General features: G+C 44.7%; 1 protein-coding gene across 4 annotated transcripts; it reads left to right on the forward strand.

Moving 5' to 3' along the window:
- Positions 1-24,616: 24,616 nt before the first annotated feature.
- On the forward strand, positions 24,617-60,708 carry LOC147014440 (LIM and cysteine-rich domains protein 1-like). Of its 4 annotated transcripts, XM_085852396.1 has the most exons (7): positions 24,623-24,911; positions 26,032-26,111; positions 26,637-26,907; positions 27,571-27,840; positions 49,730-49,945; positions 50,044-50,082; positions 60,209-60,708. In XM_085852396.1, the coding sequence occupies exons 1-7, from the start codon at positions 24,840-24,842 to the stop codon at positions 60,239-60,241; spliced, it is 981 nt and encodes a 326-aa protein (XP_085708522.1). In that variant the 5' UTR covers positions 24,623-24,839; the 3' UTR covers positions 60,242-60,708. The 4 variants fall into 4 exon arrangements, with proteins under 4 accessions (XP_085708521.1, XP_085708523.1, XP_085708522.1 ...); XM_085852394.1 differs by lacking the exon at positions 60,209-60,708 and having other exon boundaries at positions 24,625-24,911; positions 50,044-50,388; XM_085852395.1 differs by lacking the exons at positions 49,730-49,945; positions 50,044-50,082; positions 60,209-60,708 and adding an exon at positions 44,229-44,561 and having other exon boundaries at positions 24,617-24,911.
- The last annotated feature ends 240 nt before the right edge of the window (positions 60,709-60,948 follow it).

Below are 60,948 nucleotides of genomic sequence, written 5' to 3' on the forward strand. Positions count from 1 at the left end.
TGTGGTTCACTGCGTTCAGTTCAAACCATTCATCCATCCATTCGTGTGTTCATTGCGTGTGCCACTTGAGCTGGCACGGAGACTACGTTTGTGCGGCCCATGCACCGTTGTGGTTCACTGCGTTCAATTCAAACCATTCATCCATCCATTCGTTGTGCTCATTGCGTGTGCCACTTGAGCTGGCACGGAGACTGCGTTGTGCAGCCCATGCACCGTTGTGGTTCACTGCGTTCAGTTCAAACCATTCATCCATCCATTCGTGTGTTCATTGCGTGTGCCACTTGAGCTGGCACGGAGACTACGTTTGTGCGGCCCATGCACCGTTGTGGTTCACTGCGTTCAGTTCAAAAGGGAAGGCCTTGGACTGCGTGTGAGCAGCCGGCCACGTTCCCTGTCACCTGCATTATTTGAGTCAGAGACTGCATGCGGGCAGCCTGGCTCCCTGCTAACTGCTTTCTTTTTGCAGAGTTCATTGATCCTGGGCCATGGTTTAGTGTAAAATTTGTAAGTTAAGGTTAAGATGTACTGTAAATATGAGTGCGCCTCCGGCATGTCTGTCTTAGCGCCGGCAATTTTATTTAAGTCGTCCGTGTGAGTGAGTTTGTTTAGGTAGTTACTCAGCCCTCAGGTTATTTATTTTGGGGACACGAATACCATGAATGTCGCACTCAGGGATCCATAGGTAAAATGTACTAGGGGAAAACTACACATGATGGCACACGAAAATTTGACGACTCGGGACGAGTCTGTAAAAAAGGGGAGGGGGTGGTGTTGTGGTTGACGAAATTCACAAACCACCATTCAGGTCCCTTAGGTGAGATATCTCGGTAAGTATATGTGTAGTTAGGCCCAAACCCGTTGTCTAGAGGGAATAAATGTCATTCATGCGGGCTGCGACTCTTCAGGATAGCCGTTTTTCTTTTACTATCTTTATTTTGGACCAGCCGCCATTATTACCACCACCAACCACGTCTCAACAGCCATCACACAACAACCACCAACCACAACGCTGCTTCACAACAACAACCACCAACCACAATGCCACTTCACAACAACAACCACCAACCACAACGCCGCTTCACCACAACCGCCACGACCTTTACCGTCACAACTCGCCACCATCGCATCCACACCATCTCGCGCCACTCGTGGGCACCGATACTGGACTCGTGCAGGGCGCGCACCGAGCAGCGTATTCAAAAACATCACGGACTTTCCTCAGAAAAAGGATCAAAAACGACTCACGCCCACTTTTGTTCCGTCCAATCGGAGAGCGTGGGCGATTTGGCCCCGCCTCCAGGGCATTGGAGTGAGGTCGCGATATGCAAATTCATGGATCAAAAAGCATTCACGCCCACTTTTCCTCGGTCCAATGGGGAGCCAGTTAGAGGTGAAGGGTCGGAGGCAAAGGGTCAAGGGTGAAAGAGCGAAGCCACGGGGCTTATATAGACGGCTGCGTTCGTCAGTAAAGAGAGTGGTGCGGAGTTCAAGAGAGTCGTCGGTGGAGCTGGAAAGAAGTGGGAGAAGTCAAGAGTGAAGAGTTGGGACGAGCCAAGAGAGGAGACGGAGAGGGCGAGTAGACGGAGCTGTGGAGAGGTGGCGGCGGCGAAGGCGGACGAGGGGGTGCTCGCGTCGGTGCCGGGAGCTGCAGAGGGAGAGGCCAGCAACGCGACCGAGGTCGAGGTGGAGACGCTCGACGCGGGACCCGAGACAGGGTGATATCCTCCTTCCCCCGAGCATCAGCAACCCCCTCCTGTTTCCCCCCGCGCTGAGATAGTGCGACCAAGGGGGCCCCTTTCCCACCCCCTACCAGACACTGTCCGCGAGGCCCGCGGAGTTGAGGCGCCACCGCCGCTCTGCGTCTCATCATCAGACGTTAGGCCCGACACGGTCTCGGCCCCAGGCCCGCCTCATCCTGGAGGGTGGTTTTTTTCGTTTGCTTTGGGAATATGTGTTGTCGGCGCCGTCTGTGAAGTAAAATTGTATAAGTGTTGCCGTGTGCCCGGAAGTCGGTTCGATCTGCATTGTTGCATTTGCTTTTTGTGTAATATTGCATTGTCTTCTTCTTTTACATGTGCTTTTGGTGGAATTGTATATGTGTGCTTTCCGTTCATCGCGAAATAAATGTGCTTCATGTTGAACTGTTTTCCCGCTTCGCTTCGTCTTTTCTTTCATTGAATCTCCATCTTGCTTCGCGTAAAGGGTTGGTCGTGGGCTAAAACGCCCGATAATTAATCGAACCGTCGAGGCCGACGAATAACACCGCTCGGTTATCCCGATAGTACGGAACGGGTCGCTTAAAGTGGCCCGTGTCCGAAGTCGACCTGCGGCGAGGTGCGATCGCCCGGTCTACCCTCCGTGTGGGTACTTAGGTAGGTCGAATTTGGCGAGCAACCCTATCCCACGCGAGGGCCGATTGGCACGATCGTGGTGAGACCGAAAGGTCCACCCGTGACTGGTTCCCGGCGTTAGTCCGAGAGGGTCACGACTGGATTGTCTGTCCGACTGGATTGTCTGTCCGGTGGGCGACGTGCCGCGATTCGAGTTACGTGGCCGTTCGCACGCCGGCGGGCGTGAATCCGCAACAATATATATATACATATATATATATATATATATATATATATATATATATATGCATATATATACATATATATACATATATATACATATATATGCATATATATACATATATATACATATATATACATATATATGCATATATATACATATATATACATATATATGCATATATATATATATATATATATATATATATATATATATATATATATATATATATATATATATATACATATACACATACATACATATACATATACATACATATCTATATATATATATATATATATATATATATATATATATATATATATATATATATATTGTTGTGGTTGACCAAATTCGCAAACCACCATTCAGGTCCCTAAGGTGAGATATCTCGGTAAGTATATGTGTAGTTAGGCCCAAACCCGTTGTCTAGAGGGAATAAATGTCATTCATGAGGGCTGCGACTCTTCAGGATAGCCGTTTTTCTTTTACTATCTTTATTTTGGACCAGCCGCCATTATTACCACCACCAACCATGTCTCAACAGCCATCACAACAACAACCACCAACCACAACGCCACTTCACAACAACAACCACCAACCACAACACCGCTTCACCACAACCGCCACGACCTTTACCGTCACAACTCGCCACCATCGCATCACCGTCATCTCGCGCCACTCGTGGGCACCGATGCTGGACTCGTGCGCGGCGTGCACCGAGCAGCCTGTTCAAAAACATCACGGATTTTCCGCAGAAAAACGGATCAAAAACGACTCACGCCCACTTTTGTTCCGTCCAATCGGTGAGCGAGGGGCGATTTGGCCCCGCCTCCAGGGCGTTGGAGGGCGGTCGCTATATGCAAATTCATGGATCAAAAAGCATTCAGGCCCACTTTTCCTCGGGCCAATGGGGAGCGAGGTGAAAGGTCGGAGGCAGAGGGTCAAAGATGAAAGAGTGAAGCCACGAGGCTTATAAAAACGACTGCGTACGTCAGTCGAGAGCAGTTCGCAGTTGGGAGTTCGCGGAGTCGGAGTGAAGAGGACGGAGCTGTGGAGAGGCGGCGGCGGCGAAGGCGGTTGAGGGGGTGCTCGCGACGGATTCGGGGAACTGCGGAGGGAAAGGCCGGCGGCGCGACCGAGGTCGTGGTGGAGACGCTCGTCGCGGGACCCGAGAGTTTGTGAAATCCTCCTTTCCCCGAGCATCAGCAACCCCCTCCTGTTTCCCCCCGCGCTGAGATAGTGCGACAAAAGGGGGCCCCCTTCCCACCCCCTACCAGACACTGTCCGCGAGGCCCGCGGAGTTGAGGCACCACCGCCACTTCGCGTCTCATCATCAGACGGGTAGGCCCGACACGGTCTCGGCCCCAGGCCCGCCGACCCCCTCATCCTGGAGGGTGGTTCTCTTTTCTTTTGCTTTGGGAATGTGTGTTGTCGGCGCCGTCTGTGAAGTAAAATTGTATAAGTGTTGCCGAGTGCCCGGTAGTCGGATAGATCTGCATTGTTGCATTTGCTTTTTGTCTTCTTCCTTTACATGTGCTTTTGGTGGAATTGTATATGTGTGCTTTCCGTGTGCCGCGAAATAAATGTGCTTCATGTTGAACTGTTTTCCCGCTTCGCTTCGTCATTTCTTTCATTGAATCCCCATCTTGCTTCACGTAAAGGGTTGGTCGTGGGCTAAGACGCCCGATAATTAATCGAACCGTCGAGGCCGACGAATAACACCGCTCGGTTATCCTGATAGTACGGAACGGGTCGCTGAAGTGGCCCGTGTCCGAAGTCGACCTGCGGCGAGGTGCGATCGCCCGGTCTACCCTCCGTGTGGATACTTAGGTAGGTCGAATTTGGCGAGCAACCCTATCCCACGCGGGGGCCGATTGGCTCGATCGCGGTGAGACCGAAAGGTTCACCCGTGACTGGTTCCCGGCGTTAGTCCGAGAGGGTCACGACTGGATTGTCCGTCCGGTGGGCGACGTGCCGCGATTCGAGTTACGTGGCCGTTTGCACGCCGGCGGGCGCGAATTCGCGACACTGGTGTCAGGTCGTGCGATACAAACCCATCGCCCTCCTCACGGCACTGGTAACGGAGAACGGGAAAACGGGCTCTCCTGTCTCCAATTAAATTCACGGGAATCGGTCCAGGGGTGAGAGGAGCGACCCCCGATTCCCTCCAAATTACGAGCGAGCTAAATTCACCCTTCACGAGAAGCAAGATGGCGTCTCAAGGCGAGCGGGAGCCGGGGGTATTAGAAATGGATGTAGAATGTGTAGAATCCATGGCTCAGGATGAAATCCCCGTGCAGGAAATGTTGATTGTACAGGAAAACGAACTCGCCCAACTGAACCCAGAGCCCGAAATAGGTGCGGCAGCAGCCGCGGTGTATGACACCTCCCCTCCCCCTCTCCACCAAAACCCCCCGACCCTTGCCGAAACGGCTCACCCAAGCGCACCCGACATGGCCCAGCTATGCGCCATGCTGGCGGCAATGACAAACGAAGTGAAAAACGAAATAAAAGGAATGAACGAAAGGATGGATGCGAATACACAACAAATAAACGAAAAGATGGATACAAACACAAATGAAATGAGAAACGGAATGAACAAGCAAATGGACGAAGTGAAAACGACGATGGATGCGAATACAAAGCAAATGAGGGAAGAAATGAAAGAGCTACGGGGTGAGACGCAGAACATGGGCCGATGCCTGCAGGCGGGCATGAAGGCCGTCAGCAGGGAACTCAAAATGGCGACTCCACGTGTAGGAGCGAACGAGCTGGAAGGCGGTGCAGCGGCTGACAGGCCCGCGGTGGAGGCGGGTAAAAAAATAATTCGGGGGGCGTGTTGGGCGAGGGTCGTGACAGAAGAATCGACGGTGACCGAAAGGGAAAAATTAAATGGGGAGACCAAAACGTGTGAGACGAGACACGAGGTGACGACAACGGAAATAATAGTTGAGACAAGGGAGGTAAAGGGTGAAGAGGTGACCGAGTTGGCAGAGACACGGGAGAAGGGAACGATAGAGGGAAGACTGCACGATGAAGACGGGGTAAGTGACGCACACACACACACGGAGGTAGTGGAGGATAATGGGGGTGAGCTCGCGGAGCGTGTCGGGACCCAATGCGAGCACCTGGATGGCCTCCTCCAGGAACGAGGGGAGGGAGTATGCCCCCTTGAGGCGAGTCACGACCAGGTGGGTTCGGTCGTGCTTAGCGAGGTCGAGGGGAGGAGTGCTATGGACAGGTGCACGGAGAGCTTGGGGGGTATAGAGGCCCTGGAGACCCTTGTGGGGACACGAATCCACAGTGTGGTTGTCCCTGTGTGTGTGGTGCAAGGGGTGAGTGCGTCCCCGTGTGTGGAAGCGACCCCGTGTGTGAGTGGTGTGGTGGCGATGGTGCCGGAGTACGTGCTTCCCAGCACGCGGAGTGTGGATGAGGAACCGCGGGTGAGTGCCCCCGCGTGTGTGAGTGAGGCACGGTGTGTGGATGAGGCACCGCGGGTGAGTGCCCCCGCGTGTGTGAGTGGTGTGTTTTGTGTAAGGGAAATGCCACGTGTGAGTGGTATGGTTTATGCAAGGGAGACCGTGTGTGTGAGAGAGCGGTATGTGAGGGAGATGTCGGTTGGCATGCGGGAGCACGCAGCCGCGTCTCCCGGTGTGAATGTAATGGAATGGAGTGTGAGCGTCGTAACACGCAGGTGTGCGTGGGTCGAATGGCGACGACGGCGACATGCGAGTAAAGAAAGCCGGGTAGCGGCTGTAGTTGTTTCGGGGACCGTGCCGGGTTCACCCAGCAGTGAGCACGAGGTCCGTGCTGTACAACGCACGAGACCACCACGTGCTCGCTTGCGATAGTGAAGTCCCGGTCCGGAAACGCACGCGGTGGATTTGCCGATCCCGCGGACGGACAAAGTTTAGGCAGGATAATGGATTTGGACCGGACGGATTCTCCACGCGATCGTGTGTGTTAAGCTCCAACGGGCAAAGCACATGTGTTCGCGTGGGGAACCCCTCGAGACGTGGGGCTTGTGTTTTTTTTTATGCGCACGGTGACGCCATGGCTGCACGTGGGGTTGGAATCCGCAGGAGGGGAATCCCTGCCGGATGGTACCGTCCAAGGAGGGACGAGGAACACGTGCAGCTGCATGACGTCACGGGCAGGTGCAAAGTGCGCTGGTGCTGCGCATGAAAAAAAAAAAAAAAAAACAAGCCTCACTTTCGGGTGCACAGGATTCCTGGGCAAGGGGTGGAAGACCCCCTTGACCTGGGCACAGGATGGAAACTAGTTAGGGGGAAGGGTTAGCTTAGTTAGACCGACTTCATGGGGCAGGGGTAAGTCCTCATGGAGTCCGTGGAATGGATTAGTTAGAGGGATGATAGCGAGATTTAGGTTGGGAAATAAAATGATTTATTTGGAGACAGTGACAGACTTGTGAATGTGTAGAGGGGATGTAGTTTAGCTACGTAGGTTAAAAGGAACGTGCTGTAGTTTAAGGGACGACGTGGGAGCACGAGTTAGTTAGGGGATGTAGTTAGGAGGATGGCAGAGTTCAGCGGTGAGTGTGTTGAAGAGTTGGTGAGTTAAGTGGAAGCATGTGCTTGGTGAGTGAGTGAGGCCAGCGGGTCTGTGTGAGTGGAGCGAATGGGGAATGCATGGTGCGATGAGTGATTGGGGGGAGTAGTGACTCCCGCCCAAGGGACCCCCGGGGTCAGTGTAGAGTGAGTTAGTTGGGTTTGTCAAATTAACAAAAATGGAGGTCGCTTTGCTGTTGGTGGGAATGTAGGCTCGAAACCCATTTGGAGGGGTGCAGGAGCCCTGTTGACGGGCTGGGAGCGTGGCTGCGAAAAGTGAGTATCGCTGAGTGGGTACCCCGGGCACCAGGCTAGTCGGCCGTGCCAGGCCAAGGGCCCATGGGGGGCCGGGATAGCGTAGTGGGCATGGGTGCGGGGGCCCGGGGCGCCATTAGCCGCGTGGGCAGTGTTGTGGGCAAGGGTGACCCTCGGAAAGGGGCCTGGGAAGCCAGCCTGCCACGTGTGCGTTTCAGGGGAGGTGCCATGGGGGGCACTCCCCGGTGTTAGGGAGCTGGTAGGCTCGGAGGCAGTGTAGTGCCCGGGGGTGCCATAGCGGGAGATTCGGCAGAGGGTCGTGCCTGCCAAAGGGAGCCACGTGTCCCAGCCATGAGACCGTGTGAGGGCACGGAGAGAAAATTGGGGGGCGAGGCCCAAAATTGTAAGGACACCAACACAGGCGACGGGAATCTGGGTTGTTAGAACCAATAGTTTAAGCGAGAGGCGCTTGTTGAAAGCCCCGGGGTAGTTTAACAGTTAAATGGTTAGGGTAGATTAGGAAGTGTACCCCTCCGCACCATCCATCCCCTCGCTCTCGTTGTGGGCTGCTGGACCCACTTTGGGTGAGATCGCCGAACTCTGGGGAGGCCATTCTGAGGCTTGAGTTGGGCCTCGACACAGGACGTTAGCTCTCCCTTGTTCCCCTCCGGGAAGGTAACGTAGGGGTTGGGAGTAGGCTAGGTGACAGGATAGGTTAGCCGAACAAGGACGATAAAGGGGGTTAGGGGACGATTTATAGTGGGGAAGTAAAAAAAGGAAATTAAAAAAAAAAAAAAATAAGTGGGGGCTAAATTGGTTTTTCACAAATTAAGGGAGTGGGTATGTACAGTGACAGGCAAAGGCGATAGGTGGGAGGGAGACAGGTAGGTAGGTCCGAGCCCGCCTTCCAAGTGGCCAGCACCACCGCACTCCCTCCACCAACCTCCACTGAACGGCAAAGGCTGGCCAACTTCATCGGCTGGCCGTGTTTTGCTTCAAGGCGGAGGCCGGCCAACTTCATCGGCAGCTGTTGTTTTGCTGCAAGGCCTGTGCCATCAGCTGGCCGTGTTTTGCTTCAAGGCCTGTGCCGGCCAGTTCATCTGCCGGCTGTGTTTGCCTGCAGCGGCCTTCTTCTGCGGGCTGTGTTTGCCTGCTGCCTTTGCCATGCCATGCCCACTGCCCACGTTCACCAGCCCAGTTCAATTTTGCTTTGCCCCCCCCCCCCCTGTTCATTTCCATGTGCGCCAGGATCCGCAAGGCAACAGTTTGCAAGCTGCGAGAACTGCCCTGTTGGCAGCTACAACCCGGGCCTGCAGTGGCGGCCCGTGCACCGTGTTTGCGTACAACCATTCATCCATCCATTCGTTGTTTTCATTGCGTGTGCCACTTGAGCTGGCACGGAGACTACGTTTGTGCAGCCCATGCACCGTTGTGGTTCACTGCGTTCAGTTCAAAAGGGAAGGCCGTGGACTGCGTGTGGGCAGCCAGCCACGTTCCCTGTCACCTGCATTGTTTTGAGCCAGAGACTGCATGTGAGCAGCCTGGCTCCCTGCTAACTGCTTTTCTTTTGCAGAGTTCATTGATCCTGGGCCATGGTTTAGTGTAAAATTTGTAAGTTAAGGTTAAGATGTACTGTAAATATGAGTGCGCCCCCGGCATGTTTGTCTTAGCGCCGGCAATTTTATTTAAGTCGTCCGTGTGAGTGAGTTTGTTTAGGTAGTTACTCAGCCCTTAGGTTATTTATTTTGGGGACACGAATACCATGAATGTCGCACTCAGGGATCCGTAGGTAAAATGTACTAGGGGAAAACTACACATGATGGCACACGAAAATTTGACGACTCGGGACGAGTCTGTAAAAAGGGGAGGGGGTAGTGTTGTGGTTGACCAAATTCGCAAACCACCATTCAGGTCCCTTAGGTGAGATATCTCGGTAAGTATATGTGTAGTTAGGCCCAAACCCGTTGTCTAGAGGGAATAAATGTCATTCATGAGGGCTGCGACTCTTCAGGATAGCCGTTTTTCTTTTACTATCTTTATTTTGGACCAGCCGCCATTATTACCACCACCAACCACGTCTCAACAGCCATCACAACAACAACCACCAACCACAACGCCACTTCACAACAACAACCACCAACCACAACGCCGCTTCACCACAACCACCACGACCTTTACCGTCACAACTCGCCACCATCGCATCACCGTCATCTCGCGCCACTCGTGGGCACCGATGCTGGACTCGTGCGGGGCACGCACCGAGCAGCCTGTTCAAAAACATCACGGATTTTCCGCAGAAAAACGGATCAAAAACGACTCACGCCCACTTTTGTTCCGTCCAATCGGTGAGCGAGGGGCGATTTGGCCCCACCTCCAGGGCGTTGGAGGGCGGTCGCTATATGCAAATTCATGGATCAAAAAGCATTCACGCCCACTTTTCCTCGGGCCAATGGGGAGCGAGGTGAAAGGTCGGAGGCAGAGGGTCAAAGATGAAAGAGTGAAGCCACGGGGCTTATAAAAACGACTGCGTTCGTCAGTCGAGAGCAGTTCGCAGTTGGGAGTTCGCGGAGTCGGAGTGAAGAGGACGGAGCTGTGGAGATGCGGAGGCGGCGAAGGCGGTTGAGGGGGTGCTCGCGTCGGATTCGGGGAACTGCGGAGGGAAAGGCCGGCGGCGCGACCGAGGTCGTGGTGGAGACGCTCGTCGCGGGACCCGAGAGTTTGTGAAATCCTCCTTTCCCCGAGCATCAGCAACCCCCTCCTGTTTCCCCCCGCGCTGAGATAGTGCGACAAAAGGGGGCCCCCTTCCCACCCCCTACCAGACACTGTCCGCGAGGCCCGCGGAGTTGAGGCACCACCGCCACTTCGCGTCTCATCATCAGACGGGTAGGCCCGACACAGTCTCGGCCCCAGGCCCGCCTACCCCCTCATCCTGGAGGGTGGTTCTCTTTTCTTTTGCTTTGGGAATGTGTGTTGTCGGCGCCGTCTGTGAAGTAAAATTGTATAAGTGTTGCTGAGTGCCCGGTAGTCGGATAGATCTGCATTGTTGCATTTGCTTTTTGTCTTCTTCCTTTACATGTGCTTTTGGTGGAATTGTATATGTGTGCTTTCCGTGTGCCGCGAAATAAATGTGCTTCATGTTGAACTGTTTTCCCGCTTCGCTTCGTCATTTCTTTCATTGAATCCCCATCTTGCTTCACGTAAAGGGTTGGTCGTGGGCTAAGACGCCCGATAATTAATCGAGCCGACGAATAACACCGCTCGGTTATCCCGATAGTACGGAACGGGTCGCTTAAGTGGCCCGTGTCCGAAGTCGACCTGCGGCGAGGTGCGATCGCCCGGTCTACCCTCTGTGTCGGTACTTAGGTAGGTCGAATTTGGCGAGCAACCCTATCCCACGCGGGGGCCGATTGGCTCGATCGCGGTGAGACCGAAAGGTCCACCCGTGACTGGTTCCCGGCGTTAGTCCGAGAGGGTCACGACTGGATTGTCCGTCCGGTGGGCGACGTGCCGCGATTCGAGTTACGTGGCCGTTCGCACGCCGGCGGGCGCGAATCCGCGACAATATATATATATATATATATATATATATATATATATATATATATATATATATATATATATATATATATATATATATATATATATATATATATATATATATATATATATATATATATATATATATATATATATATATATATATATATATATATATATATATATATATATATATATATATATATATATATATATATATATATATATATATATATACATACATGTACATATATATATATATATATATATATATATATATATATATATATATATATATATATATATATATATATATATATATATATACATATATATATATATATATATATATATATATATATATATATATATATATATATATATATATATATATACACATATACATATATATATATATATATATACACATATACATATATATATATATATATATATATATATATATATATATATATATATATATATATATATATATATATATATATATATATATATATATTGTTGTGGTTGACGAAGTTCGCAAACCACCATTCAGGTCCCTTAGGTGAGATATCTCTGTAAGTATATGTGTAGTTCGTCCAAACCCGTTGTTTAGGGGGAATAAATGTCATTCATTCGGGCTGCGACCCCTCGAGATAGCCGTTTTTCTTTTACTATCTTTATTTTGGACCAGCCGCCATTACTACCATCACAACCACCACCAACCACGTCTCAACAGCCATCACACAACTACCAACCGCAACGCCGCTTCACAACAACAGCCACGACCTTTACCGTCACAACTCGCCCTCGCAACCATCGCATCACCGCCTTTTCCGCGCCGCTTGTGGGCACCGATACTGGACTCGTGCAGGGCGCGCACCGAGCAGCGTGTACAGAAACATCACAGCCTTTCCGAAGAAAACGGATCAAAAACGACTCACGCCCACTTCTGTTCCGTCCTATCGGCGAGCGTGGGGCGATTTGGCCCCGCCTCCAGGTGCTTTGGAGTAATATCGCTATATGCAAATTCATGGATCAAAAAGCATTCACGCCCACTTTTCCTCGGTCCAATGGGGAGCCAGTTAGAGGTGAAGGGTCGGAGGTAAAGGGTCGAAGGTGAAGGAGCGAGGCCACGGGGCATATAAGGGGCCGCGCTCGCCAAACAGAGCAGTTCGGAGGGGAGAGAGTTAAGAGTTCAGAGTCAGTGAAGAGTTGAGAGGAGTCGGAGAAGGCGGTTGGACGGAGCTGTGGAGAGGTGGCGGCGGCGAAGGCGGTCGAGGGGGTGCTCGTGTCGGAGTCGGGGAGCTGCGGAGGGAGAGGCCGGCGGCGCGACCGAGGTCGTGGTGGAGATGCTCGTCGCGGGACCCGAGACAGGGAGATATCCTCCTTCCCCCGAGCATCAACAACCCCCTCCTGTTTCCCCCCGCGCTGAGATAGTGCGAGAAGGGGGCCCCGTTCCCACCCCCTACCAGACACTGTCCGCGAGGCCCGTGGAGTCGGGGCGCCACCGCCATCTTGCGGCTCATCATCAGATGGGTAGGCCCGACGTGGTCTCGGCCCCAGGCCCGCCTACCCCCCTCATCCTTGAGGGTGGTCCTTTTCTTTTGCTTTGAGTGTATGTGTTGTCGGCGCCGTCTGTGAAGCAAAACTGTGTAAGTGTTGCCGTGTGCTCGGTAGTCGGTTAGATCTGCATTGTTGCATTTGCTTTTTGTGTATTATTGTGCTTCTTCTTCTTTTACATTTGCTTTTGGTGTAATTGTATATGTGTGCTTTCCGTTCATCGCGAAATAAATGTGCTTCATGTTGAACTGTTTTCCCGTTTCGCTTCGTCTTTTCCTCTATTGAATCTCCATCTTACTTCACGTAAACGGTTAGTCGTGGGCAAATACGCCCGATAATTAATCGAACCGTCGAGGCCGACGATAACACCGCTCGGTTATCCCAATAGTACGGAACGGGTCGCTTAAAGTGGCCCGTGTCCGAAGTCGACCTGCGGCGAGGTGTGATCGCCCAGTCTACCCTCCGTGTGGGTACTTAGGTAGGTCGAATTTGGCGAGCAACCCTATCCCACGCGGGGGGCCGATTGGCACGATCGTGGTGAGGCCGAAAGGCCCACCCGTGACTATTTCCCGGCGTTAGTCTGAGAGGGTCACGACGGGATTGTCCGTCCGGTGGGCGACGTGCCGCGATTCGAGTTACGTGGCCGTTCGCACGCCGGCGGGCGCGAATCCGCAACAATATATATATATATATATATATATATATATATATATATATATATATATATATATATATATATATATATATATATATATATATATATATATATATATATATATATATATATCTATATATCCACCCACAGCATCGACATTCGACACGAGGTCTTGCGGCTCTCTGTCTTGTGGGCTTGGACTGTATCGTCTTGCCAATTGCTTTTGGAGATGCGCTGGCAAGCGCACACTTATCGCTTGACTGTTATTCAAAGAAGGATATTATTAAAGAACAGTTTATCCAAGAAGGCCGCATTATTCACCACGTTGAACATCTGGAATAAGGATTTTAGTTCACACAGCTGAACTCTTAAACAGCAAGGAGTTCACAGTGGACGCTCATCCTTAAACATTAAGTTGTTCACAGGGTGCGACAAGGCATAAATGGGTGGCGTACAAGTGGGTGGGGGGCACCAGATGCGTCATGGGGGGGGAATTGCACCCAAATTCCCTCCCCCCCAGCGACGGGCCTGGCCCATCCATTCAAGCCTTGCACTGACCCACATGGTTGGGAGTTTTCAGTACGGGCAGATGCTTGTTCAGCGAGCTAAGAAAGTTCTCCAAGTCTTTTGTTGTGCAGAGGCACCGCCCTTTCTCTCAGGTACCTTCATTCTTTCATTCCTCTTTTTTCCTGCCACTGGAACAATCTCCCACACTCTCTTCAATCCCACTCTTCCCTCCAGGTCTTCAAAACAGCTGTTCACCAACCATCTCTTATCTTTCTCCATCCAAAACCATGATCTTTTCTACCCCCGTTAATCCACCCAACCCCCACTTCTTTCAAATTCCCAGCTTTCCTTCCTGAAAGTCCCTGTCGTGTCCATCTTGTTTACCCCATGTACCTCACCACATCCCTCTCCCTTCCACAGATCTCCTCATGTCTCTGTTCCCAACTGTTTTGTGCTTCCCTCTCCTGCCCCTCTTTTCTCCTGCTCCCCTTGTATGTTCTGTGTGTTAGCTCTTGTACGAGCCTTGACATTGTATATATTGTTGCGGTTCCGGGTACCGAGACACCAGCTTGTCACTCGGGGGGATTAATCCCCGGTTGTCCTCAGTAGAGCCGGACCTGGGGCCATCGCTCACAATAAACGCTGTGGTACGGTGGGTTGTTTTAAAACCACGAACGCCATCCAGTCAACCACGAGTTCCAGTGTCCACCATCTAATTCCGTTTAACTAGAGGTCACGTGGTTACCTGAGCGGGGAGCACACCCTCGGCAAAGCACCAATATTATCTGATTAGATTTTAATTTGGGCGGCCGAGTGTTTTAACCGCTAGTGCGTGTCGACGATTTTTTGGTCAAATCTGTGGTAATTACCTCCCAGTCTACCTCGGTTCGAACAATGCGAGACCAATGGAAGGAAAGGACAAACACGGACAGGTTGGAAATCGACAAATAATTTATTAATAATAAAATAAATAAATAAAAAGAACTTTTTATTTGCTGAGGTAAATAAAGAATGAATCTCAAAGCAAAATCAATCAAAATGCCAGAAAAGAGACAAAGAGCAGATGCTTATTGGGGGGGGGGGTTGACTTACTTACAGCTAAACACAGACAAGGGTACCCAACCGGTCATTCAGGGGGAGGAGGGGGAAGAATCGTCTCGCTCACCAGAGTCGCCCGTGAGGTGAAAACGTTCTGAAATGCGCGTGCGTGTGTCACGTCCGTCGCCTGGACCATCCCTGTCGCACAGCCTCTCGCGGGGCAGCCTCGAACGGCAGTCAAAGTAAGGAGGGCACCGAGATGGTTCGTCGCGGGTTTTGACCCTGGTGTCCGATGGTGAACGCAGCTTGCCTCACCCGTTGGCGGCTTTGTTCACACCCGCACGCGCACCACACGCTCGCTTGCCGAAACTCTGGGCAGGACGAACCGTCTCGCTGTTGGCACTGGCCAGACACTCACACGCGTGCTTCCTTCTCTTTTGCGCGCCTACACCCGCTTCTTGCTCGTTTCTCTCTCGTACCTCTTTCGTTCAAGCTTTTTTTTTTTTTTTTTTTTTTAACCTTCAGAACATATGGCTTTCGCCTTTTCCTATCCTTCTCCACGTATCTCCTCACAGAACGTCTTTTTATATCTTCGGCGTGTCTCCACGGGATGCCGTCCGCCCCAAGCTCTCCCCACCCCACTGGGGCACGGTTACCATGACGACCCGTGTACTCTCAAAAAAGGCGGGCATCGGAGCTCACGAAAGATCGCCGCTGAGGAAATATAAGGGTGGGCCCCAGGGCTCGTAAAAGATTATTGCTGAGGAAATATAAGGGCAGGCTTTAGAGCTCGGAAAAGATATTTGTAAACGTGTCTGTCGTTAAAAAACAAGGACAAATGTGTCCACGAGCAGCGTCCGAAAGATTTTGTCGGCTAAACCAAAAAAAAAATTAAAAAACAACAACAACAACTTCCGATATTTCGTCACGTGCCTTGATTAAGCCAATAGCGAAACACGTCATAATGTATTGACGTATTTATGATATATCGTGTATTTACGAAATAAATAATGTATTTACGAAATTACAATACGATAAATTGAATAATCTTTAAATAGTAACATGAACTTTTCGAAAGTTTAAAGCAAATGTCTGAATATATTTAAAAGTTCATGATAGACTATGTGAGGATGTGTACATGTGCTCAATATTTAAGGAGATCCGGATCTTGTACATACAAGAGCCGAGTCTGAGAGATTAAGGTTTTGTAAGAAGAAGAAGAAGAAGAAGAAGAAGAAGAAGAAGAAGAAGAAGAAGAAGAAGAACGCCGAGCTCTCTATGAGCAGCGTTCGCTATGTGAGACGCTTCTAAAAAAAATTCCCATAAGAGAGTGGATCTATCCTTTACTCTTCTCAACTCATCACATATAAGAACACATTAGACATGGGGATGGGGCTAATCTGAACATGTATTTTAGGAAATAACTGTCTGAGGACCTGGATGTATGGATGCATTCATCGGACCGGATTCTGAAATCTGTAACAATATATATTGTTAACGTTGTGGTACGGTGGGTTGTTTTAAAACCACGAACGCCACCCAGTTATCCACGAGTTCCAGTGTCCACCATCTAATATATATATATATATATATATATATATATATATATATATATATATATATATATATATATATATATATATATATATATATATATATATATATATATATATATATATATATATATATATATATTGTACAGTATGTGCAAGATGAGGATTGTTCCGAAAATGGCTCTCAAACCTTCTAAAAGAAGCCGAGAATACTTGGAAAAGTACTATATATATATATATATATATATATATATATATATATATATATATATATATATATATATATATATATATATATATATATATATATATATATATATATATATATATATATATATATATATGGTACTTTTCCAAGTATTCTCGGCTTCTTTTAGAACGTTTGTGAGCCATTTTCGGTAACAATCCTCATCTTGCACATACTGTACAATATACTCTATGGTGACCTGAACACCACCGTTTCTCGAGGTTTCTGCGCATGCACACCGAGAATTCTGAGGCAGATAACGTCATTTCGAAAGTCGTGTATTCAGAGCTGATCACACACACACTCGAAGCATCATGCACAAGTGTGATTATGTTAATATCCTTGAGAACAGCTTTCAGTCTTAAATAATGAACCAGTAAGATCAAGGTTCAATGAAACATAATTGCAATGCTTACAATCAGAAGATATAATAAGTTTATAATTGAAAAAGATATAAATATAATCGTTTTCAAAGTACCTGTGAAGAAATTGATTTTAAAGTTTTAAGGAAATGCCAGAAGTGTGATAAAGGACCATCTACAGGGTGTTTCAAAAAGAGTGATGCAACTTTAAATGTTTATTCACAAAGAAACAGAAACCTCAGGAACATGAAGCCAACATTTCTTGAAAGCTGGTGACATGGTATTTTCTATCACTGATTGCTATTGTAGTAAGTCACTGCTCGAGTTAGTGAAAGCCCAAGGTCTGAAATTGGCATTAACGCAAAATCCTTGTCATTGATGTTCTTTGTGTGTGCCCCTCCGCGGTTTAGACAGGCATTGATCCTGGCTCCTAAGTTCTGTCCAACTTTCCTGTAGGTCTCATGTGGTACTGCCTGGAGGTAGTCCAACTCCTCCTGCTTCAGATCATCCAGTGTGGCAGGGCGGTTGGTGTAGACAGAGCCCTCTGCAGCCCCTCAGAACCAAAAGTCCAGGGGGTTCAAGTCTGGACTATGGAGAGCCCAGTCATGAGTGGTACCCAGGGCAATGAGGTAGTTTCTGAAGAGGTGCCGCAGGAAAGTGATGGTGTCACCAGATGTGTGTGGGGGTGCACCATCCAGCAAAACCAGGTCATGCTGAGCTGGTTTGGGGTGACCTTTTGGGCGATATCATTATGGAATTTCTGTAGCACAGCCTGGTAGCACTGACCGTTGATTGTCACCGTCCTGCTGTTGTCATTCTCAAACCAGTAAGGCCCTCGCGTTCCCCATCTGGCATTGAAGGTGAAGAAACATGTGACGTGAGGCCCTTTCAGGTATCTCTCAGTGATCTCCTCAGGTGGTTTTGCCAACCAGAAAATGTGATTGTTGATGGCACCGTTGAAGTGAAAATGGGCTTCATCACTGAACCAGATGAGGTTGATTCAGTTTGGGAACCCCTCCATCCTGTCACTGAGCCAATTGCACATATGAAGTCTCCTTCTCATGTCATCTTGACTCAGTTTATACCTTATAGAGATGATTTATGGGAAAAGCTTCAGTTCATGAGTGAGCATACGCTGGACTGATGTTGGTTTGATGCCTCGCTCTGGGGAGCGCAGGCAGTGGGACTTCTTGGGACTGCCCACTGCAGAATCCCGCATGGCGTCGATGTTGGCTTGATCTTGGTTACTGATGCTGACCTGCCACTGTTGTCCTTGCTCTGGTTGTGCCCTGTACCCTTGTGCAAAAAATGTTTCACAATACGTTGAATGGCACAATTTGTGGGTCCATCATGTGTTCTAAGGTCGTAATCATGGCAGAATCTCCGACGGGTGTTTACATGTGATTTTGTCTCATACCACAGAGCCACCACTTTTGTCTTCTGTTTCACTGTCAATGGCCGAGTTCAGCTACGGAGCTAGAAATCCCAGGGCACAAATACCACGATACCACCACCAAAAACTGAAAAGGAAAACAGTATAGGTCAAAAAACAAAGAAATAGCAGGAAGTCAAAGTTGTATCAATCTTTTTGAAACACCCTGGTATTATACTACATACACACATACATTTGCTTTTGAGGTGGGGAAGGAGGGGAGGGTTCAATTTTGCCAATTTCAATTGAAAGAATGACAATGAAATTAGATGCAGGAGAAGATCATTCGGCCCATCATGCCATGCCACATAAATAGCAGGTTAAAACAAATCTGTGAAAACGATTCAATTCCATTGGGGGAATGAGGGGAGAGTGGGATGAGAACAGTGTGGCAGGCTCAGAGATATCACAAGGGTGATTAAAAAATAAAAACGGGGGAATTGTTTTTCTTTTATGGGGGGTGGGGGTGGGTGGAGTGAACAAAGGCAGTTTATGGGTGAAGAATATGCAATGCCAACAACATATTATCCCTTGACAAGACCTTCTCACAGACATCACACTCAGCACAGATGTACACAATTCGTCTCAATCACCTATCAATGTTCAAGCTATCAGAAAGTCCTGCCAACATCCCTATAATCCCTCTATCTCCATAACTTCCAGGTACCTGTCTAATTCCAATTTAAACTCTTTTTTGTATACCTTGTTGAGGCTCATATGAGAGCTAACACACAACGCACAGCAAGGGGGGGCATGAGACAAGAGGGGTGGGAGTGGGAAGGACACAACAGTGAGGAACAGACAGAAGATCTGTGGAAGGGAGAGAGATGGGGTGGGGAACATGAGGTATACAAGATGGACATTACAGGGACTTTCAGGAAGGAAAGCAGCGAATTTGAAGGAGGTGGGCTTGGGCGGATTATCACGGGTCGAAAAGATCGTGGATTTAAATGGGGGAAGACAAGAGGTGGCGATGAACAGCTGTTTTGAAGGCCTGGAGGGAAGAATGGGATTGAATAGAGTGAGGGAGTTTATTCCAAAGGCGGGAAAAAAGAGGAATGAAAGAGTGAAGGTGAGCAGTGATTCGTGATTTTGGTGGTTTCCCAGAAGGGGGTTGTTGGCGGACCTTGAGCGCCTTGCGGAAATGTGGTGGGGACAAATCGCAAAGAGAGCAGGGGGCACGAGGCTGGAGAGGAGATGGTAGAAGACAGAAAGACCACCGACCAGCCTGCGGTGAGAGAGTGAGAGGCCCAAAAACTCAGCCTCATTGCGGGAGATAACAATGATCCGAAATGCCTTGGTTTTCACAGCGAGAAGCCGAGAAAGGTGGGAGGCAGGAGCACCAGCCCAGAGGGAAGAGCAGTACTCCATCAGGCTGTGGACAAAAGCTTTGTAAGTGGTCAGGAGCTCAGGTGGGCCGAGGAAGGACTTTGCATGATGGAGGATTCCCAGTCGGCGACTGGCTTTGGAGGCGAGGTTTGAAATGTGGTTTTCTCAGGAAAGGTCATGGCAGATAGAGACCCAGAAGCTTGAAAGAAAGGACTTCTTCCAGAGGATTGTTCAGAAAGTGGATGGGGGGGGGGGTCTAAACGGTCCTTTTGGAGGGACACAGTGAGAGTGTGAGATTTGTCCGGATTGAAAGACATGTTCCACGTGTTGGACAAGTTTGTGATTTTATCCAGATCTGCAGTGAGCGAAGAAGCTGCTGCTTGCCGGTCTGAGGGATGACAGATGGCACGGCAGAGGGTGGAGTCATCGGCAAAGAGATAAAGAGGATTTTCCAGAGAGTCAGAGAGATCATTGATGAAAACCAGAAAAAGAACAGGGCCCAGAACGCGACCTTGAGGAACTCCAGCCTGGACAGGAAGAGGGGATGAAAGAACTCCATTTAGGGCCACACGTTGACTCTGACAGGAGAGGAAGCCTGTGAGCCATGAGTGGAGATGGCCTTGGATACCATAGGAAGAGAGTTTAGTGAGCAGGGTAGGGTGCCAGACCGTGTCAAAAGCACGTGATATGTCCAGGGATACGGCTCGGATTTCATGTCTGGCATTGAGGACCTCTATCCATTGATGGGAGAGCAGAAGCAGCATATCCAGGGTAGAGTGACCTGCTCTGAAACCAAATTGATGATCAGAAATCAAGCCATTGGAGAAGAGGAAGGATTTCATGTCTGAAGCGATGATGGATTTCATAACCTTGCTGATGATTGGGAGAAGGCTGATTGGTCTGCAGTTGCAGGGATCTGTTTTTGCACCTTTTTATGCAGGGCAGTGATGTTTTCAGATTTCCAAGCAGATGGCAGATGGCCTTAAGCAAATGAGAGGGTGAATAGAACAGAGAGAGGGTGAGCAAGAGCAGAAGATCAGGTTTTTAGGACATGTGGGCTGATGCCGTCTGGACCCATTGCTGAATCTGAGTCGAGGTTTGACAGCAAGCTCTCCACTTTGTCAGGAGAAAAGGACATAGAGTCCAGGGGCAGTTGGGTGCGACTGGGAAAGGTGGGTAGAGAAAGTGATGGGTTTAGGACACAAGATTTAGCTGCAAACACCGAGTTTAGGCATTCAGCTTTTTCACGTGCGGTATCAGCAGTGCAGCCATTTGAGGTAAGGGAGGGGATGGAGGGGGAATATACACCAGAAACAGATTTGATTAGATGCCGGCAGGATTTGGAAGAGGGAGAGAGGTTTGAAAGTTCAGACTTGAGCTTAGAAAGATGTTGTTTTCTGGCTCTCCTGAGGGTAGACACACACTTGTTCCGAGCTTTATGGAAGGAACTGAGATTACCCTCAGTTGGGTTTGCTTTCTATGAGGCAAAGGCAAGTTGTTTCATGACAACTGCCTCGCCACATGGTTCAGTAAACCAAGGGTGGGAGGAAGGGTAGGACAACTGAAGACGAGAGGGAATAAATTTCTGCATGAGGGAGAGCAAGTTTTTTTTGAAAGAATTCCTAGAATGAGTTGATGTTTGAGAAAGTAGTGATAGGAGACCAGTCTATAAGTTTGATGGCTGCTTGGAGACCCTGCCAGTCGGCTTGAGTGAAATGCCAGACTCGACGGCAGTGAGGTGGTTCTCTGATAACAGCCAGAGAGATGTCCACTTTGACAAGGACATGGTCAGAAGAACCGATTGGAGCGAAGGAAGAGCAGCAGATATTGTCAGGGAAATTTGTCAAAATCAGATCCAGAAGAGATGGAGTACCATTGGTTGAGATCCGGGTCGGGAAGTTGACTGATTGAGTCAGTCCCAATGAGTCGCAGAAAGCTTTTGCTGAAGTGCCATGACAGGTGACAGAGGTACCCACACCTAGCCAACTGGCATGATGACAATTGAAGTCGCCACATATGAGGAAGAGAGAGTTTGGATGAGAAGATAGAAGTTGGTGACTTATCTTATCTACTGTTTCTGCTACCACAACCTCTCCAGGGAGACCATTCCATGCATTAACTACTCACTGAGTAAACGACCCCTGCCTTACTACCATCTTAACTCTCCTCGCCTTGACTCTCAGGCTCGGGCCCCTGGTCATATCACTGTCTACTCTGTTGAACAATTCATCTGCACTCATTATATCTCGACCTTTAAGTATCTTAAACATCTCTGTCATATCTCCTCGTAACCGCCTCCTTTGTCGTGAATAAAGCCCTGTCTCCTTCAGCCGCTCCTCAGAGCTAAGTCTGGCTCGGCCCGGAATCAATCTTGTAGCCCTGCACTGAACCATCTCTATGGCATCTATCTCCTTCCTAAGTTGTGGTGACAAAAACTGCACACAATATTGGGAATTGAAGGGAGGAATATCAGAGAGAAAGTTGGGAATGTAGGATTGGGGGAGTGAAGGGAAAGAAGTTTGGAAATTTTGTGTCCTAAACCCATCACTATCTCTACCCACTTTACCCAGTCGCACCCAACTGTCCCTGGACTCTGTATCCTTTTCTCCTGACAAGGTGGAGAGCTTGCTTTCAAACCTCGAGTCAGATTCTGCAACCGGTCCAGACGGCATCAGCCCACGTGTCCTCAAAGCCTGCTCTTCTGCTCTTGCTCACACTCTCTCTGTTCTATTCACCCTCTCATTTGCCCAAGGTCATCTGCCATCTGCTTGGAAATCTGCTAACATCACTGCCCTGCATAAAAAAGGTGCAAAAACAGATCCCTATAACTACAGACCAATCAGCCTTCTCACAATCATCAGCAAGGTGATGGAATCCATCATCGCCTCAGATATGAAATCCATCCTCTTCTCCAATGGCTTGATTTCCAATCATCAATTTGGTTTCAGACCAGGTCACTCTACCCTGGATATGCTGCTTCTGCTCTCCCATCAATGGATGGAGGTCCTCAATGCCAGACAGGAAATCCGAGCCGTATCCCTGGACATATCACGTGCTTTTGACACAGTCTGGCACCCTGCCCTACTCACCAAACTCTCTTCCCATGGTATTCAAGGCCATCTCCACTCATGGCTCGCAGACTTCCTCTCCTGTCGCAGTCAACGTGTGGCCCTAAATGGAGTTCTTTCATCCCCTCTTCCTGTGCAGGCTGGAGTTCCTCAAGGTAGCATTCTGGGCCCTGTTCTTTTTCTGGTTTTCATCAATGATCTCTCGGACTCTCTGGAAAATCCTCTATTTCTCTTTGCCGACGACTCCACCCTCTGCCGTACCATCTGTCATCCCTCAGACCGGCAAGCAGCAGCTTCTTCACTCACTGCAGATCTGGATAAAATCACAAACTGGTCCTACACGTGGAACATGTCTTTCAATCCAGACAAATCTCACACTCTCACTATGTCTCTTCGAAAGGACCGTTTACAAAACCCCCCCATCCACTTTCTCAACAATCCTGTGGAAGAAGTCTTTTCTTTCAAGCTTCTAGGTCTCACTATCTGCCATGACCTTTCCTGGGAAAGTCACATTTCCAACCTCGCCTCAAAAGCCAGTCGCCGACTGGGAATCCTCCGTCGTGCTAAGTCCTTCCTCGGCCCTCTTGAGCTCCTGACCACTTACAAAGCTTTTGTCCGTAGCCTGATGGAGTACTGCTCTCCCCTCTGTGCTGGTGCTCCTGCCTCCCACCTTTCTCGGCTTCACGCTGTCGAAACCAGGGCATTTAAGATCATCGGCATCTCCCGCAATGAAGCTGAGTCTTTGGGCCTCTCACTCAATCACCGCAGGTTGGTCGGTGGTCTTTCTGTCTTCTACCGACTCCTCTCCAGCCTTGCCCCCCTGCTCTCTCTGCGATTTGTCCCCACCACATTTCCACAGGGCGCTCAAGGTCCGCCAACAACCCCCTTCTGGTAAAACTACCAAAATCACGAATCACTGCTCATCTTCACTCTTTCATTTCTCTTTTTCCCGCCTTTGGAATAAACTTCCTCACTCTATTCTTTCCCATTCTTCCCTCCAGGCTTTCAAAACAGCTGTTCACCACCACCTCTTATCTTCCCCCATCCAAATCCTCGATCTTTTCTACCCCCGATAATCCACCCAAGCCCACTTCCTTCATTTCTCCTGCTTTCCTTCCTGAAAGTCCCTGAAATGTCCATCTTCTCTTCGCCATGTTCCCCGTCCCATCCCCATCCCTCTCCCTTCCACAGTTCACCTAATGTGTCTGTTCCCCACTGTTTTGTCCCTTCCACTCCCGCCCCTCTTGTCTCATGCCTCCTTGCTGTGAGTTGTGTTAGCTCTCATACGAGCCTCGACCAAGGTATACAAAAAAAAAAAAAAAAATTACATAAGGGGTTGAGAGGGGAGAGGTGGATGGAGCATACTGGTCGGGGAGTCGGTAAAAAACGTCTCACAATAGTTGCGTACATAATAAATGCACGGCCCTGAAAATAATTATGTTTGGTGAAAAGTTTTTCATGCAACTTATGCAACACGGACATTATTCGTAGTGGAGTAAACTTTAGCAACCTGTAATTAATTGCACGTGTAGGGTTAGAATGAGATTTTAATTTTCCCAAAAACATCGGAACGCGTTGGATACCTTTAGCCAAGCATTCGTTCAGTGATCTTCAACAATTATGAAACAATGTCCCCAATATGTTCGAGTCATTCGTTGGTTGGTTGTGCTGTTTTTGATTTTAAAAAAAAAAAAATTCTTTTTTAAAAGTTTTATGGTTTCATCTCTACATTATATCTCATACGGATCCAGTTGTAAATTTTCAGTTTATCAGTTGTGAACGATCGTGTGTACGAGGCTTTAAGATGGCCGGCTTAAAAAAGTTTTCTTTCCTCAACTCTTTGCGTTCACGCTTGGATTACGGACACGCCCACTCGGCCTGTGATTGGCTGCGGCGGGATCCCCCTGTGCGCGACTCACCGCCAACATGAGCATGTGAAAGTGGGGGCATGTACAGAGGGATGCGACTCCGAGCCGCACGGGGGATGGCTCGGCTTGGGCGTGGAGCAGTAAACAAACCAGTGCTGCTGCAATAACAACAATGCATTGCTTGTGAACCCGAGACTTCCATACCGGCTCGAGGGATCTCCTGTTTGGGTGTACGAGCTCCGATTTGTTGACCTTCGTCCCGCGCTGTTTTACATTGAACGAAATGCGCAAAAACGCGCGGGAATGCGGAGCGAGAGAGGAGGATCGCGTGGAGGCTCCCTCGCACGGAAAAGCAGTGAGTTGGGGTTTATTCCTTGACCTCTTCACCATGACCACTGGTATGTTTCAATAACGGATTTATACCTTTTCGTCTAAATGAACCACAAGGTGTCTTTCTTCATTTAAACCCGTCTCTCGACGCCTCGTTTTATCACAAACTATGAGAAATCGGTCCTTATCAGGACGAACTGTCAGCGGAAAAAAAAAATAGACAACAAATTGTCTTAATATTGCTTCCTGAACCTTGTAATAAATGTCACAGTACATTGACATCTCCTAATGATATCCTTGGTATCGATGTTACTCTCTCTCTCTTCCTCAGCAGTCACAATTACCATGTTCTCGCGAGTTTGGCGGGGGGGGGGAGCTTTGCCAAGTCTTTCATGAACCGGCTGGCCAGGCCTGACGTTCAGTGAAGTAGTTGGGGCAGGAATTTGTAATTTGGCCATGGTGAAGATGATGGCGTGCCGACTCTTCGTGGACGACACCGTGGCATCTTTGAGGTCCGCTGACTAATGCCAATAGATGGGATGTCTAATTTAACGTCCATCCAACGGACGGCACATACATTGATGAATCGCCCTGCTTGTGAAACAGCGGGATGATAGTTTTTAGCTGGGCCGGGATTCGAACCCTGGTTCGACAGCTTTTGAGGTGAGTGTGCGTACCTCAAGGTCACCATGCAAGCCCCTTGTCATCAATGTTGAAGTATGTTGACATCTACTCTCCTTGTCTTGCGGATGACTATGTACAAGCTCATCCATGAGCATCAATGTAAACAGAAAATGGATCTTGCAAAACATTTAGGGTTCGTTTCAAAAAAATAATTAATGCTGGCATGTTTTTTTTTTGTCTTGTATTTGTAATTAAAAAAATATATTTTGTGTGCACATTTTTTTTTATATCCCATCATGCCCGTTGTCAGTCGGAACAACTAGGCTAGTTTCCTGTAATTAAGTGTTGTTTATTCCCCTATTGTGACCCACGCGTTTGGCTGGTGGTTTCTTGACTCCGATCTCCCTTTTATCATGACGAGTAAATGTACATCCCTTGCGTACAATTAATTTAAATGAGACACGTTGCTGTGTAACAAATCTTTGACATGTCACTGTGGCTCCTCTCTTGTACGATTACAGGACCCTGGGGTCGGGGCTGCAGCCGAGCCGTGCTTGCTCTGCCAGGAGAGGTGCATGGGATTCTCGGAGCACCCGTGGAGGTGACCAGGAACATCATGGCTTGGCGTCCCCTAGAGTATTTGCTGCCTCAAAAACAAGAAAAATATGTGACAATTATTCCAACTTGAATTGCCCTAAAAATAGAAACCATTGGTTGGTTTTTGTTTTTTTCTAAATGAAGGAGCCACAAACTTGTATATCTACCTATGAGACAAAGATCAAGACCAACGTTTTGACCATTGCATGGTTTTCATCTGGGATTGTGCAGGCATAATATGCATGGTGCAAGTATCCTCCCAACAGGGAGAGGGTCAAATGTCAGACACAAGACTTGCCTGATTGATGGCTATAATAATTGAGCATCCTTTCATTTTTGAGTTCGTGCTTCCCAGCTCCAACCAGTTTTATACCATCAGTTTCTATAGCCTTGCGTTTTTGGGCCACCCTCTTTTCAAGTTTCTTAACTGCAAGAGAAATGTCGCTAAAAGGGGTTATCAATGTATATGATGCTCCTTTGGTGTACTGTTTTTTGGCAAATGCTATCGTTCCATCATCTTTACCTGCAGGAAATGCTGCGGCAACTGTGGATGCAGTCGATTGGAGCACGCCGTGCCACAGGACATGGAGGATGACCTACGACTCGGGCGCCTTCTCGCAAATTCCAAACACGTTCACCTGACAGCCAGTGTTCGCGGCGGCGAACCGGCTGGAAAAACACAGCAACGGATCTACAAGCGAAACCGAGTCATCGTCACCAAAATGATGGCAGCACGCAAAGATCCGACTTTCAGTGCAGTTACATACGAGTGGGCACCACCCGGTGTAGGACATGAGATGGTGAGTTGTCCCATGGTGATCTGTCTATTTTTCTAATAGTTGTACAGGTTATTTAAATATTTACGAAACTTGCAGTTTGGTTGCCGTGAAAGCTACTTTTACTGGAAGAACTTTCCTTTCGGGGAATTTTGCCATATTTTGATGCCTATCCCAAGTTACCTACAGGGAAATTTTCACTGGACAAGCAAAAAGTAAACTGGCATCTGATTGATGTAGGCCAGACCAAGTAGGGTAAGTATAATAGATTAACCTTTCTGAAGGTTGTTAATGAGCTAGCCTGGCTTTTACCAATACTTTGACAGCGACATCAGAGTTCCATGGTATCCAGAGGTTGAGAATTCAAATCGTTGATATTTCTGTCTGCAGACTAAATTTAGATTCTGTAAAAACATTGTTAACTATACCGACAATCAAAGTTTGGTGAGTGTGTGTGAAACGGTGACAGAGGAGATAGGAAATGGAAAGAGACCCACGGACAGACACCGTCCTTTTATTTATGCAAAGAAGATGAAAGCAATAATTGCCGCACGTCTGTGTGTATGATGTAACTTTGTTGCATTGAGATCTCATATATCTTATCGAATATTCCCTACAGCTCTGAGTAACTGTTTGAAAGTGATAATTTTTCTATTATTAATGTGCCGATCACACTTTTTGATGCAGGCTGTGCAGTTCCTGAACTTGCTGCCTGAACATTGGCGGCCCATTGCAGGGACAGCTGGTGAGGCCTATCGCCGCAAACAGCTCGCACACCAACTCCCAGAGCATGATTTTGAACCATGGCGGTGTCACGACCTGTCGGTTGATGATCGATGGGGACTGGAGGAACATGCGCAGCGCTGCATCGACGCCCTGTCATTCGCAAATGTCCGCCTCGGGAGCTCGGAATGTCAAGGGGCAGTCGTTGGACACGATGCAGCAAAACAGCAACAAGTACGAGCTTGTGGGGTTGTTTTCTGTTTTGGTTTCTTTTTTTCCTTTTAAATCCCATATATAAATGTTTTCCTTGATTTCGATTCAATTTTTTGGTTGACAGTACCATGTTGAGGCAACAAATATACACCGATTCGAAGTTCAGACGGCACAAAATTATATTTGTCAAATATAATCACAGATATTAAAAATCTAATCGCATCAAAGTAATTTTGTTGATAATTTTCATCTTTAGAACACATAAAAAGGCAATTCCTCATCGATTGGTCCCATTTGATGGTTTCTCGCACGACACCACGAAGATGTCTGCTGGAATTTACCCAGGAAACAATGGCAGATATATATTTTCTTAATGATTTTGAGAGATCCAAACATGCCAATTTCAAAAACTCTAAGTCTAAATGAATGAAATGGCTGACTGACCGTCCGTCAGATGGGCACAAACAACGGACCATATGGGTATCACCTGGACGTACAACCCTCAGTGTTAAAAGGGGGGAATTATTCCTGTTATTCAAGGAATGCTGCCGAGGAGTGTAACCTTGAGAGAGGTAAGTGCAAGAAAGTTGTAATTACCATTTGAAAAGTCGTTTTCTACTCATCCGCAGGTACACTAACTATCCTGTTAATGTGCAAAGCAGCTGAATCGGGAATGAATACGTTTGTAGATGTCATGAGACAACAAGGCGTCTGCCAGGATGGTGCACTTGCCATTGTCCATCTCATCTGGGTTCAATTCCGGACACCACTATAGACTCTCAGATTGGTGTTTCATCAATGTGTACCCAATGCTTCAGATGGACATGAAGCGAGGTGTCTCATCTGCTGGCATTAGTTTGTGGACGTTAAAGATCCCACGGTGTCTTTTGTGAACAGTAGGAAAGTTATCACCAGCATCCTGACCAAATGAAATTAAACTCTCCTGTCCTAATTTGGCCCAGAGCAGAGAGGGGCACCACCGAGATGGAAGTGACAGCATCGTGTCCCAATGATCAATATACCAAAAATGCAGCACTTGTGCAAATTTGTCACAAAGAGGCTTGCAGTCATGGCAGACTTATTCTCAAAGGCCAAGATTTGCTTCTACAATGCATTATATTTGTATCGACTGTTTTCAAATGCAAATTGCAAACGTGCAATTGATGGATTTGTCGATCAATATATTCTGTGATGGTATGCACCATCTATCGGAGCAGCAGACGTTAGCTGCTGCAGCACATTTTGTCAATGTTTCCTGAAGCAACACGATGCCAGTGAGATCTCTATCGGGCACTACCCATGGACCTACCAGCACCCAAAAGGGGGATTGTTCCAATTGTCAAAGGGATTTTCACAAGTTTGTATCAACACCAGTGCATGAGTGTGTCGTTTCTGCCTTACTAGCTTTGGCAGCCAGTGAAAAAAAGGTTCATTTGAAACTTTGGGGTGGGTTGAACATGTCCCTGACCTAAAGCCATGGAACCATGAATGCAAAAGTGCTAAGAAAGCAAAGATAGAAAAGGTCTAAAATCTACAGAACTTTGGAGAGGGAGACAGAGACAAAGAGAGAATGTGAGAGTGTGTGTTAGATGCTGGCAACTTCAGACGAAGCTGGCAGCTCGGTTCTGGCTGGAATCCAGCTTTTATGAGTGTTGCTCCAGCTGGTCCTATTTAAACTGGTCATGAGCATTCCACCCCACACTTGACTTGAGCATTATAAATAATTAAGTCTCAAAGGTGAACCTCTCATTTTGGACTGCCTTTGGCTTTTATTCTCTTCTTGGAGTCGTGGTGTCTGTGCGTCTGCCCGAGTTGAGTTTCCGGTTAATTGTGGATCCCGGGAAATTGAAAATAGAGTTGAGGAAAAAGCTACCACTAAACATCAGGGGCATTTTGCTGGAATCTCTTATTGAAGGTCATTAAATAGCACTTGTAAAACTTGTGCTTTGTTTGGTCATCTTGGATATTGTCAAATAAAATTGCACATTGGAATGCGCTGCTTCATTGTCAGAACCAGTATGAGTAGTGAGATTGGTGAACAGCCTCAATCCTGATTAAGGTGAAGCAATTGAAGATGTTTTTGCTAAATGCTGCTGCCGTCGATACATGGTGTGGATCTTTCCCACCTTCACCTTAAAGGTCCACACGATCATAAGTTCATGTTTGGTTTAATGAATAGATATTACTTCACTTAACACTAAAATCGATTGTCTTTTTCTTGAATGAATAGCTTGAAACGAAGATTTTAATGTGTTTTGGGGGTTTTTTTTGGTGTCCTTGTTTGCTCGATTAGCCTGGTGTTGGCTCAGTGGTTAGGGTGGCGGCTTGGGATCCAAGGGTCCTGAGTTCAAGCCTCGTTGCCTGCTGAATTACTTCACCAGGGGGCTGACCAGGCCCGTCGCCAGGGCTCATTATTAAGGGGGCCATATGAACTGGATGGGGGGGGGCACAATTATAATATTTAATATTTTTGATAACCCGGTATGCTATTGTATTCATGCAGCATTGACGCATCTATACTGAGGTTGCCGTCGCATACTAACCAAATTGATCTCAGCTAGATTTAATATGTTCCGATGTTTTTGGCCTAAAATTATTCGAATGAAGGAGAGCCGCAACAAACTGGCACATTCAATGATTAGACAATTGGCACCAATTCAGCTGCACTTATACAAGGTGTTGTCAAGAATTAGCATTAGAAAATTAATATATCAGAGATACAATGACTAAACGGGGGAGGTTGGCACCAGAATCAGTGCACTTTCAAATAACATACAGTTGGCTATGATGTGCGATCATCACGTTAAACTATCAACAGCAAATACGACCAGCCTGAAGATACCACAAAGTCCGCATTTAAAGCAGTCAATTACACAGAGGTAAGGTTATGCACAAAGCACTAGATATGGGATATGCAAAGCACCAAACACAACATTTAACTTAAACATCAGAAGTACAAAGCAGCTGACCACAACCACAACCACAACCGCAACCTTTTTCCTTTTCTTAGCCATTTTCGTATATCCATGTCTTTTTCTACTGCTGCTAGCTGGCGCTCTCCGTGACTCGTCCCTCGTGACTCATGTCACTAATCTCACGACTCGCGACATTTGACGGTTGACGGTTTTATTTATTAAATGATGCATGCACCAAAAACAGGTTTTATCTGCATAATTTCAAATGTAAGCACGATTGCAAACACACATTTTTAATTTTTATAAGAAAATTACTTTTGTAAGATGGAGAAGGTCACGTGGTACACTTCATCTTTAATTTTGTAAATTTATGTCTTTTCCTTATTCATATTATCATATTATGACTATGTTACATTTATACCTAACTTACAACCAATCAGGTAACCTGCTTAGTAGGGCCTCCATATCGAAGACGCTGATTGGCTATTCCTTAAAACTAAATGAACCACGGTGTGTGTGTATATATATATATATATATATATATATATATATATATATATATATATATATATATATATATATATATATATATATATATATATATATATATATATATATATATATATATATATATATATATATATATATAACCACCCACAGCATCGACATTCGACACGAGGTCTTGCGGCTGTCTGTCGTCTTGGCTGCTGGCGTTGGTGCTTGCGTTATTATCTTTTATCTTGTGGGCTTGGACTGTATTGTCTTGCCAATTGCTTTTGGAGATTCGCTGGCAAGCGCACACTTATCTCTTGACTGTTATTCAAAGAAGGATATTATTAAAGAACAGTTTATCCAAGAAGGCCGCATTATTCACCACATTGAATATCTGGAATAAAGGTTTTAGTTCACACAGGTGAACTCTTAAACAGCAAGTTCACAGTGGGTGCTCATCGTTAAACACTAAGTTGTTCACAGGGTGCAACAGGGCATAAATGGGTGGCGTACAAGTAGGGGGGCAACAGATGCGCCATGCGGGGCATTGCCCCAAAATGGCCACCCCCTAGTGATGGGGCTGGGGCTGACTCAACCTGCCATCCTTCCGAGATCGGCAAAATGAGTACCAGCTTGCTGGGGATGATCGAGTCATTTGAGTATCATGTGTCGGAGTGGCGACTCTTCCAGGATTGTGCCCAATAGCCAAGGAAACCACTTCGGCAGCACTGGCGCTCTGTACAGAGTATGGTTCCAATGGATGGATGGAATGGATTGTATGCTCGATTGGCCCAGACCCCCCAAAAAAGGGTGATGCGATTACGTCACATATCACATGACCGACCACATCATCTCAAGGATACTTTTGCTGTGAAATTTATGTTTACATGCGGCCTGCATATGCTCTGAAAAACTACTGAGAATACCAGCAAGATGTATTGTTGCTGGTTGTAGCAATACAACCAAAGATGGTGTGAGTGAGTGCATGTTTTCTCAAAAGATCAAGACGCAAGGAAAATATGGACAGCCAAAGTAAAACCCATTGGAGGGGGGGGGGGAGTGGCATGGACCAACTGCTTCAAGCATCATTTGCAGCACCCATTTTGAAGATCATTCGTACGACTCCAGTCTGTATTCCCAGTTTGGGATGAGTAAATTCAAGCAATTTAAAAGCCGACACAATCCCCACAATGATTAGAGATAATTTTAATGGAATGGAAAATGTGGAAAATGGGCCATTCAAAAATTTTGGAATGCATTGGGGGATGGAGAGTGGGGGTGTATGTCCAAGCGTTGACGGAGTGTAACAGGGGGTATGTGAAGAGAGTGTTTCCAGTGCCGTTACGTAATGTTAATTAATCGATCAATGACAACTTTGTTCCATTCACCCTTTTATATAAAGATACAAGAAGTACTGTATTTAGTAATGCACGTATTCAACGCATTCATTGTATCTGCATCAATGTGTATTTATACATGTAAGTACAGTACTCTTGCTTCGGTTGTACAGTTGTGTTAAATCTGTGCTAACTAACCTGTTGTGCATCACTCATTCACTACATGTACATGTACATTGTGAGGATTAGTCCCATCCAGTATGGAACAAGTGTCAATACATCCAGTATTGCATTGTACATCTGGATACGACAATTTTTGTTCAAATTTCACAAGTTATTCCTCACCAGAGAGAGAGAGAGATAGATAGATTTGGACCATACTCTGTGCAGAGCGTTGGTGCTGCTTCAGCAGTCTCCTTGGCTATTGAGCACAATCCTGGATGGGTCGCCACTCCGACAGAGTATACCAGAATGCTGGCACTCATTTTGCTGACTTCAGAAGGATGACAGGCCGAGTTAACCCCACCTGGTATTAATTCAACAGCTGAGCGGGATTTGAACTCAGGACCCTAGGATCCAAAGCCCGCCACCCTAACCATTAAGCCAACACCAGGCATACCATTGAGAGATGGGGCCAAAAACAATACATAGCATGATCTCTCAAACCATCGTGGATGAGTAATGACAAAATTAGGTGGATGAGTTGGCTAGGTGACAAGAACAAGCCGATTAGATTTTGGGTGAAGGTCTGAATCCATATCCGGCCTATTGGGATACAAAACATAAACTGTTCAGCCTGGTTTAGGTATGCGGTCTATCCAGTGCCGTTGTAGCTACTACAATAATTACAGTGAGATGTGTCGTTTCGTGGTATTTTGACATATTTATCATGTTCTAGCTCAAAGATTTACTACTTAACCAGTTGTTATTTCTGAGTCTTTCCTCGACGTCATCCAGATTTGTTGTGAATGCCAGGTATTTCATGCACCATGTCATCCCCAATTTCCACCTCAGGTTCATGCATGTCTCTATCAGAAAATTATTTATCAAATTCACTTTCTGACAAGTCTGAAGCAAGTTGTGCAGCCATTATCCTTTGTGCGCTGAGATGATTGTTCCTTCAATTACATCACACAGATGACGTTAAGATGTGGCAGTTTTCTGGAATTTTTAGGGGCAGTGCCCGCCGCATTGCGTTTTAAAACTTTAACACCTCAAAAAAAATTAGAATTAAAAACCACATTCAGTTCTTTGTTTAATACTAAAGTCAATATCATCACATCAAAAAAACTTTTTTTCTAATTCTGTGGATCTTTTAATGTCGTTAACACAGCTTTGGATACTCTAAAATACTTGGATTCTTCGCTGAAATACTGGGCTCTCTGGCTTGTTGAATATGATTCCTTCAAGAGCCCGTGTGTTTGTTATGTGGGGGATAAGTGGAGAGTGAAAGAGTAGACTGAGAAAATAAAGGGGGTGGAAGAGTGGAGAAGGGGAAATTTTTTGAGCTGTGAGTGAAGGCAGAGGGGAAGGGGCATTTATGGATCTAATTTAGTGGAGTGAGTTTGAAAAATTCTACTTTATTTAAACGCATAACTAGAGGTTGCATAGCCAAGTCAAAATATTAGTCAATGGGTAGAATTTAAAATTCTTCCTCATAATGAAAAAAAAAAAATGGAAAAACTAAACAATTGGAAATAAAAAATATATATATTGCAAATTAAATAACTGACAATTGAAAATTTTAATAATTGCAAATTGAAAGAATTAAGTATTTAAATTGTTGGGGGGGGGAATTAAATTGAAAATATTCTTCAAAAAGCAGGACAACACAGAAACCAGGAGTAAACGCTTAAAGGGGAACCCAAATATAAAAAAACAATTTTTGGAAAACCATTCATCACTTTCGAATTTAAAAGGAAAAAAAAACATTGAATTTTTTTTTCCAATCACAAACTTCCGAAGTTTTCCAAAAAGGCCTAATGTGTCGATTTTCGATTTTCCACAGTGACGTCAAACTCAGAACCCACCTTGATCCAAATGGCGGCTTATATAGAGAGACGATGTATGGTATTACGAGCTCGGATTCCGATGCTGATTCCACCGTCGTAAGCAACTCTGAAGGCTCTCAGTATGTCGATATTGATCAGTGGGATTTTGAAGAATATATTGGAGATAAAATTAGTGATGGAAACGCTTTTAGGGGAATTATGGAGCCATGTCGTTTTGATCCTTATGCGAGCGATTCGGATGAAGATGGTGACAATGGAGGTGTTGGTGAAGATGGAAACGCCAGTCGCATGTTCACTACAGATTGGTAGGTTTTGTTTTACCATTCAATTGATGGTTTATAAGGGATTTGGTATTAATTAATAAATTAGTTATGTTATTCTGGCATAAATACCTGTCATTGCCTGACAGCCAATGCCGCCCAGGCACACTCTGACACTGCCGACATCATGAGCAACGAATGCTTTTTCTCACCGTCGCAGGCTGACCAGGTGTCATGTAGGTTATGGGATCGTCCTGTTTCATACTTTCCTGGGATGCCATTTGTGTCTGTGGTCATGTCCGTGCTGTCGTGCAGTGTAGATGTCCCGCCCCGGGAAGGAGAGGGGGAGAAGGAGAGGGTGGGGTGGTGGTGGGGTGGTGGTGGGGTGGTGGTGGGGTGGTGGTGGGGATTGTGGAGGTGTGATGGTTGAAAGTTTCAGCTTCTGAGGTCAAATACTTTCAGGAGAGTAGACAATACATATATAAATACAATAAGACCTCAAATATCGAAAATGCCGTGACGGTGAAAACCATGATTGTGGAAACAAAGGACCAATGGGAAATGAGGGTTTCGGTGCCTGGGCTTTGAGAAAATATAGAGTAAGGTGTACGGAAGCCAGAATAAAACCCATTTCAATTGTAATAAACATGATTGATATATATATATATATATATATATATATATATATATATATATATATATATATATATATATATATATGTACATGTTAACATTGAAATAAACATGAAAATGCGGTATAAAATAAACAAAACACGAGTTTTGCCTTTTTTAGTTATTTATTTATATTTATTTATTTTTATTACAAAACAATGAGATGAGTGAGGGTAAGAACATTACGTACTCATACTGTACTGCGCCCTAAATACAAAACACAAGATTTAGCTCATGATGATGATGATGCTGTTGAAATGTGGGGAGGGGGAAGGGGGATTCAGTGATCAGAAGAGCAGCATTAGCTTTACAATGAAGTCAGCTGCAGCATTTCCACATTGGAGAAGGGTAAGACATGTTTCACCACATTACCTTGATCCACGGAACATATCTTTCCTGCTTGAAAAGGAAGGTATGAGATGGCATCGTCTTCCAGAATAATCTAGTCTCATCAGCATTAAAAACCTAATCCAGCATAAATTCCTTCACCTGCATTAGTTCCATGGGCTGCGGTGGGTAGTTTTTCGCAGCGTCATGCTCTGCCGATGCTGCTTCCCCAACTAATTTTACATGAAGGCTGAATCCTCTCTTGAATTTCTCAAACCAGCCCTTGGAGCCTTCGGATTTGTTACCACGCTTCAGGAAGCGCCTCTTTTGATCCGATTTGACTGGGATCCTGGAACAGCAGAGAATGATGACCATTACAAAGCTAAAGTGGCGATTTATTTAGTGGAAATACTGGTGAGGTGACTTGGTTTGAGAATGAAGCATGAGAAAGGGGGGTCGAGTCCAGGGTGTCGGAAAATTAGGGTTTGAGAATGGCGGTTTGAGTATGGGTGTCAGAGAGAGAGAGAGAGAGAGGGGGTTTGGGAATGAGGTTTGAATACGGAGTTGGAAAATGAACATTTGGGAATGAGGAAGAGAACAATGAGGAAGGTCTACCGACAATCATTGATCCCGTAATGGCAGCCTTATAGATGCCGCACTAACAACTCGATCTTTTCACCTATCATCACCTTTCTTCACCTTTTCGCACAACTAACTTTATCCATCGCTTTATGTTTGGGTGCCATTAAAAATGGTGCACGAGAAACACCACAAGGCTCGATTGGAGATGATCTTGCATGCGCGGGACACAAACGATGACTCTTCTCAGGCCAAGAGCCGTGTTTGGTCGAAATGAAATCCCACGATAACGAAATCGGAACACAATAGGTTGCCTGTAATTGTTCGAAACCCACGATATTTGAGGATTTACAGTACGTATTTTCTCTCCACTATAAATAGATGGTGGTTCATTTCACTTGCAGGAATTTGTGTTGATTGATCATTTTCAGGTGCTCTTGTGGTAACTGCCAGGCAATGGCAAGAGGAAGAGAAAGTACATGTGCTGGTAGCTGAGTGGAGATGGTCTTACAGTTTTGAGCAACGGCTGTTTTGTCTGTTTAATCGTGGGGATGGCATCCTCTCTTTCAATCTCGGTGGATAACCACAAGATCTCGCAATCTCTGTTGTTTCATAACGGTGCTCTGTAAAATATTCTGATCAAAAAAGCGAACATTTTGTCGACCCGATCCACACCCAGATATTTTAGGACAAACCTCGTCCAATTTCCGGCAAACTTGGGGTCTTTCGGCCATCGGTGGAGCATGAAACCATCTCGGTTTGTATGACTACAACCACCAATGATGCATTGACTCGGTGCATTTGTGGAAAATCGAAAATTATTTGCCGTTCGAGTTATATCGTACCACGATGTATCCTGTAGACGGTACAAATATGGCAGTCGTCTTCTGGGTGTGACGTCACAGTTAAGCATGAAGAAGAGGAAGATTTTGACTTTTAATCACACAATTACTTGCTTTATAAATCACAAATCGGGAAAAAGACACACCATACACTGTATATTTTGTAGAGTATCAAGGGATAGATTAGCATGCAGGTCATCTGAGCGTTTGGGTTCCCCTATATTGCCTCTCTCTCTCTCTCTGGGAACCATAATAAATAGATGGCTCCTTGTCAGAAGGAGCAGCTGTGTGTTGGAGTGGGTAAAACCTTGTTGCATTGCCCTCACTGTTGTGGGTCAGAATCCAAAACCCACTCGGTGGGAAAATTTCCATAGTCCTGATGTTGTGGCAACCCTCAAGCCTTGGTAACCTCCACAACTTGTGAGCATACCATTCACCGTCATGGCTTGTTGGACTCCACCACCTTATCGGAGGAAATCCACAACACATACCCTGGAAATTCAACATTGGGGTAATGTGGTAATTGAGATACTCAGATTATTGGGTAACAGGGATTCCTGTTTGTAACATTAGGCCAATATTAGCTTTCCACATGAATAGGATGTTCTTCCTATTTTGTTTATTTATTTTAACAGATGTTTTATGTTAATGACTACAGTGAATTGAGTTTGTTTACTTTGTTTTGCTTAAGGCAGGGGATCACAATCCGTAACCGAAACAGCAAATTAGGCCGGGCCCATGTGAATATTATGCGACACTTCAAAAGGATTGCTTTGGGGAAGAAAATTTTTTTTTTTACTCGCCTACTCTTCGTGAAGGACACCGTGAGATCGTTAACATCCATTAACGAATGCTGGCAGATGGGACGCCCATTTAACGTCCATCCGAGTGATGGTACACACATTGATGAATCACCCTGCCTATAAAACACTGTGATGTGACAGTTCATCGCTGGGTCAGGATTCAAACCCAGGCTCGACAGCTTAGAGGTGAGTGTATGTAACTCTAGGCCATCCTACCAGCCCCATAATAGTGGCTGGTTCCCTGTCTTAGGAGATAACGTACCAGCAACGTCTGTCTCCTCGGTGAGACATGGATGATACAAAAGGATTTTCACCTTTTCAACTGTCACGCTTGCCGGTGTGAAGAGAAGATTAAATTTGACCACATTGAAGGACTATCCATGGATGAGGTAGTCTGTAATCAAGAATGGAGTTCATCATTATTTTTGTCATCTCTTCCATGGTGACACTATAGCCTTTGTTTGTGAACCAGTATGAGATTGGAAACGTCTCGGGACTCTGAACAAGAGACGCATGAAATTAAGTACATATTTGGAGCATGTCGCCAGAGCCAATAAGCTTGTTTCTATCTTCTAGTCAAAACAAGCAGATGTACAAAGGCAGTTGTTAATCTGCCTTTGCAATGCTTGCGGCAAAGAATCAGCAGATTATGATGAACATGCTTGATGTAATCATTGTTTGTGCAAGCAAAATGTACCATTGAGAGGACGAAAGGAAGAGAGTAAAATCTTCAAGCTACTTGATTCCTGTGCAGATATTGACCCTGTGCTGAAACACCGCTTTGGGAATGCTCCCAGGCAATCATAAATATGTCTCCACAGACTCAGCATGAACCTACTGAACTCTGTGGCGGACAGATCAATACATTTTGAAGGACCGATTGTGGCCTGTGCTGTAGCTTGATGACGGATGAAGCAACAGATTCCTTGACTCAAACAAGTTGCCAAATATGCAAGATTTGTCCAGAGATGAAACGCCAAATACTTGTTTGTGAGGAATTCCTTTGTTTTAAGGATGCTGATCAATGTAATAAGAGGGGCAATGTTGACGTATTTAAAAAGTTGGTCCATTTCACCAGACCATAAACGGCTCTAAAATGACATAACCCTAACTAAGAGCTATGAGAAGAATCTGTTGCGAACCTAAGCCAGTGTAATGAGAGCACACTCAACATGAGTGCACCGCGAGGGTGCCCGGGCAGGATTCGGGAAATCCATCCTCAGGTCGTCTGTCTACTGTCAGGCTCAATATCCAAATCCGGATGTTGTCCAGAGCTTCACTGAACCACTGATATATAATGGGAACCGTTTAGGAAATAGCATTTCCATTTTCAAGCTTTGCTGGAAAATTTGCTATTGCGGCCAAAACGCCTTCGGACACCTTTGCAATCACACATCGATCCAACATTCTAGGTATTGGGGAATTTTTCTGGGAAAAGGCCCTGTGCGAACCATTCTTCGAATCGTCTTGCCTGTGAACCGTGGTTTAAACTCTGTTCTTGAAAATGTTTATTTGCTGCCCAAATACTTGGTGCCAGACAATATCCAGAAACTAACACCATGACAGGATGTTTACTTGTTGCACTCATTTGCAGCAGTTATTCCTTCAGAGGTCCAGGAATTGCAGAAAAAGTCAACTCTAGTGATAGATCATGAAATGACAAGGAAATGAATAATTGCCAATGTCAGTATTCTGGGCTCTTCATGGGGTAGATCTTGGTCTGTACCCAAATGTGTCCACTTTCGTGTTGCTTACGATGCTCGTCTCAGCTGCTGTTGCAGTAATGTCTTTCATGCTGTGCGCAGGATGAAAAATTGCATGCAATCCACAATAAAGGAAGAATGCACGAGTAGATTGCCATGATTGACACGCTCAACGGGACCTCCAAGGGGATTTGGACAGTGTACTGGCCAAATCTGCTGCAGATAGAAATCAGAAAATGTATTTGACATTCCCTTCCCAAATGTTCTGGAAAGACTTAACAATACAGCCAGATTTCACAGATAGTGTGGATTTGTAAATAGGCTTAAAGTATAGACGTTTTTTTAGTGTAATAACAAACCTGGTGTTAGCTTATTGGTTAGGGTGGCTGGCTTGACATCGTAGGGTCCTGAGTTTGAGCCCCATTGGCTGCTGAACGAGTTAACCAGGTGGGGTAAACTCAGCCTGTCATCCTTCCAAGGTCAGCAAAAAGAGTACCAGTGTACTTGGTGGAGAGGCACAGCATCAGCGGCACAGCTGTGCTTCCAAGAAATGAAAGTTATCCAGTAGCCAAGCTGCCATACGCAAGAACAGAACAGAACAGAACAGTGTGTTAGCATTTTTAAAACAAACAGTGCTCTGTAACAGGAATCATACAATGTTTGCACAACTATACTTGTGAGGACCTCAACTTGACTCTAGTAGATGTGTGAGGATTTCAATCGCTTGCGGGGACTTGCTCAATTGGTGCAGTCATGCATTGAAAAAGTAGAATGGCATGAGTAGAGCGCATACAGTGCCCTCCATAAGGATTGGAACAATGAAGTCAAAGTTATTATTATTGCTATTTACTCAAGAAATTTCGATTTTGAGATCAAAAGATGAATATGAGGCAAGAGTACAGAAGGTCAGCTTTCATGTCTTGGTGTTTCTATGCATATATGTTTCACCATTGTAGGATAACAGCACTTTTTATGCTCAGTCACTCCATTTTAAGGAATGAGTATTGGAAAAGATTAACCTAAAGTAAATTTAAAGTACTGTAGTATAATAGTAGTATTTGGTTGCATCTCCCTTGCATGCTGTAACTGCATCGAGCATGTGACCCATTGACATCACCAAACTCTTGGGATCTTCGTTTGTGATGCTTTGCTAAGCCTTTACTGCAGCCATTTTCAGTTGTTTGTTTTTCGGGGTTTCTGACTTTAGTCTCCTCTTCAGCAAGTGAAATCCATGCTCCATTGGATTTAAATCAGGAGATTGACTTGGTCAGTCTAAAAACTTCCACTTTTCCCCCCAATGAACTCCTTGGTTGTGTTGACAGTGTGTTTTGGGTGATTTTCTTGCTGCATGGTGAAGTGCTGCCCAATGAGTTTGGAGGCATTTTCTTGTGCACATAGGCAGACAAAATGGTTCTGTATACTTCTGAATTCATTCTGCTGCTGCCGTCATTAGTTACGTCATCAATAAAGATGAGTGAGACAGTTGCAGACGTAGTCATGCAAACCCAAGCCATGACACTACTTCGGCCATGCCTCACAGATGAGGTAGTATGGATCTTTGGATCATATGCTGTTCCTTCCTTTCTCCACACTTTCACCTTTGCATTGCTTTGGTAAAGGTCTATCTTGGTGTCTCCTGTCCATAACTTTGTCACAGAAGTAAACTGGCTCACCTCTGTACTTTATGACAAATTCTAATCTTGCACTTCTATATTTGGTGCTGATGAGAGGTTTGCATTTTGCGGTGCAGCCTTTGTAATTCTGCTGTCAATCTTCTGCGAATGCTAAATTGTGATGCTGTCACCCGAGTGCTTCGGAGGTTGTTGGTGATGTCACTGACATTTGTTCTCGGGGTTTTCTTCACAGCTTTGATTATTTTTCTGTAATCAAATGCAGTTGTTTTCCTTGGCTGACCTGGCCATTGTCGATTGCCAAGTACACAAGTGATTTCTGTATTTTTCAAGATATTCCAAATTGTTGTATTTTTCTGCCCAATGTTTGTGTTGTGGTTCTAATTGAATTCTTCTGTTCTTTCAGATTCCAAATTGCTTGCTTTTCTTTCATAGACAGTTCTCTGATTTCCATGTTGGTTTTTGCCAACAGACTCCAAATGTAGACTCCAAAGGCAAAAACGAAAATCAAGATGAGACATTCACAGCTATTTTACATGTGAACAATCAACACAACAAGAAACACCTGTCAGTCATTTGTTCCAATGCTTATTACCTAAATGGGGGGAGGGGGACTGAACATAAAAAGTGCTGTTATTCTATAATGGTAAAACATATATGTATAGAAATACCAATAAATAATAGCTGACCTTCCGTGTTCTTGCATCATATTCAACTTTTGATCTCGGAAATCCAAATTTCTTGAGTACATCGCCATTATAAGAAATTTCACTGCACTGTACCTCCACCATGATGAACACTACGTTTTTCTATCCCACTGATAGGCCGGATCTGGATCCAGACCTGAACCAAAATCTAATCCGCTTGTTCTTGTCACCGAACCAACTCGTCCACCTAGTTTTGTCATAGCTCGTCCAAAACTTTTGTTTAAAATATTATGCTATAAATAGTTTTTCGCTCCAATCTTTCACTGGTGAAGAATCGCTTAAAATATTTTTTTAATCTGGTATCTGGATCCGCATCCTCACCAAAATCAAATCTATTCTTTTCACACACCAAACCTGTCTACCAAGTTTCGTCGTCATCCGTCTGTAACGTTTTGAAATATCGTGCTTCTACGTCGTTTTTAACCCCATCTCTCAATGGTGAAGCATCACTAAAAATTCTCGTTCTTCGGATCTTCTCCAAATTTGAATCAATACTTTTCACACACCCCACCTGTCCACCAAGTTTCATCAGAATCCGTAAATAACGTTTTGAGATATCCTGGTGACAGACGCAGACATCAGACAAATGGGTAAAAACACTCACAATGACAAACTGTTTCATAATACTGGAGCACATATAATTCTACCTTTTTATTTTTATCTATGGTCTGTTTTTAGTTTTTGAAAAATACTTTTTCACATTGATTTGCATGTATTACAATGAGGGGGTAAAACGTGTGTGTGTGTTTGTTTGTGCATGTTTATACACACACAGTGTCCAACTGATGATCCGTGCAGTCGGGAAATCAATCACAGTTGCTTACTGGTTAAGGTTCTAAAGGCGCTGTCACACCTTGACGATTTAGCCAGCATATGCCGACGTATGAAAAATTTGTCTAAAATGATGGCACATGTCGAATACGTTATGGGTAAGTTTTGTATACGTTAAGAGCACGCTGGCATACGTCGTAGTACGCTGGCATACGTCGTAGTACGCCGAGCTCGTCGACAAATTTTAACATGCTTGAAATTTTTCGACGTATGCCAGCGTATGACTCACACGTTCCGCATACACTGGCCATAAGTTGTAGGCAAGTTACGCGATCGTTGACACATGTTACTTGTAAGTTACTCATAAGTCGAAACACCTCGAGGGAATGTTTATCGTCAGTGTTCCAGACTCCATGGTGGTTTTTTTTCTTTGGCATGACGGTGATGTTGACACTTCGATTTCTAGTGCGGTTATAATATAATTAATAGGCTGCCGCTCAACGATTTAAATCATAACCGCACTACAAATCGAAGGAATAAGAAGAAGAAGAAGAAGAAGAAGAAGAAGAAGAAGAAGAAGAAGAAGAAGAAGAAGAAGAAGAAGAAGACAAAAAAAAACCAGGGAGTCTGGAACACTGACGCTAAACATTACCTCGACATGTTTCGAATTATGAGTAACTTACAAGTAACATGTGTCGACGTGTGTCAACGATCTCGTAACGTACCTACAACTTATGGCCAGTGTATACGGAACGCGTGTCATACGCTGGCATACGTCGAAAAATTTTCAACATGCTGAAAATTTGTCGACATACTCGGTGTACTACGACATATGCCAGCGTGCTTCAGCGTGCTATTAACGTATACAAAACTTACCCATAACGTATTCGACGTGTGCCAGCGTATTCGGCAAATTTTTCATACGCTGGCTAAAACGTCAAGGTGTGACAAGGCCTTTACTTGAGGTAAGGGAACTATGTTTTGAGGTTTACAATTCAAGTAAAGTTTAATATAGGATGTCGTGAAATTAACATCTTTTGCAGCAATCCTATATATTATATTATTATATTTTATTGTAGGAACAGCAAATACTGTTCAATCAATTAATTGTGTGTGTGTGTGTGTGTGTGTGTGTGTGTGTGTGTGTGTGTGTGTGTGTGTGTGTGTGTGTGTGTGTGTGTGTGTGTGTGTGTGTGTGTGTGTGTGTGTGTGTGTGTGTGTGTGTGTGTGTGTGTGTGTGTGTGTGTGAGACCCCAGAGTGGCATTAACAATTCATTTGAGATTGCTCAGGCAATTTGAAAACCAGACAAGTACTTTGGCTCCATCTGGAAAGACAAGTTTCCTTTTCCTGTGCCTAGGGAAAAAAAAATGCTCACAAGCACGGCCAGGCGGTGGTGTCTGCCCTTGTGAATAACTATTCGCGGAATGCTTTGGACCAACACAATCCATTGGAAGCTGGTACACACTATATAAAGCATGTAGAGGTGCAATGCATTTGTGATGTTCACAAGATTTTTATGTCTAAACATTATAAATATTCCATTACAAATGGCATTCAGTTGTCTATGGGTTGGACAAGGAATGGAAAAGCAGACAGAAAAAAAAATAAAAGTATAACGTGTGCCATATCTCCACCGATCCAAGGAAACATGACATTGACAATGGAAACACAATGACACATATATTGATCGGGAAGGAGTTTACAGCGTGTCTCACCACTTCCTACCGACCTAATGGGCAGTTTCAGTTGGACAAGATGCTGTTCTCATCCCCTTTGACTGATTGCAAATCGATAGTTCTCCCCTCGAGTACAAGTGTGTTGATATTGTAAATTGAAGCAAAAAAACCCCTCAGATGCCAGTAGATGAGTTTATTTATCTCACAACAGTACTGATGTACAGTATACAAGACCGGGTGGACAAAATGCAAACTCGATCATTCATCTGAAAATGCTCTCTTTCTGCGAAACAATTTGCAAATTAGCATTATATCAAAAAAAATCAATTCATGCATTTTGATTCGATCATGCATTTTGGTGTATATTAAGTAAAACTGCAGGATTGCAAATTATACGTTGCCAAGAAATAATTTTCTTCAAAATAAGAAAAGCACGAGAACATTTTTCTGGCACTTCGAAAAATGTTCATGTTTTCCTTGTCTCAAGAAACCTATTCTAAAAACAAAATATATTTTTGCCAATGTACATATTCAGATATTGTAAAGTATCAGCCTAAAAAAATGTGTTTGTGCATGTAGAGAAAATTTGTAGCATAAAACTAGGCATCAAACATGATACGAGCCTCACTTCTGTTTAGAAAAACTAGTAAATAGAATTCGATGCAAACGTGTCCGAATGTGCCTCCGCTCATGTTATATGTCCTCCCAATGTTACGTTTGATCTCGATTAAAGGTAAAATGAGAGGGAAAACAGCAGATGCTTCGAACTCAATATCTACAAAATGATTTTCAAAAGGGCGCATGACTTTTGGCCTGTTGAACCCAAAATTGAATTCGTTCATCTTCGTATTGCAGTCCATACTTGCGCCAAGTTTGGTTGAAAGCCCTTTTGTGGTTCATGATGAAGTTATGGGAACAAGGATTTTCAGTTAAAGGTCACATGACCATTGATTGAAAATCTTTGTTTGAAAACATCAGATGCTTCTCACTTGACTTGTGATCTACAAAATGATTTTCAAAAGGGCACATGACCTTTGACCTTTTGACCCCAAAATTTAATCCGTTCATATCTGCATCATACTACTTGCTTATATCGAGTTTGGTCAAAATCTCCTGAGCGGTTCACTAGTTATCATGGTAACATAAATTTGATACGCGGGCACGGACGGACAGCCAAAAAACAAAATGGTGGCGAAAGAATCAAATCCATCATTTGTGCAAAGTGATAACAGTTTTTCAAAGCAAAATGAAAGTTCAAATGGATTCATTCGCACTTTTAAATCCACAGTTCCAAGTGCAACAAAACCTATCTTGCTGCCTAATCTGTGGGATAATCTGTAGTTCGTACATATGGTTTGCCAATAGCGTGATTAACCAAAAAAGGGAGTAGTATGTGAACATGCCGACAGAGTCTCGTAAAGAATGTCTACGTTTTTTTATTTTTTTTGAAAAGAAATATTTGCAGGTGTCAAAACTCATGAAAAAGCTGAACAAAGGGTGACGGATCAACAGAAAAAGTGGGGTGAAGGGAAAAACGGCGAGACTTAAGAATGCACAAACACACCACGACCACAGCAAATGGAGAGAAGTTGCAGTTGAAAGGTGGACAGGGTCTCCACATGTGTAGAAATGGGAAAAAAACATGAGGATGAGGTGGGCCGTATACTTGTAAGGCCTGGAGGGAAGAGCATGAGACAACAGAGTAGAAGAAACCAATGCCCACAAGTGAAATAAGAAAGAGAAGAAAGAATGAAGGTGAACATGAATCATAGACTTTGTGCAGGTCACAAGTTAAGGGTGTATGCTATAATGTGTGTGAATTAATGGGGGGATAGCAGTTGTATAGAGAGGTGAGATAGCAGTTGTATAGAGAGGTGAGAGGTGGGGGAATTAAACCCAGAAGAGAAACCAAAAGACTAGAAGGTCATCAACCTGCCTTTGATAAGTGAGAAGCAGACCCTGAGACTCAGCCTCAGGTCATGAGATGCCGATGATATGGATGGCCTTGGATCCATCGACTCATGAGAGGGGAGGGGGTGGGGAGAGAGAGGGCTGCAGAGAATTCCAAGGTGGTGGCAAGCTTTGAAGGTCAGGCTGGAGATATTACCTGCTCAACACCTAGCCAACTGAAGCCCCGGAGCTCCTTTAGATTGTAACCTCTTCCTGAAGGGTTACAAATCATGCAATTTGAGTGATGAACACATAGATTGAGCAATTAGCCAACCTGCACTCATTAAGTAGTGATATGCTTTCCTGCATTAAAAGATAGGTTCCAGGTAGATAATTCATTTATCTATTTTCTTGACATCAACAGAGGGCTATTGTTGCAGCCTGCCTGGTTACAGGAGTGAAGAATAGTCTTGTAATAGTTTTATTTATTTTAAATACTGTACTTGCCAAAGTGCCCGTCTATGACGGGCAGTGAAGACGATTAAATACCGCACTGTTCTTCTCAAGTTTGATTTATTCATGGAAAGTCAGGTTCAGAATAATCATTCCTTTACACAAGATAAACAGTGACAGCAATGTATATCCAATGCTTGTAATCTCCATTTGGAACCTCACTGTCAACTGACAAGTACAAGTATCAATATGACATCCTTTCTTCATTCGTGAGTGTCTCTTTTTCATTTCCTAAGTTTCAAATGAAATTATTCTGTGTACACATATATCTTTACAATTGAATTCTAGCTTAAGTTTCCACAAAAAAAAAGTTGTGTCCTCATTTTAATTCGCTCGGCCGAGGCCGTTTATTCCTGATGTGTCAAACACCCTACAACTTATGTCTACAGAAGATTTTTTTAAATTTCATTAATGCTGGCCACATTTTCCATCCAACTCGTGCAACTTTAGTTGTTTTTTTTTTAATCTCCATGAGTAGCCACTCCTATGTTGAAAGTTTTGTGTCAATCGCTCAAGTGGTTGTAAATTTAAAAACGAATAAAGGTGAAAAATAGTGAGGGTCTTTGCCAATGTTCCACAACATTATCAAGGATGGTTTTTGACACCTATTATCTGTTTATTAAAAAATCCAATCCCTGGAGTTTTGGATACATACATGCATGCATACATACAGTACATACACACACGTATGCCATAGCTCCATTAAACTATGATGATAATTGCCAACATACCGATCACCCTGCTGTATTATTGGAAGCAAGTACTTTTTGTTTGGCTTAAGTTTTAACTGTGGGGGATAATCTGTCATTATGGAGACTAAGTTCCAATGTGTATGTTGTGCAATGAGCTGGGGGTGGCAGGGAGGCGGGGGGGGGGGTGGCGTGGTAGGTGGTGTTTGGATCAGTGCGTATATCATGCACCCAGTGGGGACCTCAATTTTTGCCATATTTGCATGTGGAATCAATAATGTGGAAAAACATTTCTCTGAAAATATAGCTTGGCCAAATAAGCTTTCCCATTCATTTCAGTTTGAGCTCGAGTTTATTTGAAGATGAAAGATGGCTTTATTTCTCGTCAACAAATCTTAATCAGAAGTGGTGTAGAAGCCAAAAGCTTAAGAGAATTGGAAAAGATCCTGAAAAGGAGACTCATGCAAATAAACTTTGAAGTGCATTTAAAGTCAGGCAGTCATGTGTTCTTACAAGTCAGAAGCAGTTTTATACAATCACGAGGAAACGCAAAAAACAGTTTCATTCACCTCTGAGACATAAATCAACACCAAGTTTTATTTGTAAAGAGCAGGAATGCGTCTGATCTCATCGATCCGAAGCACGTCCAGTTGTTGATCCTGGCTTGAGAGCTGCATCCCCGTTCTCAGTATGTGGGTGCAGTGGAAGACGTCTAGTTTCAACGGCAAGAGATTGGAGATATAATGTGATAGTCTGCAAGCAAAGTTCTGGTCTCACCCAACCTTAATCTAGTTCCACCACACCAGTTCAGAAGCCGAAGACGAACGACTTGAAGGCCACATTGGTTGCTGTTTTGTCAGTGGCTGTGCAAAGCCAGAGGCCATGTTTGTAATTGGCAGATTTTCACATTTGGCATCCATCCTCAGGCCCTGGGCCATGAATGAAACCAGAGATGTAACAGTTGTATTATAAGGACACCATTGTATTTGATGAAAGGGCAAGGAGGACACGTCAGGTAAAAACTCGATTTACGTTTTGATCACGTCACTTGTATCAGAGTACACTATACTATAGAGCTTGGTCTATATCCAAGTTGGTGCCATTCACAGGCCTTTGTTCACATGACTGCATTGTTGAGTGTTAACAAAGGATAATATCATAAGCCAGGATAATATCCCTTTGTTTGTTTTTCAGAATGATCAGTTATTTTGAGCATGTTTCACTGGACAGGCATTACTATTTGATATTTGATATAGAATATTGAGAAAGAGCGTTAGCCTAGCCGAGAACATAGGCTCCCAAACTTTTTTTTTATGTCCACGACACAAAATTTGAAATCTCATTCGCGTCGCAACCCAAATTGTACTTGGTACCGGTACCTACCATAAAAATTGTCAGCGAAAACGCTTGTGACGTGAAGCCGCCCCTGTGACGTGAACCAAAAACTGGGATTTATGAGAAGTTGGCAAGCTGCCAACATTTGAATACGGTATATCGCTGTAAGATGAAGCGACGCATAGTCATCTGCGACCTGTCAGAAGGCCCTCGCGACCCAAGTTCGGGTCGTAACCCTGTATTTGGCAACCCCTGGCCAAGAGGTACACAGTCTAGCTCGAGTTTTAAGCTCAGCCCAGATATAAACTGTCATCCTGGTGTTTCATCAATGTATGTGCCATCCCTCAGATGGACATCAAACTGGTGCCCAATCTGCCGGCATTAGTTGGTGGAGGTTAAAAATCCCATGGTGTCCTTCGTGAATAGTAGGCGAGTCATCACTGGCACCATGGCCAAATAACAAATTTCTCCCCGAACTACTGCTGCGAGAGGGAAGGCAAACCACACAGCATGACCCCTGGCCTAGAAACTGCTCCGGCAGAACCAACGCTCTATAACACAGAATATGGTTCATCAGATCAGACACTGAGAAAATTAAAACATTTTTAAAATCAGAGTGTAGTGCAAAAGGTGCAATATTTAGTCTTGTATGCAAATTTGTGAATTGTTAGTGGTCTGCATGTAGATGAGGATTTTTTGGGGGGGGGGGGCTTTGTATTTGTATGTTGGTTGATCCTCTGCCTTTCCATGTGTAGACCTGCAGAAAATGTGGTGGTGCACTGCCAGCCGACGTGCCCGCTGCTTTTGTGGCCAATTTTGGAGAGACAGCCGCTTGGCATCCCGCTTGCTTTGTCTGCGCCTGTTGCCAAGAGTTATTGGTGGACCTCATCCTATTTTGGCATGAGGGACGACCACTCTGTGGCCGCCACTACTCTGACTGCTACTTTGCGAGATGCTCCGGATGTGATGAGGTGACCCGTCTCCTTTTGAATGAGGCCACAGATTCTTCCTCTTGAACTCGATTATCGGTTTAATGTTACTCACTATCCCTCAATTGTTTTCATTTCAGCTCATCGTTGGCAAGGAATCCATCGCGATGGAAGGAAAGGTTTGGCATCGCAAACACTTCTGCTGCTCTATCTGTGACTCTACTCTGCAGGATGGTTACTACCGCATTCAGGAAGGGCAAATGATGTGTAACAACTGTTGGTAGTAGCTCTGTTCAACAAACCAATGAGAAAAATGATCCAGAAAGTACCATTTGGAGTCTTCTCTTTAATACGTACATGCGAGGGTGCCAAATCGAGAAAAAAAATTAAATAACAAGAAAGGAGTTTAGGAATAGTTAAGAAGGATTTTGTCTGCACCCTACCATTTGTATGTATACAAAATAAATAGATGGCCTTTTTCTTTATGCGATGGAGGAATGCTTTTATAAGTGAACATAGAGGTAAAAACGAACACTCGTTTAATCCGCGCTCTTGTATCAAGCGTCTTCTTACTTTCGAGAGAAAAAGCAAGCATCCTGGCAGGGTTGTTCTGTTGAACTATGACGTGTAATCTTTGCTAACACACAATGCCATAAAGGATACCGCTGCTGACATATATTCAAACACAAGAAAGATAAGGTTACCTGCAAAATGAGGATCAAGCTATTTTAAGGCTGCAACGCAACAGGCCTGACTCGATAGCCACCGGGGTTGAGGAAGGGACACAGATTTAGGAGCACGTTGTACGCTGAAGGAATGAGGATGATGCAGACGGGCTGCATGACAACCAAAGGACATTTCATTTTTAGCTCGTTACAGCCTGTGCTCGGCCGTGCAAGATGTTTTCCTATTGCGTTAGATATACTCGTCAGGAAAGAAATCAAGAAAGGAGCGAATGTGAGATTGGTATTGAATATACAACTTTTAACTGTGCAGTGGAAAAACTTCAATAAACGTAGTGTGGTCCTTTCCATTGATGTTTTGCATGTGCTTAGGTACGCTCGAATCCACATGATACTTGAGCAATTGGCTCGGTAGCAATGTCAATTTGATGCCGTCGTTTGACCGGCAAACGAAATTATTGAGGGTTGCAAATGATAACGCATAATCGGGCATCTGTTTATGTAGATGCATTGAGAATATTAATAGAACAGGGTTTGTGGGTTAAAAGGGGGGGGTGAGGTGAGAGAAAGGGGTCGATAGGAAGGAAAGTTGAGGGGATTATGGAGAGAGAAGGGGAATAGGAGACAAGAATAAGCATAAAAAAATGCATGGATTATTATTGGAATGGGAAAGGGGATGATGGGGGAGGGTTAGCTCCCTGATGAAAGGATAATGACCATTGAACATTCTTGCCTCAATAAGTTTTGAACTTTACAGTTCATAACCTCCTCTTACTGCTACTCAATTAGTGGCCCCAATTAATCCCACCCTTTGGGTCATCTGAGAGGGAGGTTTCACGCAAGTCTTTCGTGAACCAGCTGGTCAGGCCTGACGTTCAATCAAATGGAGGTGATTTGGGCAGGGATTTGTAATTTGTTGAGGGTGTGGGCAATAACTCACCAACTCTTCATGAAAGAAACCATGGGATATTTAACATCCACCAGCTAATGCGATCAGATTTGACACCTGGCTGAACATCCATCCAAGGAGCATGGTACACGATGACTGTCTGCAAAACACCAAGGTGATCGTTTACATTCAGGCCAGGAATCAAACCCAGACTAAATAGCTCAAGGTGAGTATGCTACTTCCTTGCTATCCTGCCAATGATTGCGTTCTTCAAAACAACGTTTCTCATGCAATGTCTCTGGAAAGCAACCTAGTTCCTTTTTGGGTATATTTAGCATTTATTTACTTTTTGCTCATCCCTGGTTTGAAGAAGCAGCTGGCAATCTTCCGTCAGTCTGCCCATGCATAATTTAGCTGCTTAAAATATGACTGAACATTTTAAACCATTTATGTTTCCCAAAGGAATTTTCAGACCGTGTCAGCCCTGGCAAAGCTGATGAGCAATTTTGCTGCCCAGAGTTTAAAAAATAACAATAAAAAAATAAAAAGCAAACAGAATATGATACATCAGTCATGAGGGACAATCGGGATTATGTTTTCCAATAATCCCGAAACAATTCATCATGGAATTAAGCAATGGGGCTATCTATTAATATGAAGGCATGCATGGAAGGAAAGTGGGGGCTGGGGTTGTAGCACATGTGTGAATGCTGATTGCTATCCTGTGTTAACACTTTTAAAATATTTCGCAATTTGCATTATTTTGTTTTCTTTTCAGTATTTAACGTTTGTAATTTGGGAAACCGAATATAAACACGTTTAAAAGTTGTCTTACAACAAATGATAGAATAGGTGCCAACATGTGACCATTATGCATGAGTGTATTATATTTGAGATAGGTTTAGGGTTTAATGGCTCCCAGAATCTTCGCCATGAAAGGAATGCTTTTTAATATGAATGAAGATTTTGATTTGTATTGAAGTTTTTGGAACCATGAGTTGGAGTGCTTTTTTTTTTCCTGAAAAATAAATAAAATAAAACAGAAGGTTTTTGGGCATATCATGTGGTTGGGTGATTTTAAAGTAATAACATGTTGTGTTCTTTTACAAACTTTCTTTTTTCGAGCACTTCAGGAATAAAGCTCGCCCTGGGGTGTCTGTGTGCGTAAAGGGGAGGGGGGTTGTGGATTGGGGATAAGCGTTGCTTCAGATCTGTATATACAATGGCCATATGGAGTTTGAGGAGGTCAAAATCTCCCATTTTTGTGTACTGTCGGACCCCGACATTCGCAGGGGATACGTTCCTGAAAAATACTGCGAATGGCGGAGCATTGTTTGAATGAGAAAAAAGGGGCATAAGTTCTCGGCGGTTCGTGATTCATAAGGGAAAATCAAAAACCCCGCAAATCCGTGAATGGAGAAGCAGGTCAACTTATGAACCACGAATACACGGGGTCCGCATAGAGCGGAACTGCAAATGTCAGGGTCCGACAGTATATCAATAAATAGACTTCCCTTGTCCAATATATGTGTTTAAAAAGTGCAAGATTACACACGTCTTGGCTTTCTCCTCCGAACAGCCACCACCACCTCCTACTCCCCTTTCTCATATTAGTCATATATCACAATATTGCTCATTTGAATACCATTTCCCTCAACTCAAGCAAAATACACCATATGGTACTTTGTATAACATCTAAAACACAACGATAAAGAAAGCAGTTTAGTACAGGGTGGAGCATTTATATCACACACATTTATCAGCGCTGTAAAAAAATTAATGATCACAAATACTGTGTATATCACACAGTTGGAAAGCAAACCGATTTTTTATTTTTTATTTTTATGCAATGTCAGGGCCAACACACAGAACATATAACAAAGGGAGCAAGAGACAAAAGGTTGAGAGAGGGAAGCACAAAACAGTGCAGAACAGAGACATGATGAGATATGTGGAAGGGAAAGGGATGGGGTGGGGTACAAGGAGTAAACAAGATGGACACCACAGGGACTTTCAGGAAGGAAAGCTGGGAATTTGAAGGAGGTGGGTTTGGGGTGGATTAACGGGGGTAGAAAAGATCGTGGTTTTGGATGGGGAATGATAAGAGATGGTGGTGAACAGCTGTTTTGAAGAACTGGAGGGAAAAGTGGGATTGAAGAGTTTGGGAGTTAATTCCAGAGGAGGGAAAAAAAAGAGGAATGAGAGGGTGAAAGTGAGAAGTGATTCTTCATTTTGATAATTTCCCCAAAAGGGGGTTGCTGGGAGACTTTGAGTGCCCCCATGGAAATATGGGGGGGATAGATCGCACACAGAGCGGGGAGGAGGGGGGGCGAGGCCGGAGAGGAGATGGTAGAAGACAGATAAGAAGACCACCGACAGATGAGAGATTATTCTGAAACAACACAGTTGCTTAAAAATTACATCTGACAAATGAGCCCCATTGGAATTGTTGCATTCCCGACAGTGAATCGGCATATTGTTCATTACTGCATGTAATGTGGCTTGTGGCTTGAACAACAGTATGGATGGCTGCAGTGATGTTTGCCTTCAATTAATTGACACTTATAGTCGATAGATTTATACACACACACACACCACCACCACCACCACCATGAACCATTGCAACACATTATAGACTTCGTATGGATATTAACGATGCATTCACTGCACTAGCGATTCGACGTTTCCATACAATTACGGGATCAAGCTCAGACCAAGAGTCCCCTTTATCAGAAACCCGGGTCCCATTCCATTATAATTGTCCATGTATGCTGTATGTGTAGTAAAGCAAAGCTCATGTTGCCATGTTCACCAATTGTCGGTGCGAAAGCAGCACTTACAGACAGGGTGAAGACTCCATCGGAAGCAGGTGGACACAGCTTGATCAAGCCCTTAGTTTACACGTCGATAGCACAAGTTCGTACAGATTTCTAAATAATCACTGAAACGGATGAATAAAGCCCAGTACAGCCACTTCCCAAGTTCATGGTTTATTAAATAAATACAAAGTTTTTTTATATGATTGTTTAACGTTTTTATTGTGTAGCCAGTGCTGTTTGTAATCGACGAAATAAATATGCCAAGTTTGAAACTTGGCGGAACCTCATGCAGACACGATGATATTTCGTTCTGTTGTCCGTCTGAAGATACTCGGACGTCGTAGTGTGCCAGCTCGTAAAACCAAATGCTCGTTCGTGTAAACTCAATGAAACACCACTTCTCAGTACACACAGGTTTATCAACATCTCGGCTGTTTTCCTTGCTCAAATTACACTTTCAAAATGTTTAATTGTTTTGGACACAGTTTTTTGGCAACTTATAAGTGTCAGTGAGCAGAAAACATTCACCAACTCAGATTACTACTTGAACAACATAGGGGGGTGGGGGGGATCAATGCGTGTCCCCCTTTCTTGATGAGAGAATGAGGGGAAGAAACATGAGTTTTTTATGTTGAAGGTTCCAGTCACGGACTAAATAGTCCTCATCGAGGCCAAGACTTAAATAAAGAAAAATAAGAGAGATAATGTAAAGTGAGGAGTAAAAATGAGTGAGTAAGATAAATATGTGATGTTTGTTTGTAAGAGAGATATTAAAGCTATCCCGGTAGTTATAGTTTGAGTGAGACAGAAAGTAAAACCAGCAATCCTGACACGGAGAGTGTAAGATGGTTCCGGGCACCACTTTAACACTCCTAAGTCAGAACGGTAGTACCACCCTGGGCGGTTTCTGTCTCCAACCTACTTCCTAAGAAAACCAGTCTAACCGGATGGATGTTTTTACGGAGACACCATCTCCTTACTGGATGGCCGTTGGCTCCCTAAAGGAGCTCATCCGCCCTTTGGCAGGTATTGTTTTTAGTCCTGCAGGGTGTCACAATCACTCTCCCCACTGGCAAGCCAGTGAGGGTAATCAGTTTAGTCGCCGACTACCCGACCGTGCAACAGGTAGCACTGAGTTACATGTTACCAGTGGCAGTCAAGAAACCTGGCTGGGTCATGCAATGCAAGGCAATGGGGTCCTTGTAGTAGGTATGCACAATACACAGTTGTCGTCAGATCCTGCAATCATAATGTGACGAATGAACAATCATAACTGTTCTACTTAGTTCGCGGCTCCTAATTATTCCGACCTCGTTTACTCCCCAAATCGTTGACGTATCAGTTGGTCAGACCTGACGTTCGGCTGAAGGGGATTTCAGAAGCAAGTTGTGATTTGTTTCACGTGCTGGCAATAACTCACGTACTCTTCACAAAAGACAATGTGGGATGTTTCACGTTCAACAACTCCCAGTGATGGGCAAAACGATCTTCCACCTGAACATGATTTCGATGGGCGTCGCACACATTAATGTCAGGATGAGTTTGTGGCTGTGCCGAGATTCCAAACCAGGCTTGACGGCTCAGAGGCCAAGACACATACCTCAAAGCTATCCTGTCAGCCAACTTTCTCTTACCGAACATGATTCAATCAAATGAAAATAAAAACGAAACTTTATCATGGGGAAAAAAAATCCCTAGACTTCTTCAACACATAAACAGGTACACTACCTTTACAAAGTGTGCAGAAACCCTGGTAGGCATTTAAATTACTCCTTACCTCCCATCAGAAACCGAGAAGCCTAGTATTGGCTTAGCAGTTAGGGTGGCTGGCTTGGGATTTTAAGGTCCTGAGTTTGAGCCTTGATGGCTGCCGAATTAACACCAGGTGGAGTTGACTTCGCCGATCACCTTCCAAGGTCAGCGGAATAAGTACCAGTGTACTGGTATAGGGATCAGCGGCAGAACTGTGCTCCAACAAAATGATAGCTTCCCAGTAGCCAAACTGCCATACGCAAGAATATCAGAAATAGAAACTTGCAAATATAAATGTCATGAATTTAACAGGTGAACAAATTATATACATTAAAAAGAAGAGGGGGATGCATGCCCTCTTTGTTGAATCAATGCCCCCTTTTCACTATGCCGACACCAGACTTTCATCGTTACCCATGACAACACTGTAGCAAGTCTCAATCACATATTCGGGATGTCTTGCAGAGGAGGCAAAAAGCCCTAAAACAATATGACCGACTCGATAGGTATGTAAACTTTTACGTTTCTCGTTACTGAACTGATGTTTCACAAATCAAAACGATAACATTTAAAGATGGTGTCACGTTTCGTATGGTATTACCAGCTGGTTATGTGAATCTTGGAAATGACATAGACATTCAGAAAACAAAGAAATCCATGGACATCGTTTGGGAATGGCGGTGAAGCGATGTTTGCGGGATGGCGTTGTGGAGGTAAAGAGGCAAAGGTGGTGGTGGTGTTTGAGTTGTTGGTGGGTTAATGTGTGGTGTAGTGGGCCTGCGGGTGCAGGGCGTGATGCGGGGAGCGTGGTGGAGGAGTGGTTTTGGAGTGGTCACGTGCTTGCACGGGATATAGGAGTGCGCGCCGCCTGAGGCGTTGTGGTAGCCTGTGGAGCCTGGGTAGTCTGTAGTAGTGTGCATCTGGACGGGCAATAAACAGTGTTCGAGAATCCTCACGACTGTCCGAGTCCCGCTGCCCTACGGACACTACATAATGGTCCAAAATAACAACAGAGAAAGAAAAACGGCTAACTGAAGCGTCGAGTCCGAATGGATCACATATATTCCCTCTATACAACGGGTTTGGGCTCACTACACATGAACTTACCGATATATCTCACCTGAGGACCCTTTATGGTGTAATGCGAATTTCCACAACCGGAACGATATGTTATAAGAATCTTCGTGAATTTGCGATGAAAACCCCAAACATATTCAAATCGCCCAGTTTTACTCAGTTTTCTAAGAGCAATGATGAATCCAAATGTTCCGGCCGTCGCCTCCGTTACCTCTGGATATTTCCAAGAGGTTGGCGTGTGTTCGAGACACGATAGACACTGTTTGCAATTCTCAACTCTGACCGAAATTTCGTGCCCAAGGTCGGTTGACCATTCCAGTGAGTTAAGCAAGGCAAAAGGGGACCCATACCAGCGACTACGCAGCAGTTAATTAATTGGCTGAGCAAACCAACGCTGAATGCCGCATGACGAAGGCGACCATTACAATTGTGAACTCAGACCAATCGCTCCCAGGAAAGTTATTTTGGACCAACCCCAATCAGGATAAATCAGGACACGAATCAATACTTTCCTTCATTTATTATACACACAGGCAATGAAGTGAAAGAGCGGGAAAATCCAAATACAAGTAAATGGCAGGAAAATTGTAACCTCAGAAAACGGTAAGAGGAGAAATACACAGTATTGCAAGCAATTCCAAACATGCATAAAGCACACATAAAATACTGATACATTTGCCCTTACACGATCATATGGACCCTGGAGCACTTACAATCACTTATCACGAACTACAATACTGGATCTGGACACCCGAGGAATGACACAGAGAGGAGGGTTGAGGGTAGAAAGAAAATGTGGTTGAGGGTAGAAAGAAAATGTGGTTGAGGGTAGAGAAAGAATGGGACTTTTTGGTTGCATCCTGGTGCACCTTCAGCGACCTTGGTTGAGCCCACTGTTCCACCACTCGGCACTTTGTCTCATCCCTCCTCACAGTCATTTGTTCTCTCCTCACAGATGGTGCTTGTTCCACCCCTGCATTATGACCTGCACAGCTCCGGGTATCTCGTTCTGGGGGGTGAGAGCTGACGGCGTCACTTGAGGGATCGTGACCTGTACTTGTTGCTGAAAATGGTGCGCTGGGATGGTGCCGGGCCATGTGGACATCAGTAAAGCGTGCGGATGGGCCAAACAGAGGAAAAATAAAGTTAATGCAAATAAATGTGTATGGAACTGAAAAAGACGTGATATGCGAGAGAAAGCGAAGCGAGTAAGGTGTGAAGCTCCGTTTTGGTGCACTGAAACCAAAGGTGGAAAATCTCGCTCGAGAACAGGATCTTGACTTCTGTTCTGGCTGAGGAGATCTTGGAGAGAGAGTGAATTTGTTGCACTCTGTACTTTTATCTTCGGCCCCTCCCCTTCGCTGGTCACTCCTCATTGGCTTTGCCGTGCTGTTCTGCCACCCAGCAAGCAATTGAGTGAACAGGTTTGCGAGTGGGTGTTGTGATGAAAGTGAATGGAAGAAAATGTTGTTAAATGGAAAAAAGATGGAAAGACAGAGACATAGAGGGGTAGAAAGGGGTTGGAGGAAGGGAACAAAACCCGATCTGACACATAAATATGATTTATCTAACTACTAAACAGAGTACTAAAGAAACAGAATATTAAAGAACTAAAGATATTCATGTGTTTGTGCTTCCGTTTACCCGGGGGGGGGGGGGTGCACAAAGTCCTCTCTGACCCACAACCGTCACAATACGTTATAAGAATCTTTGTGAATTTCTGATGAAACCTCACACAGATTCAATTCACCCAGTTTTAATTTCTAAGAGCAATTATAAAGAAAATCGAGTAATGATTCATCCAAATGATGAGTGCTTAGCATGAATCCAAAAGTAAAACAAGAAAAAGAGCAATCAGAGTTTGCAGACCCTTGCCAGGACTTCCTTTATGTTGCGCATTTTGCATGGTGTTGTGTACTGGTGTGTTATGTAATTAATAAGACATAATTAGAACTGCTACTTTATAACCTATATGCCTGATGTTGGCTTAATGGTTAGCGTGGTGGGCTTGGGATCCTTGGGTCCTGAGTTCAAAATCCTTCTCATCTATTGAATTAATACCAGGTGGGGTGGACTCGGCCTGTCATCCTTCCGAGGTCGGCAAAATGAGTACCAGCATGCTGGTAGACTATGTCGGAGTGGTGATCTGTCCAGGATTATGTCCATTAGCCAAGGAGTCTGCTGAGGCAGCACCAACGCTCTGCACAGAGTATGGTCCCAATGGATGGATGGACTCTATAATTGCTGGCAGTGATGTCCAGGTACCAAGACGTCCTGCTTTGATGCAACCCCGCTTTGATCGGACACCTAACCCTGACCCATGACGTTTTTTATTATTATTTATTATTCAATTGAATTTAGAATGAGATTAAAATAAATTCAATTCAGATCAAATGGAAGAGTAAATACGTATAGTTCTGCATTGGAGTCTTCAGAAGGAATCGTGTCGGCATATTTGTCATGAAAAAAAAGGATTCGTGTATTTTTTGTTGTTAAAAGCAAAAACTCACTTGATTTTGTTAGATGATACTATAAACATGAAAAAAATAGGGTGGCATTTTTTCTGAGCATTCTAACGGCCTGAAATCCAAGATGGCCGCCACCATAGCAAAACGCCCTAAATTTGACACTAAAATTAACTTAATGTGGTTTAAATACTTTTTTTCAGCATGAACTGCTTGGAACCACTCTCAACAAGACCCGAACCATTTTGTTTTGCTATCACCGCAAAATCTTCCGGGAAAACTGTCTCGCTGTATAATAGGATAATGCATAGAGGATTTTCCGGGAAAGGCTTGGATGTGGTGGAGCTTAATTAATTAATCGTTAGATCATGCCATAATCACTGTGAATGAGTTTGGCTTGGAACGTGTATATAGAGGTGACTACAATAACAATAGCTTTCACCTGACTACAAATCTTTGTATTTTGCACAATTTGAGACAGAGGCTGCCTTTTTATTTCAACATGGCGGCCAGAAAATTGACGTTCGAATCCAGTCATCGGCAGCAGTTTGTTCGCTTTATGTTAAGGTTCCACTTGTCCATTTTATGGTGTACTAACATATTATTTTCTTCTTTTGCAGGCTGCATGTACCCACAGCAATCATAACCCATGATAACATAACTTAGAGACCTTGGATTAACCAAAATGGCAGAGTCTTCATCTAACAAGAAGTCAAAAACGGTGGATTTTGAACTATGCTTCATTTTCCAGTCGAGCAGCAAGCAAACAGATTATACAAACTATGTGCTTCGTCCTTCTTTGCCTTCAGTAGAGAAAGTAATTACAACTGATGTTCGATGTTCATATGGGGAAACAGAATTCTCTGCATTAAAGAATCACATAAAAGGTTTGTCTGCCCATGAACTGTTACAGAATGGTGTTTCATACCACAAGACATGTTATAAGGATCTCACAAATAAAACATGCATTGAACGAGCTAAGACCAGATATGAGAAAGGACAAGCGACAGGCAGCGTCAGTGATGTAAAATAGAAGACAATAGGACGACCGCCAAAATCTGATGCTGCATCTACAAGTGGTTCCACATCACAGCGATCTACCAAGCTTTCGACAAGTCAGGCTTTCGACAAGGAGATGCGTGTCATTTGTCAGGAAGACATTGAACAATCATATGTTGGTTTGCTAGAAGCCAATGGGTTCCCTTTACCTGACAATCCGCGATACAAACCATACTTAAAGCAACTGATTTTGGACAACATCGCTGATGTGCACTTCACCAGGCCTCCAGACAAAACCAAACCTGAGCAAGTACTTTCTACAAAAGCCAAGGAAACCCTGTTCGCTGGTGCGTTGGCTACC

Source organism: Eptatretus burgeri, chromosome 13 (assembly GCF_056783735.1).
Source record: "Eptatretus burgeri isolate ZD-2024b chromosome 13, Ebu_testis_v1, whole genome shotgun sequence".
Classification (NCBI taxonomy): Eukaryota; Metazoa; Chordata; class Myxini; order Myxiniformes; family Myxinidae; genus Eptatretus; species Eptatretus burgeri.

Excerpts from the sequence above, each read along its gene's own strand:
- LOC147014440 (XM_085852394.1), top strand. The coding sequence starts at position 24,840 with ATGCGCAAAAACGCGCGGGAATGCGGAGCGAGAGAGGAGGATCGCGTG. Across the intron at positions 24,912-26,031 it reads CTCCCTCGCACGGAAAAGCA|GACCCTGGGGTCGGGGCTGC; the intron begins GTGAGTTGGGGT and ends GTACGATTACAG. Across the intron at positions 49,946-50,043 it reads GATGCTCCGGATGTGATGAG|CTCATCGTTGGCAAGGAATC; the intron begins GTGACCCGTCTC and ends TTTTCATTTCAG.